Genomic DNA, 70282 nt, shown 5'->3' on the forward strand with positions numbered 1-70282 from the left:
AGAAGCAATAATTGGGGTATTGGCATGTAGAGATTCTCAGACCCCAGACTCTCCTGCAGGGACCACATCCTGGCTCCCAGCTGGGCCCAGTTCTTTACAAGGAATTCCAGGTGCAGTGTAAAGCCTTCCAAGAGAAGTGTCCTGTGATATTCCTTCACAAATTATTACAAAAGGAAATTACTGTCCCTGTTAAAATACACCCTGTTCGTTGCTCTCAAATTAGTCTAATTCTAGATTCTCTTCACTGGATCTTATTAAGCCTTTGATAGATTAGAGAGCCCTTTCCTGTTAGAGGGCTCCTGCTCTGATCGGTGCTTGTGAATGACAACAGGAGCGTGGAACTAGAAGGGACAGCTTGGGCCATCAAATCCCATTTCCCTGCAATTGCTGGCAATGATGTTATAAAGTCCATTTCAAACTCAATCTTAAAACTAATTGCATACCTTGCCCCCAACGCTGCTCTCAGGAATCTGTTCCAGAACAACATTTCTCCCACTGTTAGAAACCATCTGATTTCCAGCCAAAAGTTATTTGTGCCAACTCATACCTCTTTGTTTTTGTGCCAGCACAGACTATTATGTGAGGCCATTTTCCTCCTTTCCTGGTGCTCATCTGCTTGTGTGTTTAGAGAGCAGGGACATGCTCTCCAGCCCCCTTCTCACCTGGCCCCCCTCAGACGGGCTCTGCAGTCTGAAGATGTCCTCAGAGCCTGGCTCTGCTCCTCTCCCAGTTTCTGGTCCTGGAGCAGAGGTGTGAGAATACTGGAGCAGATAATCCCATGGCTAAGCAGGGAGTGTGCCAGCACTCAGTCCTCTCAGCCTTGGAGGACTCTCTGCCTCCCCCCATGAGCCAGGCCAGCAGCCTTTGCACAGCTCCAGCTGGGGCAGCAGCACCTCTGAAAGGGCTTCCCAGCCTAGAATGTGTCAAACGTGGCTCTGACTGCAGCCTGGTCATCAGCACGTGCACTCAGACCCTGGCAGCTGCAGGGAAGGGCTCTCAGCTGCCAGCCATGACTTATTGCCACATGTCCCCATAACCAAGATTCTGGGACAAATCTCAGCACTGCTGCCCCTGTGCAGATGAGAGCATCACAGGCATGTTGCCCAGGTGGGGCGGCCATAAGTCCCTCCAAGTGATGGGAACTTTGAAAAAACTGCACGCAAGGGGTGGCTGCTCCATGGCCGCCCAGATTCCTTTCCCTTTGTTAAAATCAACTGATCTTGATCCCTGCCAAAATGTGGGGCATGAACTAGGTGATCTGCCCAACCCAGGCAATCCCCAGCTGGCCTTGCTAGATTGGCCACTGCTGCCTGCCCGCCTGGAAGTGCTCCCATTGCTAATTGATGTGCTTTGGAGAGGCAGGTATGCAGGGTAAATACAGAAGCCTTTAAGAGCAGAACTGTCAAATAAAGTGTTACACTCCATCAGCTCCTATTGCATCCATGGCTGAACAGCACTAGCCAGCATTGGATAACACTCAGGTCTGCTCATGGATGCATTTGACATCCACGCAGGAGAAATACACACTCTGTGATGAATCAGGAGCCGGAGCCCAGCAGCAGGCATTTAAGGATGAACCATTTGTTTTAGAGGGCTTCACATTCCAGTTATAAAATTTCCTCTGGGCTGGAAGCTGGTGCCCAAGAAGAAATTGTCTCTCCGTTCTGTGTGGCTTGCTGTAAATCCTGCTAGTCTCCTGTGCAGCACGTCACAGGAGCCAGAGCACCAGGGATGTCAAGCTGGGGCATTCTGCTAAGCACTGCAGTTTGGGTTTGTTCTCAGCGTCAGAAAGACCAAAGCACTGTCACTTCATTAAACAGAGTCTAGTTTGAGGTTTATCTTATTTTTGAAACTGAAAACTATTTGGGTTTTGGCTTGGGTTAGGTTAGGGTTTTTGATATTGGGAAACTCAGGAGCAGGCTTGTGGCTGCCAGCAGGTTCTCCAGTTTGGAATAAACATATCTCCATGTATGAGAAGGATTCATTTCTCTCAAGGTGAATCCATACTTACCAGAACATTTACAGGAGAGGCCATGTGTACGTGCCAAGCAGAGCAGCCAAGCGAACCTGCTCTGCCTCCTGGGAGCGTCCGTCTGTCCCCAGCCTGCCGTGTGACCCTCACCACCCTGCTGGGATTCCCATTAAGGTTCCAGCCTGATTTCCGAATTTGCAGCAGCCTTGCTGTGGGCTGGGGCAGAGCGGGCCAGGAGCCGTGTTTCCCCGGGCAGAGCCTGTGCCGCTCCTGCCACGCCGCGCTCCGACACGCGAGAGCAGCGCCGCGAGCGGGCACGCCAGGCTGGCTCCCGTCAGCCCCACTCAGTCCCCAAACAGTCACATTCCTGTAATGCAGCTGAAAAGGAATCCACAAGTTACAGAAAATGATTTACAGGACACAAGACACTGCATTTCAGAGGTCTCATGTGTGCCATAAAAAATATATTATGAAGGAATTATCTCCTTTGGAACTGGAGCTGCACAGGGAGAACACATGTCCAGCTGAGAGCAGCATTGAGCTTTTGTTCATTATGGGAAACATTGGTGCTTTTCCTCTTTTTTTGTGAGTACATTTCTCAGCTCTGGGTAGCTACCTAACATTGGCAGTTAATTTTTGTTTCCAGATGTTGCTTTTGCAATGAGACCAAGCGTAGCTGGGATCCCAAAGGTGCATTGCTCTGTGGAGCTGGCAGTCCTGAGGGATTTAGGTCAGGCAAAGAGTAAAGTCAGAGCTCTGAATTTTAGGAAAGCAAATGGCCAGCTCTTCAAAGAGTTAGTCAATGAGACGCCTGGGAAACTGCCCTCAGGGACAAGGAGCAGAGCAGAGCTGGAAGATCTTTAAGGGCCCTTTCCACAGAGCACGAGAGCTTGTGATCCCCAGGCACAAGAAACTGGGCAATGAAGAAGTCTGACATGGCTGAGGTGGGACCTGTTGGTCAAACTCGAGGGGAGGAAGGAAATGCACAGGCAGTGGAAAAAGGAAGAGGTATCATGGGAAAAGCATAGGGAAACTACCTGGTTGTGTAGGGATGGAAGCAGGAAGGCCAAGGCTGGAGCTGAGCTTGGCAAAGGACGTACAGAATAACAAGAAGGGCCTCTACAGATATGTCAGCTGAAAAGGGAGGTCAAAAAAAGCAGTGACAGGACAAGGGGAAATGGCTTCACACTTACAGAGGACAAGGTTAGATTGGATATTGGGAAGAAATCCTTCCCTGGGAGGGTGGGCAGGCCCTGGCACAGGGTGCCCAGAGCAGCTGTGGCTGCCCCTGGATCCCTGGAAGTGTTCCAGGCCAGGCTGGATGGGGCTTGGAGCAGCCTGGGATGGTGGAAGATGTCCCTGGCCATGGCAAGGGTTGGACTCTATGACCTTGAAGAATCTCTTTACAATTCAAAACATTCCATGATTCTATGTTGCCTATGCAACAGCAATAGGAGATGGGTTTCCCTCCTGTAAAACCTGGGCAATTCCTGGGCTTCCCCTGCAAAACCTAGGCCACGGCTCATCAGCTGGGAGAGCAAGAGGAAGCTCTGCCAGCTCTCTCCCATCCAGCCTCACCCAGAACATCTCTGTGCAATCCAGTACTCCCCAGACTGGTGAGTGGAGAAGTGTCACTGCCTCCAAATTCTCGTCCTGCTCACAGGCAGGATGAGTTACACAGCATTCACAGATGCACAAGGCTGGAGACACAGTCTGCGTTCTGCCAGTGCTGGCTCAGAAGTGCAGCTGTGGCCCTCGTAGGCGTGAACATAGAGCTGCCCTGCAGCTTTTGCCACTGGGGTCAGGTGCTGGCTCTGTCTGGGATCTGCTGCCCTCAGGCAGTGCTGGCAGAGCAGGTGGACAAGGTTAGATTGCTGTTCACCTGTGAGGGTTTTAGCACATGGCCGTGTTCCTCAATTCATCCCTGTACATGGCACTGCCAGCATTCTTCTGCTGTGGGGCAGGATGCCAAGGGTTGTGACATGCCCCAATATCCCAGGGCAACGCTCATGATGGAGAGACTCCTGGAGATGCCAGACAAGGTATTGGAGAAATCTGAGAGACAATAATGCATTCCTTCCCCTCACAAAATGCATCCTTAATGCCAAACCTGAGAACTGGAGGTGGGAAGTGACAAAACGTGGAACTGGAAAGAGGTGATGGCTGCTCCAGAAAACTGTGAGGAGGGAGGCTGTCAGCCCCAACCTGCTCCACCAAGGCTGGGGACAGAGTTCCTGGAAGAGCATCGTGCAAGGATGTAATTGGCCTCATCTACTGGCACCTAAACCATGAGCCCTCCATGCTCCAAGTTAAGTTCCTGCCTGCCCCTGCCCACGGTCTGCCACCTCTCCTCAGGATCCCAGGAGAAAGCAGGCTGCCCTAAGGAACTGTCGCAGATCCCCATGAGGCCAGAACCGAGGGACCTGTGTCCTGCTGCGCGGGGCTGTCCCAGAGGATCTGTCTCCCAGCAGCTGCAGGCTCTGTGCCGAGGCACGGGCTGGGGACAAAACAGACTTCGGGGAGGTGGAGGGGAGCAGGCCACGACAAGGGGCCAAGGAGCTGCGGCGCGGGGATTTTTGCAGGGGAAAGGAGGAGGATTGGTAGGGTACAGCTGACACCGGCGCTGTTTCTGGGGCCGGGCGCGGAGCGCTGACCCGGGCGGCTGCGGCACGGCGGGCGGGTCAGGGCCCGGCGGGTGTGGGGCGAGCCGGGCGGGCGGCGGGACTGCGGCAGCGGGGCCTCCGGGGCCGGGGGCTCCGGGCTGCCCGGGCGCTCTGGGGCGGCCGGGCGGCGGCTGACACCATGTGCGCCCGGTGCCCGGGGCGAGGAGCGGGGAGCAGCCATGTCCCCCCCCGCCCAGCCGGGGGTGCCGGGCGGGCGCGGCTCTAAGGGGCCCCCGGCGCGGAAGCTCCTCTGCATGTGCAGCCTCTCCCTGTGCCTCACCTACCTGTGCTACAGCCTGATGGGGGGCACCGGCCCGGCCGCCCTGCGCTCCCCCGCCGCGCTCCCCGGCTCGGCGGCCCCCGGCGCCCCGCGCTCGCCCACCGCCTTCCCCGTCACGGCGGCCCCGCGCTCCTCCGCCAGCCCCCCGGGCAGCCCCGGCGCCCCGGCCCCCTCAGCCGCTCCGCCGCGGGCCTCCAACGGCAGCCGGGAAGGGGCGGCGGGCACCTGGCTGCGGACGCAGCTGGCCCCCGGGGAGGTGATCACGGCGCAGAGCGGAGCCTTCGAGAGGGACCCGCAGGAGTCGAGCACCACGGACGAGGAGCTGAGCCGGGCCGGCAGCCCGGGCAGCCGCGGCGGCAGCAGCAGCACCACGCCGGACTACGGGGAGAAGCGGCTGCCGCAAGCCCTCATCATCGGGGTGAAGAAGGGGGGGACGCGGGCGCTGCTGGAGGCCATCCGGGCGCACCCCGACGTGCGGGCCGTGGGCACCGAGCCCCACTTCTTCGACAGGAACTACGAGAAGGGGCTGGAGTGGTACAGGTGAGGGCGGAGGGCTGCGGGAGCGATCCGCGGCGGGGGGAGCGAGGAATGCGTGTCCGTGCGGGCCGGGGGCAGCTCCGGCGTGGTCCCGGGGGTCCCCCGTTGCCCCCGGTGGGAGCCGGGGCCAAGGCGGGACCCGCGGGGCCGGGGCGGGCGGGTCGCCGGGGCCGCGCCTGGCAGCGGTGGCGGTGGAAAACGCGCTGCTCTGGTGGGAAAGCAGGAAAGCTCTGATAACATCCCTCTCGGTAGCTCGGCGTGTGTGAGCATACCGTAGCGGTTCAGCTGCAGTTGGTGTAAAATACGCCTAAATAGGTCGGTAATTAATAATTACTGAAATAAACAAGATCACAAGTTATTCCAGGTGCTGCTAGGGCTGAAGGATGCTGCCTTCATGCGAGTACAGGCTTTGCTTCACAAATGAGGTTTACTCTATTCAACAAGTTCCACGTTAGGAAGTTTTTTTCCATTGACAAGATCTAATTCTGTTCGTGAAGAAGTCTAAATGCTGTTGGGTGACGCTGGGTAACATTTTAAAGGAATTTTATGCTAAAAGTCCTGGTTATTAGAAAACACTGGACTGCAGTATGAAAGTGTTAAATGTCTCGACAGGTTTAGGAAATCAATGGATTGTGATGGCTCAGTGTTTTTCTCTCTCGTTAAAAATTTCTGAACAGAATGCAGCACATCAATGGAACTTAAAAACTCCCAGTAGCTCTGTGTTCATGATTCAAAGCAAACTGTACTGGTTCTTGATAAAAAGGTCTGTGGCTGAGCTGGTGAAGTCCTTGTTGTGGTTAGTATGGCAGCTGCTTAGTTGCTCTGCAAATGAAGCTAAAATGAGAGGCAGCAGGCAAGTTACTGCCTGGATTATCTGGTCCCTCATTATTAAAGTACATGGTCTGCATATTAGGGGTATTTAAAGGTAAGAAAGTCCAGGCAATCTTCTGTGGGGATTGTGGGAGGAAAGTCTTTGTAACACTTGGTGTGGCATCCACTTGGCTCTGCTGAAATGCTGTGGGATTTTCTGGAGGGATTTCAAGAAAGTGGACATCAGAACTTAGTGAGGTTGTCCCTGAGAGTGTTTTCAGTGTGCTGCTCTGATGGGGGGAAGAACTAAAGGACTGGCTATAGTTTTTGTATTTATAGATATAATTTCAGACAGTATTTTATTGTACTGAATTTTCTTGGAGGAGAGGCTTACCTTGAAAAATAAGTTTAGAAAGCTGGCTAGAAGAGGATATAAAGAGGCACATAAAAAAAAAGTTTGGTTTTATTCAAAACAAGCAGAAGAAGATCAAGCACTGAATATGATGAGCAGCTGCTTTTTCATCTTTAGAGTTATGCTACTAGAAAAGGGCTAGTGAGTGGGTGTAACTCCTCTTGTGGAGTAAGAGGCACACACAGGTTTCCATTTGCAGAATGCAGTTTGGTATTTTCTATCCCTGCAGCAGCTCTCTGGTGTGTGCTGCTCCTTTCAAGCCCTGGAGCTCTGCTGCTTGGGTGGAGAGGTGGGAGAACAGGCTGGGGCACCCTTGGTGTGTGAGGCTCTGGGCAGAGCAGGCTGTGGGGTGGTAATACCTGGTGCTTTGTGCCATTGCAGCCCTGGCTGCCTGACCTGCAGTTATCTTCACACCTGCCCAGCCCCAGCACGTGCTTCTCCCCCCCTCCTTCAAGAGCGCTCGGCCTTGCAGGGGCAGGACATTGCTGGTGGTCTGTGCCTCAGCAGCAGCCACAGCTTCCCTGGTGCTGTACTGGTGCCGGGCTGTCGGCATGGCCTGGCTTTTAGTGCCCTACAAACACAAACCAAAAAGCAGAATGGGGAAAGCTCACCGTCCATCCCAGCAGCTGCTTCTTCCTGACCTTCTCTGAGATTACCTGATTGAGTGCACCAGGGAGGCTGACAGCTCATAGCTGTGTCCCAGGTAGAGCAATTGGAGATTTTTTCCCTGTCCACAGAAATGTCAGTGTTTTTTTAGCAAAGAAGCAACTATTGAAGTCATCTCCTTATGGTGACTTCTGCATTACACACTGTGAGCTTTTAACACGGTCAGGTTTTTTCTTACATAGTGAAATAAGGGAATGGCAGACCTTCAGGGTTCTTTGCTTAGTTGTTCAGTCACAAGATTATCTCCCAGCCTCGAGGAGCTGGAGCAAAGGGAAATGCCTTCTCCACCTTGGTTTCTCCTGTAAAATGGAGATGGCACCAGGGCATTGCCATTTCTTTGTGTGTACTCCATGCTGCATTACCTGTGTCTTTGTTGCCTTGAGATTGAAAAGCCCTAAACGTTCTGGATGTCTGGTCCAGGATCTCTCTCAGTGGCTGGAGTTGATGCTAGCACGGGCCAGGGGATGCCAGCTCTGTGCTGCTGGGGACAGGGTGGCATGTCAGGATGGCAGTTCCACACTGCCTGCTCTGTTTTTTCCTGGGAACCTGTAGGGAAAGCTGAAGGTTTGTATGCTGGCGCTGATCTCTTCAGCTCAGTTCATGTGCTGTCATGCAGTTCACGTCAATTGCAAACAGAGGTCTTCCCACACACGAACTGGTGCAAACTGGGCCAAGATTAGTTTTGGTTAGTTTCTGTTATGCTGCCAGGATTGTTTGTGTGGTGGCAGTTTATGATTCTGTCCATCCTAATGCTGTGCTGTCTGAAGGACAAGTTCCATGGTACAGCTTTCTTTAAATGACATCCAATCTTCCGCTGCTGTTCCTTTGTAAGCTGTTGTCTTTAACTTGCTCCTTCCTTCCCCAGGATATGCCAGCTTTCCTGCAGGAGCTGCTGCTGATTTTTAGCCAGTGTCCAAGTGTCCCCCTGCTCTCTCATGTGCCCAGGCACAGCGATCTCTGCATGGCCCCCGTGGCCAGGCTGGACTGCAGGCATTTGCTCTCTCCAGTGCGATGCTCATGCCTCAGTGGGCATGTCCCATGCCATGAGCTCTGCCCTGAACTATCCTGCGTTTGGAAAAGCACTGATAGCCTTTCTCAGAGCACAAAAAGGATGGCAGAATGACAGAGAGGCCTCTGAGGCCAGGGAATGGAGATTACATCCATAAATGCTCACTACAAGCACAGGCACAGCATTTGGGACGTGTCTGAGTTCCCTGCCTGGGCGTGGATCAAGGGCACACAATTGTGTAGGGATGTTGTGGATAATGGGAGCTGCAAACTGCCTGCGGTGTCCAGCACCTGGGCAGGTTTGTCTCCTTGTGGTGCTAGGGGCCTTGGTTCGGTCTCAGAGTGGAGAGGACCCGGGGAGGTGGGCAGGGGTCTGCAGGGGAGCCCTGGGGTCGGTGTGGTCCCAGTGGCTCTGTGTGGCTGGAGGAGGAGGGGAGGTGGTTGTGCTTGGCACTGTGCCATGGCCATGCTGCCCTGCACCGCTGCTGTGGGTGCTGCACATGCTCACCTGTGCCGATGCCAGTACCTCGGGATGCTCAGATGCTGCTGGTGACTGGTCTGGGGACTTTGGAAGGGAAATGCTGCAGGTGGCTGTGTGAAGGGAGTGGGAGCTCCAAGCCCCAGAATGGGGGGGCTTTAGTTGTGTCTTTCTGCTGCTGCAAATGACCAGCACAGGAGACCTCATCACTTGGGTACCCTTGAGGTTTTCTGAGCTGAGTGGAACAGCCCAGTGCTCCCAGCCACCATCCCCAGCTGCCTGCAGGCTCAGCACGGTGAGGAGGTTATGTTCTGTCATGTTACACTTTTAAGGCTATTTTGACATCCTACCTTTAGCAGAAAAACTGGGGATTTGTAACAATATTTTGAAAACAAACTTGCGGTTTTAACACAAATATCATTTCCATAACACAAAAAGAACACCTGATAGTGGTGAGTTGAAATTGAGTTTTAAGGTTTGCTGATTGGAAGAGTTAAATTCTGTGTGTACATGCACATTGCTTTACTCCTTGCTTCCTCCTCATCGGAACCCTCATGGAGAGCTGCAGCAGTATCTGTGATTAGATCACATTCCCCTCTCTGCCGTGGGCCTCCAGCGCTGAGTGCTTGGACGGGGTGTAGCTGTGTGCGTGGAGCGGCCCCGCTGCAGGAGCAGTCACCATGGCAGGCAGTGGAGTGGCTTGCATGTCTAATGCTATTTGCACTGCTTGTCTGGGTTTTTGGAGTGTTCTCCTGAGCAGTCAGGCCTGCGTGTTATTTGGTGAGCTGCTGGCCTCATACAAATAATGAATAATGCCATGACAGGGAGCTCTTCTCTCAGTAATAAACACGTGCTGACGAGTGAGCGGTTCCGTGGAGCCGCTGGCATTCCCAGTCCCATCCCTGCGGACACCGAGTTCCTCTGTCTGGGGGAGGTGGCTGCTGTGTGTTGTTATTTCTGCCACGGGCTCTGCTCCCCCTGGGGCCATCTCGCCTTCCTTCCCGTGCTGACCTGGAGGCTGGGGCAGTGGGCAGGGACAATCCAACCTTGGAGCACCCGGCTTTTGCTGCCTTGGCTGCTGGCAGGAATTGCGTCCAGGGATGTGTGCAGGGACCTTTCTTCAGCGTCCCCTAACAGCTGTTGGGCAGCAATGGCTTGGGGCCATTTCAGCCTCATCCCACACAGTGTCACCTCGCTGTGAGCTGTAATTGTGTTGCTGGCTAATGCCTGTGCTGTTCTGATCAGCTCAGGGCATTCAGGAAATCAAACCCTTTCCATCAGCACTGTGAGCCCGTGCTGACGGCGCTGTGGGAACACCTACAATGGAAGGATGGATTGGGGTCTGCTTTTGCCCACAGGCACAGCTGCAGAGCCTGGGAACTGCTGTGTTTCTCTGCAAAGGCCTTCCCAGAGTGTGGTACCCACTGCACTTCTGGTAACTTAGGGAAAGTGTATTGATTTTGTTTCTGGGCCCTGCTGTGAGTTGGCTTTTGCTGAAATGTAGTGACTCAGCTGCCTCTCTCCGCTGTGGATGCAGTGTATTGGACTTTGCTGACACCTGGGTCAGCTCTGGGCTGGGGGCTGTGAGCAGGGGTCGGGCTTTGTGCTGGTTGGCCCCGTGTTTTGCCCATCTGGGGACTGACGAGGAGCCATTCCAGCAGCAGGCATGGATTTTCTTCTGCATCCTGCAGCCACTGCAGTGAATGTGCTGTGTGCCAGAGCTCTGCCCCTGCCTTGTGTGCTGGGCCAGGGGAGCCCACCCTGCACCCTTCTTGGCAGCAGCTCTCTGCCTCCTTTCTGCTCTGTTTTAGCTCAAGGAATGGGATGAAGGAATGAGTTGTGCCTATTTGCAGTGTTTTGTCACCTGATGGTGGTTATCCACATGCTGCTCAGTTGTAGCCATGGAATGGCAGCTGCTCTCAGCACCTGCAGCCCCTGCGTGCTGCTCTGGCTCTTCCTGCAAAGAGAGTGAGAGAAGTGCCGGGCCACTGGCAGCAGGGCTCTGGAGCACCCGCTCCCACAGGGCTTGTCACTGCTTCTGCCTCCATGTGGAATGTATTTGTGGCTGACTGTGAGCACCAAGTGCTGAGAGAAAGGTGGAAGCAAGGGGGGAGGCAGCAGGGTGCTGTCTGTGGCCCTTGGCAGCCCCCAGGCACCGGCCCCCTCTGCCTCGGCAGGGAGGTGTCCAGCCCCGTTCCCTCCCATGCTGGGTGAGTGCCCAGGGCCATGTCCCACCACCAAGCCCAGCTGGGGTTCTGCCCTGCTCCCACTCTGATCCCGGTGTGTGTGAGGAGCCTGGGAGCAGGAACAGCCACACAGCTCTCTTGGGAGGGTTATGGACACAGGGCTCAGCACACCAGCACATGTTGGGGATGCCTCTTCCAATGACTGCTGGAATTTCCCTTGGAGCATGTAGGGAACTGGCACATGTCACCAGTCCTGAAATCATTGAACTGTTGCACTGTAGTCTCAAGAACATCCTTTCTCTAGGATTTTGCTGAATAACGTGTAAACACGCTGGTGCTTTGCTGCTAAGGGTTTAAGTGTTGTCTGGGATGTCAAAGTTTGTGAGCTTTGCTCTCTTTGTGAGTGCAGGACTGCTTGTGCATGTAGAGTTACAGAAAACTCAAAAACAGGCCTGGGGAAAAATAGCCCCTTGGAGCAGCAAAGGGGAAGTGCTGGGTGGTCGTGTTCTCTGGTTTAAATGATGCCCCTGACCCCTGCTTGCTCCCTGGCTAGCAAGGCTCACTCTGCCTGCGCCAAGCCCGGACTGGCAGGGAAGGAACAACAGCTTCTCAGAGAAATTATGGGCAAAGGCTTTAGATTTTCAAAGTCAAAATTCCAACACAAATTTGTGACACTTTGTATCTACAAAGATCAGAGTCTTTTTATTTTCATGGGTTTCTTTTACCTCTTCTTTTCATGAGGACTCCTTTTCTCTGAGTCATTATTTCATGCACTTCAGCAGAAATTTTATTGCTTTGGGGGCTGGGCTGGTTCATGTGGGACATTTCTCACTGCTCAGAGTGTGATACACAGAGGTAATTTCTTTCAAATGATTTTTGCTTGAAGTGGTTTCAATGAATTGCGAAGGGTATGAGGGTATGAGCATGAATGAATGGCTGAAACATTTCTATGGAGTCCAGGTGAGGAGCCTGCATGATCAAACTTTCCAGAGCATCCAGTGTGGATATTGTTATTTCACTGCTGTGTACATGTGAGCAGCAGTTCATTTTAGGCTTTTAATCCACTTTAAAATAAGTATTATTTAGGGTTGTATGAGGTTTGAATCGGTTTCCCCTATATTTGAAAAAGCTTAAAGGAAACCCCAGAATCACAAGAGTCTGTTCAATCACAGTGAGAAATTCCTGTTTAGGTCAAAGGTATCTGTCAGGGGCATGGGGGAGTGGCTGGGCAGGATTGGAGCCTGGCCGTGCCAAGAGCAGCTCCTCTCCCTGGGCATGGCCAGGCTATTGCCCAGACTCTGCTCCATGATGGCACATGGCCACTGCTCCCCCCATTTGTTAGTTAGGTAGCTGCAGTTTCCAGGCTGGAGGAGAGTGTTGAAAGCTGACTGTAGAAGGCTGGGGAAAAATTCATACTTATGAAAAGGGAGAAGAAAAAAAGCCAAAAATCAGCCCTCAGAAAAACCCTCCAATCTTTTTTTTTCAAAGTCTCCCATTTCCTTCCCAGTGTCAACACACCAATTTACTAAATGTTGCAAGGCACAGTATTTCCCCCCTTGTCATATTATACATCCAGGCATCAAGGATGGATCATAAACTTGCTCTTTATGGCTTTAACATTTCAATTGCTAGTCACATTTTATGTAAATTAAGGTATTTACCTTGACAAGCTCTCCTGTGAAGTACGGTACTTCTTTACAGAATATATTTGGCAATATAAACAGGCCAAATGCTGGGGGTGGATGCAAAATTCACAATTGATTTTTACAGCTAAGTAGGATCCTCCCAAAATATACTGGAGTTGTCTGCTCCAATCTTGTCAGTGCCTGGAGAAACTGAGGCAGGGGGACCTGGGGGAAGAGGAAATAGCAAAGGGACATCAGTTATAGCCACTGACCTACTAAACAGAACTAGCTTTGGATAAAAATAACTCCATCTGCCAGACTTTATTTTGTATTACAGAATTGCTATAACACATTTCAAGCCAAAATCTGATTTCTACTCCCTTCAGAGCCAGGCTGGACTGGACTTGGCCCCCTCCTTTATTAGCAGTAATTATTTTGGATCTGAGCGGAGCAGCGCTGCTGTGATAGCCCAGATCTGCGGTTCTCCTTTGTTTTAGAGTGTATTTCCTTTCATCTTGCATTGAGATGGGTACAGTAATATATTTAGTACTAGCGTTCATCCACATCTGCAAATAACTTTATTTCAGCCCCAGCTCTGCCCTCTCTGTATTTGTTCTTGATGGACACTGATATAATTAAGCCAAGCTGTGAGCACGCCTGTGGGAAGCCAACGTCAGCATCAGGCCTGGGTGTTCAACCACGGCTGGACTGCACAGCCCAGCAGGAGCTGCCACCATCCAGCCAGGGAGAACAAACCCACCCAGCCTGTGTGAAGCCAACATGGGGCCGTGCACCAGCCCCAGAGGCTTTGAGGCTCCTCCAGGTGCTTCTGTGCCCTGGGAGGCTCAGCTGCTGCCCACCCTGAGCCCAGACATGTGGGGAGGGGTCACCTCCCAACTCAGCCCTGGGTGGAAGGTGCTGCATCACCCGTGCAGGTGGCAAGCTGTCAGTTACTCAGCTCTGGTCCTGCTTGCTCAACAGCAAACTGACCGTTTTCCACCCACAGTGCTGACTCAAGAAATGCTGGTGGCAGACCTATGGATCCTAAAGTCGTTGCTGCTGGAGGTCTTTAACTGGCTGTTGGTTCATCCCTCCTTGGTCTGTTCCCTGGGGAGCGCCAGCATCGATCCCACAGTGCTCCTCCCCTGCACTGTCAGCACTCACAACCTTCAAGCTCATTTTAGGGCTCTTTATTTGTCCACTTTTAATTCCTGAATTACCAGTCGCCACCTCTGCTTCATGCTCTGTGGCACTGTAGCTTGCAGAGCCAGAGGGTGCACTGAGGGACACTGGTACGTCAGGAAAGGGCTCTGGGTACCCTAGGAGAGGGCTCTGCCTCCTCTACATGAGCTGTTCACCCTGCACAGACAGGCAGATCCACAGTCAGGCGTGATCTAGAGGGGCTCTGGGGCGCCAGGCCGTGGGGTGGGGATGGTGATTCCGCAGCATGAGGGAGGATGTTGGAGCCATGGGCGGTGCTGGTGCTGAGCTGTGCCACAGAAAAGAGGGTGTTACGTGTGCCAGGAGCCTGGCCACGAAGGGATGGCACTCAGCAGTGTTCCACTTGGTCGTTGTTAATGGCTCCCCAGAGAAATGGGTGTCTGGCCACTTGAGCACAATCCAGGGCACCCAGGCGCCTGCTGCAGTCGCGGCCGTAAGCGTGTGCGTGACCCCAGGAGCTGGGTCTGGCAGGGCAGACCCGAGGGGCTGCTGCAGTTGCAGGGCCCGAGCCTCGAGGGCTGCACAGCCCCTGGGGTGGGCCAGCTGCTGTTTGGGCTGCTCATCCTGCGCTGCCAGTGTGGGGAACGGGCTGCAGCAGCTCTGTTGCTGGGTGTGCTGCACACGCTGGGGTCTGGAATGATACGGGCTCCTTACTCAGCTCAAAATCATCTAGACCCTCCCCAAAAAATCGAAACGCCGGAAAAATGCCTGAGGCAACAACTTCATTGGTAAACTAAAGCATCTTGCTGAGAATTTCATAGACCCAGCAAATCATAATGTAATTTCCTATGCAAAAAGGGTTTATCTCTATCTAAATATTATTCCGCACTGTTACTCATTGTAGGGAAGTTATTGCTCTCCTAGGTTAACTGATTGAACTTTGGAAATAGAGCTGCAAGCTTATCGTACAGACGGGAGCTTGACTTTTATTGTTTCTAAATTGTAGTGATACTATTAGATGTGAGTAAAACATACACTCCATTAGAAAATATTTAAGTTTGGTACCACTTTAAAATTAAAATAGATTAAAAGAAGCATTTCTGCAGTCTAGTCCACCATGAAATTGGAGTCTATTTGGTATGTGAAATATGTGATACAAATAGCCTAACAATTAATGACAAAGGAAGAGCTGGGATGGATTTATGGCTTAAACTACCCTGGATTTCACAAGACTGGAGTGGCAGCAAGGGAAATGTGTTATTAGATCATTACAGGCTTTTCTGCTAGAGCCACTGCTGCTAAAGTTACGGCAAGGTGTTTTATTATTACTCTGTTCCCACATAATACTCTGAAGCACTCTTGTCTTGGGATACGGTGTCTCAGTGGGAGGCGATCCACGTCTCTGCTGCAGATGGGTTCCTTTGCAAAGCCTTATCAGGAGCTCCTCAGCCATTTTTTTGCAGTAGGCAGGGGTGAAGAAGTGCTTTCCCATGGCCAGGCCGTGTGAGGAGCTTGCTCATCAGTGTTAAGTTCAGAGCTGCTGGCTGTCAGCGGGGTGATGGATCTGGGGCTCCGGCTGGAGAGGGCCCCATGGCACCGTGGTGGGTCTGTCTCCTGCTGCCCAGTTCAGGCTCCTTCCCCCCGCTGCCCTGGCATGGCTTTGCCCAGGGCAGCTGTCCCTGTGACCCCTATTAACTTTTTCTAATGCTTGGAGTGTGCTGCAGGCAGAGGTGAGCCTGAAGCTCTTTGCTGTGCCCAGAGGGTAAGGATTTGGGATGCTGGTGTAGGGACGAAGGGAGGGCTTTGCAGAGAGGTGGATTTCACCTGTGCCTCTGTCTTCCAGTGAGCCTGGGGAGAGCTGAGCCCCAGTTACCCCAAGGCTGGGGAGACACCCTCATCCTGCAGCACTGCTGCTGTTGCTGGGGAGGGTCTCAGCTGCAGCCCTTCCCCTCCCACATGTGGCTGGAGGGACCCAGGCACTGTATGCCCCCACCAGCACACCCAGCAGCCGTGTCGTGCCTTGGGCTCTCTCTCGGGGTAGGAAAATAGATTGAGGTAGGACTGGTGTTTTGGGTGCCTTCGGGGTGCAGACTGAGGGCCTGTGGTGCCTGATGTACATTGTATGGCCCTTGGGAGTATAAACTGCATTTCTAATCCGGCTTTCTCACCTTGCACTTCATATGAGAGTCATCTTGTACTGGTGCCTCTGTGCTGGAGCATGCAGTGCGGGTTACGTATCTCCTTCTTCATTAATGGGATTTATATCCTTGGTGTTCCTTGCTGGATGACTTAGTATTGTAATGAAGAACATGAGTGCTGCCTTAATTAAAATGTAACCCCCATGTTAATATATATGTTGCCACTGAAAACTCAAATTCACTGCAAACTGAGTTTAAAAGCTTGTGGCAGGTGTAACTGGCGGCATGTGAAAGGGGAGGCGATTTGGGGTGCCGCAGCTCGGCAGCCCAGCCATGCAGTACTGTGCTAGCCCGTGGCAGGGCTGAGCTCAGAGCTGCCTCGACAGCCCCCACAGCTGGCAGGAGCTGCCTGCCCCAGCGCCTGGCACTGGGGGCACCACAGCTGTGCCAGGGCTGCGCGCTGCCAGCTGCCCTGCGCTCGGCGTTGGTGGGAACCTGTGCCAGTCCTGGTGCTCACTCACAGGACGTTCTCTTTTACCAGGGAGGTGCAAAGCAGCTTAATGAACCAGAGAATTTGTTCCATAATATTACTTAAAAAAATCTTGTAAATGCAAACATTCCAAGCCTGTCTCCGAGCTGTGCATGCACTGCCATTGGCATATGATCAGTTATGAAGATATTTTGCATTCAAGGGTTTGCGGTTTCTAGGTCCATGAATATTCAGGCTCCAGCTCGCCCTTTTTGTCTGTGTTCCACACCTACCCTTTCCATTCCTTTGCGCCTTTTTTTTTTCCAGTGGATTCAATTAGTTCTATTTGCTGCTTTAGCAATAAAACAATTCCCTCTGTGGCATTAAAATGAGTTTCTTTCATTATTTCATTTGGCTCCTTGTTATATGTGGAAGGAAGGTAGGGAGCTGTGCTCTGTGCCCCAGCTCACAGGGGCTGCCAAGCCCTGGAGGACATGAGATGTACTTGGGGCAGCATTAGGAATTAATGAAGGGCATTGCTGGTGCAGAGCCGCAGGAGCTGCACTGACAGTGCCACATTCAGAGCCACCAGGAGAATCTGACCAGTCCCAGGGACTTTCGGTGGGACTTTGACACTGCAGTCTTCACTGTGCTGTGCTCCTGACCATGCTTCAGCTGTTGGGTCTGGTCAGTTCTCACATGGCCTTTGCATTACATGTTGGTAATGAAGTGCAGGGACTGAGCCCTGTTTGGCGTAGATGAGGCACAAGTCAATCTGAGCTGAAACATCAGTTAAACCAGCAGATCAGTTTGTGGAAGCAGCCTGGCTGGTGCGTGGCAGTAGGGCTGAAGCTGGTTAGGGGTCTTGGTCCCATTTCCTCCCTGAGCAGAGCCAAGTGCGGTGTGAGGAAAGCACAGAGGCACTGTGAGAGCCAGGACAGCAGGGATCGTGTGGTCAGTGTGTACAAAGAACTACACGTAGTGCCGGAGCACTCTTGTCTGGCTACTCTTGGAGTGCCCTTTCAGGGGGCTGCAGTGGCATTGGCAGTGTGTAGTGCGGACAGCCCCATAAATCATTCCTTTCGCACTGTGCTAAACACAAATCCTATTAGTGCACTGAGGAGCATCTAAGTAGAGAAAAGAAAAAGGCGAGATAGAAAGAGGAAACAAGATTTAAATCTAATTGTTTTTCTGCCTGTGTTTCACCACTGTTTGGCTGGGACATGATGAAACGCAGCAGAGGAGAGCCACGCAGGTGGGAGTGGGAGCCAGTGCTGTTCCTGCTCTGCTGCCCCGGGCAGCTGACACGGGTGCTGAAGGTCAACGAGAGGAGATGTGGCTTTGTGTATTCAAAATTATTCTTTAATTACTTTTCCTCCTCTTTCTGTGACTGGGGAAGGTTAAAGCAGTTGTGCTGATTCCAGTTGCTTTTTCATTTTGTAGTTAAATCTAGAACCAAATGAGAATTTCCAGGCTGGTGGAAGGGCTGCAGAGACCCTAGGGTCTGACAAGCACCCAGATTTTTGGAAAAAGAGGTTTGTGCCTTTCCTCTCCCCAGAAAGGCCCACGCCCTTCTGGAATGCAAGTGGCCACTGGTGCTGGCTGCCTCCAGGTGGAAATGCGGATTCAGGCAGGATGGGGGGCTGCCAGCGTGACTGGTTAGTGACAGCAGATTTCAGAGGGAGAAAGTAAAGGAGCTGAACAAGGAAAGGTGTCTATTAGGGATGGAAAACCATTTTAAAAGGAAGCAAAATTAGAGCATGCAGTAGGATAAGTAGGACTGCAAAGTTCTGTAATTAATCACACTGTTGAAACTTGGAAAGGAAATAAATGTGATAACAGGATTTGTCTGAATAGATTACAGGCAAATTAGGAAAAAAAAAAGGTGGGGTCATCATGGCCATGGAAATTGTACTTTTCAGAAATCTTCAATCATCCTCACAATCAATTCTGCATTTCTTTAATAGCACTGTCTTGGATTAACCGCTACCTGCATCCAGATATTAAACGAAGTATCGAGCATTTGTCTCTCAACCATACACTTGGAAATTGTTTATTTCCCTGCTTGTCTTTTGCAATGTATTTCAGTCCTGTGACCCAAGCTGAAATCCAACCTGCCTGAGGTGCCCAGTGCTTGGTCCTGCTGGCTCCCACCCCAAGGATCTGCAGCATGGGAGGGTTTTCTCATAAACCACTTGTTTGTTTGTGCAGACGATTACACCGGCTTTGCTATACAACAGTGTGTTTCTCTGCAGCAAACAATCTGCTTTATGGGTTTTCCTAGGAAAATATCAGCTCGCTATGCTCACTAATATGATTCAATTGTGTTGTGTTATCTGACCTTTAAGGAACTTGCAATCTATAATGACATGGTTCTACAGCAGAGCCACTAGTAAAAGCCCTGGCTCCTGGGGAATTCCGGCTGCAAATAAGTGAAGCCCAGCTACAGAAGCAGTAACAAGGCACTTTCAGCCCTTGGCTGCCGGTGGGTCGCCATCCCCCAGGCGAGGAGCTGCAGGGATGTGTGTGGGCACTGGAGGTGGGAGCGCGGCTCCGTCTATCCCCCCCAGGAGCGCCCAGAGCTGCTGCCGCTCGCCCCCCTCCCCAGAGGCACGGTGGGCAGCAGGGGACGGGAGGGGACCCGCTGTCGGCCAGCAGGGCCGCGGTGTTGGCTGTCTGAGCAGGCGGACGAGGGTCACCGTGGCCCGTGCCCGCGCCCAGCCCCTGGCAGCGGGCGGCGCAGGCTGTGCCCGCCGCGGGCTTCGTGCGCCGTGCCAGGAAATGATTAATGCTGCTGTCATTGCCACCCACCCGCCACTCCCGTCTGTCCACTCCGGGCACCCTGCCACCTGGGGAGGCACCAGCAAGCTCCGCTGCAGATGGGGGACCCCACACGTGTCCCCTTGCCCTCCTGGCGGCATGGGGGTCGCGTCACTGCCAGCACTGGCTCTGCGCTGCTGCTGGAGAGTGTGGGACCGTCCTGATCTGGCATAACATGGCCTCTGGCCCCCACTGCTCCCTTCTGGTCTGCCAAGGTCCCGGGGGAACGTGACACTGCAACCCACTGGCCTCATGGCACAGTGGAAGCTAACTGTTATGTGCCCACATCGTCCTTGAGCTCTGGCTGTTCTTTCTCCACTTGGGATTTATCCACAAGGTGCTATGGGGAGGTCTGTAGGTCTTGGTCTCAAGCAAGACCGGAGTGACCCCCGGGTCGTAGATCAAACAGCCCGGTTCTCTCAGGAGGGGATATGCCAGCCACCGGCTCATGCTGCTGCTCCCTCCTGCATCTCTCCCAGCACGGCTGGGAGGCCTCAGGCTGGAGCAGGACACCGTGCTGTTGAGGAGGCCTTAGGAGCCTCTGGGTGTCTGTCCACTGTGCTCTGGCTGTATTTTCAGCCCACTAATCACTGTCTGATCACTCTGATTGCTTCTGTCTGACTTCCCTCCATGGCTGGAATGCTTTACCTAAAAGGCATTTCAGGGATTTTATTCAGCTGAATGAAAGATGGGGGATGCTTGGGAATCTGTCAGACCCAGGAAACTGGCAAGAGATAGGGAACTTGAGCAGAGAAACAAACACTCCAGAGATTCACAGGATGATTTGGGTTGGAAAGGACGTTGAAGATCATCCCGTTCCAGCCCTCCTTCCACCCAGGTGCAGGGCGGTGTGGCTGGAGCACTTGCTGGCAAAGACTGAGACCAAAAGATTTTGAAGGATTGGTTTATCAGAAGCTAAGGACAGCCTGTGCCAAATTCTAGGTGCCGGGTTTTAAGAAAGTTTCCTCAGTCTGCTGCACCAGCTTTTGGCAGAAATCTTTGTGAAACGACTTTTCCACTGAGGAACAGGAGATCAGAGAACTGTTCCCTTTAACACTTGAGTGTGCATGAACTTGCAGGGATATTGTTTGAAGCTCTGCTACCCTTGTTAAAGGTCACTTTTTGATCCCATCAAATACCCTCTTTACCTGGAGATAAGATTTAAAAATGGAAGACGAAAGAGAAAGGGCTTAAGGAAGAAGGAGAAGCGGGAAGCTGGCTGAGCAGCCCGTGCTGGGCTGGCAGCAGGGGGGAGATTAAAGCGGGCGCTGGCACAGCCGGGAAAAGGGCTCTGCAGGGTGGGGATGGAGTGGGAGCAGAGGGGCTGGGGCAGCCCCAGGGCTGTGGGGCAGCCCCTCGGCACGTCTGGCACCAGGAGAACTGCCCAGCCTGCCCTGCCAGAGCCTGCTGCTGCCATCGCCCCAGCGCAGAGAAAGGAAACCGCGCCGGGCCAAGGTCGTGGCTGAGGTCAATAAATTATACATGACAATTAATCTTAGAAACCTGTGATTCGGGGGAGAAAGGCGAGGACACTGCGGATCCTGAGCCGGGCTGGCAGGCGGATGCCTTGGCTCCATGTCAGCCTGGGGAAGTCAGTGAAAAACAAGTCTGTGCTGGGATGCTGGGAGCCGGTGTGAGTCACTCAGCACGGCTGGCACGCTCCCGGTGCCCTTCCCGGCGGGCAGGGGTGCTGCCGTCGCTGCCCGGGTCGGGGGCTTGTTCCCACTTCCCTGTGGAGTGGCTGGGCTGTGGTCCCAGGGTGCTTGCCCGTGGGAGTTAGTCGTCACGCAGGCCACGAGCCCTCCATGCTGGGGGTTCAGCAATTGTTTGCCTGGCACAATCAATTCCCATTTGAGATGTTTTAAAATGTGTAACTGTCTCCTTGAGACTACAGCATTCAGCAGGTGGTAACACTCAAAGCTTTTTTTTTAATCTGTAGTAAGGATTTACAAAGGAAACCTTGACTTTTAGATTGATTTTTAAATAAGCATATATTTAGCTGTTAGTGCTTGAAGTACATATTGGATTATATTCTTCTGCAAACAGAATATTCTAATTGATCTTGCTAATAAATAATGAAAGCCAGCCCTGCTACATATAATTCAAGGTTACAATGCATTTTGTATCAGCAGCACTGGGGAGTTTTTTAATGCTTAAAAGATTATTTCTTTTGAATAAGGAAAAAAAAATGGGGGTGGGGGTGAGACTAAATGCTGAGTTTTTCTCTAGAATTTCCTTTTGTTGTTTTCTAAACTGTAGTTAGCGAGTGTCGCTGCTTGAGACCCTCCTGCACATACAAAGCCTGTCCCTCTCCGCGGTGGCTGCCCCTCAGGAGTGGATGTGCAGCTCAGCCCTGGCTGCCTGCAGCTGGCCCTGCGGCTGCCTGGTGCCTGGCTGGGTGGCGTGGGGCCAGGCCCCCTCCCGCGCCGTGTCCTGGGTACCAGTAACAATGGCAAGTCCACGGGAGCCCCGGGAGGAGCGTGGCCCTGGCCCGAGAGCAGCTGGAGCGCGCTGTCGATGCTGACTGGCACCGATCAGCGCTGTGATGGGCGGCTTGGCTGGGCGAGAGCAGCTTCAGGGAGCGCCAGCTGCAGGCCCTGCACACCCTGGGCACACTGCGCTGCCTCTGGGGCTGGGCTGGGAGCTGGGCAGAGCCACGGCTGCTGGCAAGGCTGCAGAGCAGCTCTGTCAGCCAGGGCCCACGCAGCCATGGGCTGCGCAGAACGGCTGTCGGGCTGGGCGCTCGGGGTGCGGGGTCTCGTGGCTGGCAGAGGTGCTGCAGGTTCTCGGGGTGCAGAGCAGGCACTAATCACCCAGTGACATTGCAATTACCATAGCCGACAGGCATTTGTTTGGCATTTAAGTTGTAATTAGGGGAAATAACTATTTCTTCCCCATTCACAGAAGTTGCAAGTTGCAGCTGGCCAGCTTCGACCTGCTGAGTTTGTGCAGCTCAGCTGCATTGGCTTTGCCACGGGGCACAGAGCTCTTGTGTCCGGTGGAGGTGACGCCTGCTGTTACAGGGACATTCACAGCAGCTGTCCCCACTCCATACCTCAGCCTCTGCCTCTGGGGTGGCCGTCCGGGGTCATGCCATCCCACAGGCACCACGGGTCAGGGACACAGGACAGTATTGCTCCCTGAGTCCTACAGTATTTCTCCAGTCTGAAATGCCCTCAGCCTGAGGAGCAGGACAGAGGCCAGCCAGGCACCCAGTGGGGACTGGCAAAGGATAAAGCTGTATGGCTTTGCATCCCACCGGCTGCTGGGGGACAGCAAGGTCTCCAGGGCTAGGGCAGTGGCCCAGCTGGCCAGTGGGTCAGGGCTGAGTGGATAAAAAAGGCTCCATTCTGTTCCACACCTGTGAGACCAGCTCCTCATTCCTGAGAAGAACGCTGTGTGCCTCGTGCTGGGACCTGCCACTCCATTCCCCTCTGGGGACAGGGCAGGGATCCGTGGTAGCACGTGTGTCTGCTGACCCTCTTGCTGCCTCTCTGCTCCTGCTGCAAGAAGCCGTTTGTTTGTGGAGTCAAGAGTGGTGCAGGAGGATGAGCCAGTGCAGGTCTCCCAGGCAAGAGGAGACATTCCTGTCATCCTTTTCCCACAGGCAGCTGGCAATCACTCTCCCACCAGCTGGAGTGACAACATGATTGGCCAGGAAAAGCAGCACAATATTAAAGAGCTGCTGACACCTCATGGGAAATTCACTTTAAAATATTTTATTTAGGTGTGTGTCTGTGGATTTTTCTGCTTCCCCTCTCCTTGCTCCACACACCAGGGAGCACTCTCTGGAGTGCAGGCATTCTGCTGAATGGGGTCTCGTAGATCTCAGCAGGGAGAGGACGGACACAGAGCCAAGCCCATGGAGTGTCTGGAAGCCAGGTGCCATGGCCCATGCCTCCAGGGCTGCCTCTTGCCCAGCACAGTCAGGTGTGGGAGCAGACTGACAGGGAGCTGCAGAGCCCCGCGGGCTGCGTGTGTTGGTGGGAGCAGAGACACGGAGGGACACGGGATGAGGACAGATGGACTCTTCTGGGTCTGGCCAGGATGAAGGGCTGCTGCTGGTGGCTGTTTATTACCAAAGCTTCTCATGGTTTTGCCTTTTGTCTGTTCTAGGAAATCATGATAAATATGGATGTGAGTGCACAGGGAGATGGGCTGGTTAATTAGAGTGGTGCCCTGGGAGTGGGGTCTCCTGGGCTGTAATTGCACCCTGGGGAGGGAGCTGGTCCTGTAGGGACTCCCTGCACACTGCCAGGCTGTGGCACCTGGGGCTATGGACTTCCCTCTCCACATATCTAATTGCACCTGCCTCAAAGGCTTGTTGTGTGAGTCGGAGTTAATTACTGCTCATAAAGCCACTCAGCATCTTTGGAGAAGAGCAAAGGTATTGTAGCTGCTGTTAGGATTTACTAGGCAATGCAATTAGTGTAATTTCAGAGAGTTATCAGCCAGCCAGCCCTTTCCACAGCCACTGTGCTGTCCCTGTTTGCCCACTGCCACAGACAGGTTCACAGGGAGCCAGCTCGTGCTGTCTGCCAGGGAGGAGACAGCAGTGCTCTTTGTCTGCTCCTCCTGAGCACCCCTTCCCCTTTGCCCCATCCCTGCTTCTTGCATGATCCCAGCTGTCACTCTTTGTCCTGTTAATGGCCTGATGTCATTGTGACCTGTGGCTCTGGTCACAGCAGCCACCAGTGCTGTCGTGAACAGATGAAGAATAAAAGTCATCCCATTTATCCTCGACTGTTTACCTCACCATGAGCTCTGGTGATGTCAGTCCCTCTCCTCCAGCTACCAAGGTCTCTGGTGGCACCCCTGCACTGCAGCCCAAACTACTGGGAGCCCAGATAGAGGATGTGAATCCAAACTAGCCTTTGCTCTGATGTCAGTCTCCTTTTTTCGTGCTGCTTCTGGCCAGCAGATGTGTGGGGCAAGCCCTCTCTCAGGCTAGGTCCAAGTTCTTTTAGTGTTGGAATATTGCCGTGTCCCAGAGACTTGGAAAAAGCAGAGCATTAAATCCTTCTGTCATGGGAGGAGAACAGGGAGAGCATGGCTGGGGCAGGCGTGGCTCAGCCCAGCCTTGCATGTCTGCAGGATGAGGTGGGGTAGAGGGTATTTTTATATATCGCCATGCATGTACGTGTGTCTCTGTGTGTCTGTATACATTTATTGGGTTAAGAACTTGAGGACCATCTGTTCCAGCTTTTGGGGGAAGCTAAAGCCATTTCTGGCACATGCTGAGGCTGTAGGTGATTAATCACCGAGGGCTCAGTGGTTTGCTGCCACACAGTGGGTTTGCTCTGCGAACCCCAGAGGCTGGCTCCACCACCCCAAGACCTGAAGCCAGGGTGACCTTGGGCCCCATCAGCCTCCCTGGCCATGGGCAGTAAGGGCTGTGGTGGGTGGCAATGTCCCCTCCACGTGTTTTGTCACAGGGCCACACAGCTCCCAGCCCTCAGGGAGGGGAGAGCTGCAGCCTCTGCCTCCAGCCTGGAGCAGTTAGACTGGGCACTTCTTTCCAGGCTGCCTCAGGGAGAATGTCTGGCATCAACTTTTGTGCCCCATCTCTGCACAAACCATTCTTTGTCACCAGCTCTTTTTTTTCCTCCCAAGACACGAAAACGGAGACCTGTCGCCTTTCTCTCTGCCTTTGCAGCAGATGAAGATGTCAGGAGCCTGACTGGCTGTTGAAGAGATCTGCCATTACCTTTTTCCTCCTCCAATTTTTGAAATCATTTCATAGGAATCCAATTTTCTCTTTCATATTCACTTCTGCAAACAGATTTGAAAAACTCTTTGTTAGTCAGAATCATCTCTGAAATGTACTGCTGTATTTCTTTTTGCTATTCTAATTAGCCTTTTAACTCAGCACTGCTTGTATTTATAGCTGGCTAATCCTCCCTCTCCAGGCCCCATCCTCCTCCAAAGCAGAACATTTCCACTGTTTAGAAGCCATTTCCTCTTTCCTGTTTTCTGTTTCCCAGTTCCTGTGCTGTGTCTGTTTCAATGCTGCAGCTCTTGACTGAGCTCCCTGATCAGACGCAGGGTCCCCTTTGCTGCAGCACCTTTCCTGGAGCGAGATTCAGCTCCAGGCTGGCACAAGCCTTTGAGCAGCTGCCTTGATTCTCTCCTTCAAGATTATTTCAAGACCATCTATTTTAGCTCCTCAGCTCCCACCATCCTCTCCTGCAAAATGGGCAGCCCAGGGTGGGCACGGATGTAGATGCGATTGCCTTGCCCATGCCCGTGTGGGCAAAGAGCCTCTGGCACGTTTTTGGTGGCCACAGTCGTGTCCTGCCATTCTTTGCAGTGCACGGGTGTGACCCCTGTGTTCTGACCTCCCAGTTCCTCCACTCAGACCAGTCCTGTGCATAGGAGGCAATGGAACCAGATTTTTGTCCTCATCCATCATCCTAATTAATCACCATAGTGTAGAATGCATTTTTACTTTTTGATGCTTTTATGTACTTAGGAGCCAGGAGGAATCGTTTTGCTGGAGTGTTTCAGTAAAACCCTTCAGCTTAGCATTGGGAAGCATCACAGTTTGCCCAGGGTTGGGGAAGGGGGGTGGTAAATACAGACTTATCCCCCAAAGCCAGGGGGACAGCACCCCCTAAGAACCCATTTTGCTGTGCGCCTCTAACCCTTGACTTAGGAGCAATTCCCTTGCTAATGCTTTAGCTCTGCATTTATGAAGCTTAAGATAACTCAGAGCTCTTCTGGAGCAGTGCCAAATGCTGGCATAAAATATCAAAATGTCTTGTATGGTGCAGAGCTTTATCTGTGGGCTGGAGCTGTGGGGCTTTCCCTTTATGTGGCCTTCCTGCCAGAACTCCTCAGAGTGGGCTTTCAAAGAGCAAATACGCAGGAGATCTGCTGGCTTAGCACAATTCCTAAATGCAGATAAGGCTTAGAGCCTCACACCAGGTAGGAAGATTCCAGCATCAGTTAAATGGGCTCGATTGTGCAAATCTCTGGCTGTGGCAGGGAGAGCTGGGGAGTGCTGACAGATGGTCTGGCACAGGCAGCACAGGGAGCTGCTGAGGCACCCTGGCCAAGAGACATCCTGGTGGCCTTGTGGCACAGTCTGGGGTGACCTGGGGCTCCCCACTCCCCATCCCTCTGGGGCTGCACCCACCATCGTGGCCACTGTTTCCACATGCCTCAGCATGTCATCTTCCCCTGGGGTGGCCTTGAGCTGTCTCCATGAACAGCAGCCACAGAATTGTGAATGGCTAAGGCTGAGGAGCATCCTGTGCCGAGAGGGCAGCCCTGGCACAGGGACTGGGGCCCGGGGCAGCCCCTGGTGTGATGGGGGATTGGGGTGTGTGGGGTGGGCTCTTGTGCATCCACAGTCCACCCAGGGCGCTGCCCATCAGACTTTGGGAGCAGGTGCTCCCTCTCCACATCAGAGCCCCAGGCCCATTCCAGCGTGGCAGCTCCTGTGGGGAGGGAGGAGAAGGCCAGGGAAGAGGAGGGTGTTGGAATGTGAGGCAGCACTGAGGGCAGGGTGAGGAGGTTGTGTATGTCAGGGACTTGGATGAGAAGTAGGGGAAATCAGGACTTTGTTCCTAATACCACATTTGTAAATGTGCAAATCTGTTACTACTGAATTATTTGCGCCACATAAAATATTAGTTCTTGTCAAGATATATCTTTCCTGTGAATAAACTGTGTAGTTTGATGCCATGTTTTTTTTTTATTCAGTCTCTCTGCTCCTGAAAATTCATCTACATTTTATCATTTGCTCAATTTTCATGTTTGTGTGTCATTTCTAAGATAGTCATGGCATCAATCCTCTGCTTCAGGAATCTCAAAGCCCTGGTGGGGAAGAGTGGCTCAGAGTGCTCCCAGTCACAGATCTGCTCCTGGCATCAGGATCCACATGGCAGGGTTTGGAAGTGGTGCATGGGGCAGGGAGAGCAGAGGTGGGTGGGTGACAGCTTCCCAGGGACCCGGGGATTTGTTCCAGGAGTAGTGTTGAGAGGCTCAAACGTGGACTGTGGCCAGAGGCATAGAGCCTGGCTCACTCCAGCTCACTGGGCACCAGTCCTCAGCAGCCTCAAGCTGAGGACAAAGCATCATTTTCAGGTTGAAAAATTGTTTTATTGCATGTAGCACTGGGTCACAGCATAGGGAAATATTAAAAGAGGTAAAGCAAGAAATCCCCCTAGGAGCATATTTAGCCACCAGGATTGGACATGGCTGCCTCAGTGTTTCACAGGTATCTTCAATTCCAGCTTCTTGGTGTGGATGTGATGCCCCAGTCTCCCTCGCTCAGCCTCCCTTAGATCTGGAATCTCAGTACCCTGTATCTGCCTTTGGGATATCACATGGAGCTGGAAGAGGTGGCTCAGTCTGCTCCTGACCCTTCCCCAGCCTCCCCAGATTTGCCTCTCAGTCCTTCCCCCAAGCTGGCATTCCCTCAGCTGGTGTTCCAGGCTCACAGCCTCCTCGAGACCTTGCAGTAAAACTTCACACATCATTTATCATGAGATGTATTAATGGTACAAACAATCTCTTAGCTTCCTTTTATCTCAGCAGGCCCACCATGTGCTTTGCCCATGACTATTAGCAGCACAGATGACAGTTTAGGCAGTGAATGGATGTTTTCTAGTTTCTTTTCCTTACCCCACTGTATTAGTGGGGGTTCTACTACCAGGATAACGCGAGGGTAGATGAGGAAGTTTATAGCATGCAGGGGGTTAAAGTCCTGTGTGTCTTTGGGGTTAAAGTCTTGTGTGTCATTATGCACAGACCAAGATTTCTGTCTCCCAGTCCAGTTGGTGCTTTTTAAGCATCATAAATCTGTCTTCTTGCTGCTGGAGCCAGCAAGAAATCACACCTCACTGTGTCAGTCTCCAGTTGGTCTCTTGTCCTGATTTAAGCAAAACCATGCAACTGGTGTTACTGTATGGGAATGCAAACGTTAATGCCTCATCTGCGATGCTGCTGGTGGTTCTGCAATCATTAATCTAATGAAACTGGTAATAACTCTTGGGGATGTGGTTCTGGGTGAAATCTCAGCTCAACTATTGACACGCTGTGCAGCCTGTCCGTTCAGGCAGTGATTTGTCATCTGCAGGATGGAGGCACCTGGAATGAGATGGCTCCTGGAGAAACTCGATGCTGCTTCTTGGTGGGGAGCAGACTGGGAAGGGTTTGTTGATGGAGCTGCACACTCAGCACTGCACCAGCAGCCCAGGCCACCCCAGGGCAGGGATGGGCAGGGGTGGCCTTAGCAAGAGAGCCTACAGAGCCTGAAGTCTCCTTGCCAAACCTGACTGGGCACCTTGGAGCCAGGTGTGGCAGCACCGTTCCAGCTGTGTGAGATGTTCCTCCAGGTGCTTCCACTGTCTGAGGCCAAGGGGAAATGCAAGTGCTCGTTCTCACTCTCGGTGAGGAGCTGAGAAAGAGCAGCCAGCAGAGAGGCGGGAGGTTTCTGCTGGAAAGGGGCTTCCAGTAATTTGCCCCCTTTGCAATAAGCCTTGGAAAGGTTTACTGCTGTCTGGGGATACACCCTGATGTCCACGGTGGCACCTTCGCACTGCTCAGCCAGGGATGTGCCCCACACGAGGGGTATCGGGGTGCAGTGGGGGCCAGCAGGGCCCGAGCTGCCCACGCATAACCCCAGGGACACAGAGCCACAGCCATGCTCTGTTAAACAACACACCATTTTGTTGTCTTTATGGCTGGAGGCTTTCATGAGAACATGCAGTTTTTGTCTGCGCTCCAGCAAGAGGAAGAAGGATGCTTATAATCTGGTGCTGGAGAAATTGGCTGAGAATCAGAGCTCTGTGCCAGCCCCCTTTGCTCTCCCAGAATCTGCAGCAGAGATGCCTGGGAGCATTTCTTAACCGTTCTTTTTGCCACAAAAAAAAAAAAAAAAAAAAAAAAAAAAAGCTGCTAAGTCAAAACCTAAACAGTTTGCAAACTAAAGTTGATTTTGATGAACCTTCGGATTTTAAAGTGTTTGGGGGAAAAGTTCCATTGTTGACAGTACACCTTCTCTCAGCTGTGCTGGTGAACAGGCTGGAAAATGAGTCAGAATGTGAAGGCTTAATTACTTCAGGCCTAGCATGTAAAAAACCCCAAAACTAATAGGGCTGAATTCTTGGAAGTCTACATTTCCATAGACAGCAAATAATTCACTGAGAGATGATGTTGGTCTTTCATCCACACAGGAAGAGCATTTTATATTTTAAAATCTCTTCAGGAGAAGAGAACCATTCCTGGCTTGTCTGTAAGCAGGAATTCCTTCCAGACAGGCCCCAAGAGGTGTTTGTGTGAGCCGGGCAGGCTCTGAGAGGGACCAGGAGCTGATTTCAGGCTGGCAGCCCTTTGTGCCCAGAGGTGCCAGTCCCCAGCACACCCTGGCCAGGAGCCTTGCCCAGGGACACCTTCCCAGGCAGCCACTGTGCATGTGGAGAGACTCCTAATGTGCAGAGATGCAGCTGCCTTGCTCTGTGCTTGCCCTTTCCCCTCTGCCCAGGCTGGCATGGGGTGAGTGACCGTGCCAGCTCTGGGAGCTCCCCATGAGTGCTGCCCAGCTGCTGAGCCCTGCTTTAGCTGTTGCCTCCTCAGAGGCCTGCCAGGATGATGCTGGTTATCCCGCTGGTTTTATGCACTTCCAAGGGGGCAGAGGGAGGAAAGTTTATGGCTGCATTTATGAGGAGCTTGAGATTATCTGCATACGCTAGAAAAATCACAGAGGCTATATAAAAAAGGGAAAGTGCCATCCCTCGGCAAGCGGAGTGAATTGGTATTAGCCTGCAGTCAAAGAGGATCTTAAATTATTGTTGTCTTTTTGTATTGCTGTACAGTAGTTTAAAGATAAAAGCCATCTGGGAAGAGTTGAGATAAGTTGTGGGGGGAGCCAGTGGAGCTCAGGGCTCAGACACTGACTGCAGCATGCTGGAAAGAACCCGCTGCCTGCGAGGGTTTGTGCTTCACCTCCCTGGGCTCAGGACGACAAAGCTGCAGCAGCCAGGGGTAAATCCTGCCTGGGTGCTTCAGCCTCTTCCCCACAGCTGCCTCTGCAGATCCTGCTAGCTGCACCTGCCTGTTGCAGACACCTGCTCATGAAGCAGCTCTGGCTATAAATACACTTGCTGTCCTTGCTGTGTGTTATCACTGTTCTTTCCCCAAAACAGAAGCTGCATGCCCTGAGCTGGCTTGTCCCCATGTCCCTGCTGCCTGTGACATCTTCTCCATCACTGGCACAGATCAGAGGAGCTGTTTGCTCCTTCTCTCCCAGCGCTGAGGCATGTGGCTGGGCATGTGGCGGGTCTCTTTGGCTGTCCTCGGGCGCAGGGGACACAGCTGAGGTCTCACCCACTAGAGGAAGGGGGGCTGCAGGGCCCCATCCCAGCTGATCCTGGGGATGCAGGTGAGGCCTTTGCCTGGCCCAGTGCTGACTGCAGTAAGGCTAACAGAGTGAGATGCCCTCAAATCAGCTGGCCCCTGCCTGGGCTGGTAATTTAAACGTGGGTTTATTAGAAATAATTAATTTAGCCTGCAGCAGAGTGGTGCAGGTAGAGCAGCAGGAGCTGGCGTGTGGTGGGAAGAGGATCTGGTGGCACTCGTGCTGAGGAGCCAGGAGTGCCAGTCTCATTGGCACCCCGCTCCCCTGCTCCCCTCTCCCCTGCTACTGCCACCCACGGCTCAGTCCCACAGCCTGCTCTGGGAGCATTGCTCCGGGCTGTGGTCACTGCCTGAACATATAAGTGCCATTTTGGACCTTTCCTGGGAGGAGGGAGGAGGAGGTTTCTGGCAGCTTTACCCCATGCAGGGAGTGTGTTGGGCCCCACAAATGCCAGGGCTGTTCCACACAGCCAGGTGTGATGGCAGCCTGCAGAGCGTGGCGAGCAGGGACAGCACTCTGCTGGAGAAGTCGCCTGCTGGGGCTGTTGGGAAGGCAGCACTGGAACACCTGGGGCTGCTGTGCCAGGGCAAAGCCTGGTGGCAGCAGGGCTGGCTGCTGAGCCCCAGCAGCTGGGCAGGGGGGGCACAGGGAGCACAGGCTGGCTGGGCACTCGGCCATGCTGGCAGCCCAGAGCACTCTGCTTTCCAGACCTGTCCAGAGGGACACCCACTGGGAGCAGCCCCCGGCAAGGGGCTGGGTTGGTGCTGGGCACAGTGGGCACGATCTGCACTGCCTGTGGGGCTGAGGGCTGGTAATCAGCCCTCCTGGCAAGCGTCGAGGCATTACTGTAATCTAGTCTGCAGGAGATAAAAGCTCAACGAGCTTTGTGGAGTCAGACAAGGATAAGCACTGACAAAGTCTGGAATGTTTTTGCAAATGATAATGGCTCTCCTTAATAAAATGCCAATCACAACAGATGAAAGCAGCAGCAGCAGAGGCTTCATGGCCATCCTGAGCATGGCCACCCCAGCCTGGGAGCCAGCCACAGGCTGGCTGGTGGCAGGGGCTTGGAGCTGGCCATAACACTGACCTGGCAGCCTGAAGGCTTGCCCAGCTCCACCTCAGGGAGAGCACTCACTGACTCCAACACCTCACCAGGGCCCACTCCCACCTCCACAGCTGGGAGCAGTGCCCTCTCCATGGGCAGTGCCAGGACTGAGCCTGCTGCTGCCATGTGACAGTGCTGAGAGGGACTGCTGACTGTGCCAGCCTTGCTGGGTCTGGGTCACTGCCTGGGCACCAGCGGCACTGGAACACAGCTCAAATCCAGCAGGACAGGCACAGAGCAAGAGAGTCTGAGTAACTATTGCTGATTCCCCAACGGCCTCAAAATATGTCTTTGTGTGGTGCTGCTTTTTGAATTGCTGCATTCACACAGCAGCTTGAGGGGAGTGATAAGGCTCATGAATATGGAAATTTTTCTCAGATGGGGGAAGGGGTTTTGCTGGGACCTAGGGTGCTTTCCTGAAGCGCTCCCATCCTGCCTTTCTTGGAGCACATGGAAGTGATGTCTGAAGCAGCCCCCAGAGCTCACATCCACCCTGGCTCTTGGAGCCAGCACAGTGCTGGACTGGGGGCCCAGGGAAGGGTGTGGGCAGCTCTGTGAGGATAACAAGACATTACCTGTGCCTGTGTACAGACACCACTTTTCCAGCAGCTGCTGTGGGGCTGGGGTGCACGCTGTGCTCTGCAGAAACGGGCTCATCCTGTTCTGCACACGCCGTCCCCACCGCCAGCTCAGCCCAGCGTCGCGCTCCTTGCCCCGTGCAAATGGCTTTCCAGTTTCTTGGCTTTGAGCACTCCTCTCCTTGCTAATCTGCCTGCCAGCTTGAAGCTAAACTTCCCCTTGCTCCCTGCAGCCATCTGCACGCAGCCAGAGCCTGTGGCTCAGAATAGACAGGCAGGAGCCCTGCTGCCGATGGGGCTCTGTGCCCCCAGCCAGTCTGTGGCAGCATGACTTGGTGTGTCCTGGGAGCCCCCCCAATGCTGGCCTGGTTTAGTTCTGCCCAGGTCCTCAGATGGCTCCGGGGCTCAGTGTCAAGAGCCCCCAGTGCCATGGGGCTCGGCATGCCAGTCCCTGGAGCCCTTCAGCGCTGGGTGCCCCCGGTCCCGAGCGGTGGGGACAGTCACCGCCGCTGGGCAGGGGGCTCAGCACGGGTGCTTGTTGCACTGGTGCTGTGCCCAGCCGCTGCTCCAGCCTGCTCTGCACACTTCCACTGCTTATTGATCGCTCTGGAAATCTTTAAAGATTAACTTCTGGGAACAAATATGACATCTTTATGGAGAGCCAGAACAAGCTGCTTTAGCATTCGGGTGGCTGCTTTGCTGCACGGAGACATCTGTTTGCAGCAGGATGCACCGAGCAAATGATCTGTCAGCGTTCAGGGGCGCGTCCTGCGAGCAGCTGCTCCCCTTGATGGCAGGTACAGGTAACCTTGCCATCCGTGCAGCTGCACAAGTTGTGCTCGTCACACTTGTTACTACACCAAGTTCCTGGCATGTGCTGTGAAACCAGCCAGCGTTTTCACTGTGCTCAGCCTCCAGCGTAAAGCCAGCTAGGGCATGGCCTTCCAGAAGCTTGGAGGGAGGGAGCAGCTGGCAGCAGCTGAATACATCCCGATCCTGTGGATTAACTTCTTTGCCACAGCTAGAGAGAGCTTTTCTTGTGGCCACGATGGCAGAGCACACCTGGGAGCAGGGGACTCTGGCTCCCCAGGGGTACAGGACCACGGTGCCGGACAGTGGAGTCTCCACAGCTGTTCTGCCACAAGAGGATGACCTGCTGCAAAGAAATAACTCTCCTGGTGCAAAGCCCAGCCTGTGGCAGGGCAGCAGACTGTGTGAGTGAAGGCACCTTTACCCAGAGCAGTGAATTGTCATTAGAAATCACTCAGTGATTTATGTCAGGAAGAGCAAGTGACATATTGGGTCATCCTGCTCATCTCACTAGCCAGTATTTGTGCATTCCCTCTGGGATATTTGCCAGGGCTCTCTGATCCATCTCATGCTGTGGAGTTTTCCCCCTTTCCCTGGGATGGCAATTCCCTGATTAACATAATTTGCTTCCAGAAAACTTTCTCCAATATTCAGTCTGCGTTTTCCTTATGTTAATTTCTTGCCTTTACAGCACCTGATTAATAACTCTGTTTATGCCACTAGAATATTTGTAGGCCACTGTCATTGATGCGGGGACACTTAATAGAAGAGAGATGTCTGTAGGTCTAATTGCTTAATGAAGGGATGAGGAACATTCTCTGTTCCCCTGGGTTCGATAGGACCAGCAGATGTTTCTGTGGTCTGACTGTCACAGCTGATGATCCCCTGGGCTGGCTCCAGCTTTCTGGTCACCCTTGTGTCCCCTTCTGCAGGCTCCTTGTCCCAGGGAATGCTTCTTCCACAATGCAATTCAAAAATGGGACAGGCTTTCTGTATGGGTTGCATACATTTGCAAGTCTTACTGACTTGCAAATTAGGGTAAAAACCCACGGGAAGATGCCCAACAGTGAGTGCCTGGGGGGTCCAGGTTCCTTGGCCCCTCTGTCCAGGTGTGTGTGCATTTGGCACTCCCTACCTGTCGCTGAATCCGTCAGTTCTCTCTCTGCTTCCCCAGCTCTGGCTGTTGTTTTTGCTCCCAGCACGTGGCAGTTCCTCCTCCACAGTCATGTAACACTGTGCATCCCCAGGCAGGGGCTGAAATCCAGCCTGGTGTGCATTTCCTGGTTATCCCAGTGGCACTGCTGAAGTGACCTCCCTGTGCAGCCCAGGGTGCCAGCTGGGCAATGCTGGCACCTGAGCCTGGAGATCAGTGTGGCTCCCTGCTGCTGCCCAGGCATCTCCTCCATGGATCAGCTTGCAGGGGCTCAGTTCCCCTCCTCGCCTGAGACTTTGGCAGCCTCAAAGGAAAAAGAGGCTCCAAAAGGTCTTCTGACCCCCTGCAAGGCTCCCCAGCCTTCTTGAGTGGAAGGAAAGGATCCATTAATGTTTGGCTTCATTTCTGTTTATCAAAGAGAAAAAAGCTTTTGTCAAGCATCAAAGTGGTGATTCAGGACACAAAGCAACTGCTTTGCTGTGGGCTCCTGAGGAACCTGAGGAAGGAAAACAGTTGTTCAAAATTCCCCACTAAACTTGTGAATCTGAATACCCCAATTTGTTAAAAGAAGAGGATCAAGAAATTCCCTGTCTGCTGTAAGCCTCTCTGGAGGCTGGAGCTCTACTCAGATCCGAAATCCTGGGCAAGAAGGATGCCAACATTGCACCCTGAGGGGATTTGGGACTCCAGGCTGGAGCTGGAGCCGGAGCCAGCTGTGCACAGAGCCCTCAGACCAGAAAGCCCCAAACTGGCTGAAGCAGCTGCAAGGGAAATGTAAAATAAACATGTGGCCTGAAGTCCGGATGTGCAGTTTATTTTAAAACCTAATAACTCCAGATAATTGATAGTGGAGTGCAGTATTTTCCATGCGTTGGATTACGAGCGTCTGTCGCTCACCAGAAGCTGTAACCTTGAGCTATGAGACATTATTGGCAGTATTTAACACAAATCTGTTTTCCATCATTGTCAAATCCCACTTCAATATGCACCACAGGAAGAAAGCCGAATACTAAATTGATTTCTCTAATGGGAAGTGTTCTTCAGGAGATACCGACCTGTGTGGAGATGCATTAATAGGATTACAATGGAACCTTTTTATTTTGCTTTATTTTTAATGGAGATTCCTATTCCGACACACCTGTGAGATGCTGCTTGGCCACAGACATGGCGAGCCAAAGGCGAGGCAAGGCAGCGCACCATGAGGGGAGCGTCTGTCTCTGGAGATGTTGCTCCTGAACGTGGGACTGTTCCTGTGGTGGCTCTGCCAAGCTGTGGCTGCAGGGAGCAGCCTGGAAACAGCAGCATTCGCCAAACACCAAAGGAGAGCTCACCAGGTACTGCTGACTGGGATAAGGTGCTGCATCCTGCGGGCACCTGACAGCACCCAGGACATCCCTCCTTCTCCTGACCCAGCAGCCCTTGGGAGCGCCTGGAGAAGCATCTGCAGAGAGCCCAGAGCCAGCATGGAGCTGGGTGTGGAAGCCAGGGGCTCAACACCAGCCTGTCCCAGTGGCCACAGGCACCAGGTGATCAGTCTGGGGCTTGCTGGTGCCAAGCAGGCAGGAGGAAGGTTTGCCTTCTCCAGGAGAGTGGGAGTTCTGTAAGCGACAAGGTAATTACTTTGCTTCAGCATAAGGTGATTGACAGGAAGCTAATTGATGTTTAAAAAGTTACTGTTTGCTCTGCCTGGGCTGGAGGGAGCCCCATGAACTTCTCTCACTTCCTCCTGCTGACGTTGCCCGAGCTGAGGCTTGGCTGGGAGTCCCAAGCCCTCACAGCTCTCGGGGTCTGTGCAGTGGGATGAGGAGTCGGGAGCTGCACCCACCCCGCAGGGCTGGTGGTTGTGCCTCAACCCTTGAACAGCAGGTTCACCTGGCAGCTGACTCACACAGAGCTGGGCATGACAGTGCCACATTAGAATGTCTCTGTCAGAGTTGTGGGCTATTGCAAGGCTGTTTACAAGTCTGACTGGCAAAGCTGGACCTTTCCTTGTGATATGCTGAGGATTTATGTCTGAAATATTGAGGGGTGCGTAGGAGGCGTGGTGAGTGACGGGGTGTGCAGGGCAGACCCTCTGCAGGCAGGAGGTTTGCCCCTCACAGCTGCCCTGCAGGCTGGATGCTGCTGCCCAGCTCAGGGTCCCAGTGTGCAGACCCTCTGCAGGCAGGAGGTTCGCCCCTCACAGCTGCCCTGCAGGCTGGATGCTGCTGCCCAGCTCAGGGTCCCAGGGTGCAGCGGCTCTGTGGCACACGGGGGCTGGGCTGCACTGAAGGGTGCTGTTCAGGCAGGGAAGAGCCACCAACCATTTGACAAACGAGGCTTCACAGATTGACAGGAGCACATTACATGTTTCCAAAGGCAGTATGGTATGCTCTGGAGCTAATTTGAAGGAAGGTGTTGGATTCAGAGACAATGCTGCTCTGGCATACCCTGACATAACTGATGCTGTTGCCGTGGCAACTCCCCAAATCTTCTCTTCCACTCTGAAAACCCACCTGGGTCTCCAGCTGCCCTGGGAGTGCACAGGGCTAGTGCTGCACACCCTCCCCCGGGCACCTGCCTTTGGCTTTGGTCAGCAAGACTCATCCTGCTGGTCCTGCAGCTCCAGCCCATCCATCTCTTGCACTGCTTTGCTGCAGCTGCCCCACTTCTCTGCTGCCTGTGCAGCACTGGGCCCTGGGTAGGTATAAACAAGCTGCCACTGTGATGGATAAGAAAATCACAGCATCAGTTAGAGCAGATTATAGCTTTTTTCTCCCCTGACAGGAAGGAGATGTCTCTCCATACAAGCCTGAGGTTGCTCAGGGCAGCCACAACCTTCATCCGTCACTGCTGGTCCCCAAGCACTCCTCATCCAGAGATGCATTTGGTGGGAAATGCATCCACGTGGGCTGAGGCTTTTAAGGCGATCAGAGCTGATGGAGACCGTGCTGCCCTGAGCTCTGTCTCAGGCAGGAAACTTGTCCTGCTGCCTCCAAAGAAGCATGGCCTGTCCCTTCAAGCTGCAAAAGGCACAGCAAATATGGAGAGTCTGGAAAAGTCCCAGGTGACAGTGGGAAAAGTGACTTGGCCCCAGCCAGCATGTGTGCCCAGACTGGCTGCAGCTCTCAGCCCTCTCCCTGCTCTCCAGCCCATGCAGCTGGGATGCAGTGTGAGCACCTGCCTGTGGGCAGCTGTGATAGATTCAGACTGAGCATCACCAGCTGGAGCCAGAGGAGCTGGGTCTGCCTTAAAAAGCAGGGTGTTCACGACCAGTCAGATATCACAGAAACATCTAATGGGATTACTTGTGATGCTGAGAGTGTTGGGTCTGCTTCAGCTTTGTCCTGTTCTCAGCACAACCATGAAAGGCAGAGCTGCCAAGTGTCCTGTGTGGTAGAGCCCCTCGAGGGCATGGGGGTCACACAGGAGCAGCAGCTGAGACTAGGCTGGGGTTATAGTTCCTGGCAATGTGAGCAGGTTTCCCCGGGAGGCTGGTGCCCTCCTGGCAGGAGCTGTGCGGGCAGAGCGGCGCAGACGTGCGGTGTTGGCGTGGCAGCACACACCCATGACAGAGACGTCTCTCCTCACAGTGCCCCGGCAGCACTGGGGCCGCTGGGCTCCGGGAGGATGCCCTGCTCCTTGGGTGGGAGCACTCTGAGGGCACAGGCCGTGCAGCATTTGCTGGGAGTGCACCGGAGTGCATCGCCTGTCAGGCAGCATTGATCCGGGTCTGTCTACCTGAACGAGCCCTGGCCCCGAGCTAGTGCCAGGAAGTCATTCCACTTAACAAGCACAATTAGAGCTGTGACACAATGGCAGGAAAGCAGCTCAGCAGCGGTGATTAATGTCCTCACACCTCTGTGTGCCGCAGAGGGGCTGCACAGCTGCCTCTGGTGCAGGAGGGCTGACCCCAGCCCTGCTTGCCTGCAACACCTGTTTGCTGGAAACTTTCAAGTACAGAGGAGAAACATTTCCTCTAGGAAGGTCTGTGGAAATGCAGTGCTTGCTGTTGGAACTGGACCTGTTGATGTTGTCCCTGGCAGCCAGGAAGCAGAGCAGGCAGGAGCTCGGGCTGGGGCAGGCGTGGCGTGGTGCTGCCCTGCAGTGACGGTGCGAGTGGCACTGGGATGTGGTGTGCACAGTGGCTGCCTGTGGCAGTGACAGTGCGAGTGGCACTGGGATGTGGTGTGCACAGTGGCTGCCTGTGGCAGGACAGGGCACAGACCGGCAGGCTGGTGGCACATGGTGCCACTGTCAGCTGGAATGGAGCCACTCGTGTTACAGAACTGTTTCCTGCTGAGGCTGTGCCCATTTTCCTTCCATGTAACCTGGGGCTTCTTCAGCTCCTTCCCAGCCATGCTGTCCCAGTGCCACCAGCCCAGTTTCTCTGCAGGTTGTGCTGGTGGTCCCCGTGCCGGGACACTGCTGCTGGTGAGTGCCAGAGATTTCATTGTCTCTTTGCTAGTGGACGTGGGCATCAACATGATTATTTTGCATAGTAATTGGTGGCATGTGTAGCAAGGAGATCACCATGTGAGGAATGAGAAGTGAAGGGGTTTAGGGAAGCAGGATAGCTGGGGGTTGAAGCAGGGTGTTTGCATGCCATGAATCGATGCTCTGTGGCCAGGAACCCACCCGGTGTGGGGAGCCTGCTTCCAGCGCTGCCCTGGTTGGGGCTGTGGCTGCCTGAGCAGCCGGTGCAGCTCGGGGTGCCAGCCCCGGGATGGCAGGTGCCCAGCGCCGCTTGGCATCCGCCACAGGCAATGGCGGGCGGAAGCTTTCCCTCCCACGGTACCATACGGAAAGGCTTCTGTCACTGTGCCACTGCAGAGAGAGGAATTTAAACGTGTGACAAGGCAGGTTCCTCTGAGCTGCCTCCAAATACCCGCCTAAGAATAGTATCTCCTCCAGAAGGGTGGCTGGCTCCAGGCTCTCTCTCCGCGCGCTCCCAGCACTCCATCGCTCCTCCTGTCAGCCCCGGGCTGTGACCAGCTGCCGGGATCGATGTGTGAGGGGCGGGGTGGGATTTAGGAGTCACACAGCCCGCACGGATCTTCTGCAACGTAAATCTGCACTCCACCTGCGCAAAAGCAGAAGTCATGGATTTTTTCCTCAGTTCCTTCCCCTGCTAATAGCAGGCCCTCTGTGATGGCTCTGCCTGTGATGTCTGAGCACAGCAGCTTTACCAGGTGATAAACCTGGCTCAGTGAAGCCAGACTTTGTGTCAAACATGGTAATGTTCCCCAAGCACAGCCCCAGCAGTGTGCAGCCTAATGCCAGCCGTGCAGCTCATGGGGTTAGGCAGTAGAGCCCCCATGTCCTGCCAGCTGAGATACAGCAAATCTGGTGTATGTGGCTTGGGAGAGGGGGAAAGAAGCTGGCAGGCGCTTCCTCCCTGCTGCCTTCCACTGCAGACATTTACCTTTGAAGCAATGTGCTGGAAGGTTTCCTTGCTGATTAAAGCCCAGCATTAGTATGCAGATGAAAATGTGAATCAGCCTAGATGAGGCTTCCTGGGCAGTAGTGGAAGTCAAGGATTTAATCTAGCCTGATCTTGGACATGGTTTAAACTCCTCAAAACAAGAGCACATAACCTGCTGCAGAGGTTTCATTTCAGTAAACCTCCCTGTCAGTAAGCTCCAGCAGCCTCTGTTTGCCTTTGCAGTGATGGTCAGCAGAGGTGAAGGGCCTGGCGTTGGTCCCTGCACCCCGTGCTGCTGCAGCAGTCCCCAGCTGCTGCCAGGACAGATCCTGGCATCCCTCTGTGCCCCTGGGCTGTGCTGCTTCACTCCAGCACCTGGCCAAACCTGTTTGTCTGAAATGCAGTGCTCTGAGCCTTCAGCCAGCTCCAACCAAGGAGCCAGAACCCTCTCTAGAACTGTGGTGATGAGCAAGGGAGCTTACTGCTGCTGTTCAGGGACCTGGAGACCTCCCTTCCGCTCACCTTCTATTGCTGGTTGGAAAGCCCTGCTTCATGCTCTCCCTGTACCTTTGCAGGACCCCCACAGCTGTTTATGGGACCAGGACAGCTCCAGCCATGCTGAAGTTCTGAACCTCATCCTTTCAAGTTGTAGTTTATTCATGAGAAACTAATTGTCATCTCTGTGCCAGGTTCTGGAATTTCTCCTGCCAAATCCTGCATACATCCCTTTGATACAGAGGCCAAAGCAGTGGAAGTGCCAGCTAAGTCCCAAGTTTTGATGAGAATTTGCAGAAGCTCAGATTGCCTTGAGAGTCTCCAAATCCAAAGAGAATTCATGGGCTGCAAAGTCAACGAATCGCCCTGCCTGAGGGTACTTGGGAAGGGCAGAGGTGATGACGTGTTTGGTGGCCACAGCTCAAGGAGCAGCTCACAGCCATGGTGGGGCAGAGAGCAGGGCCCCTCCTCACGGCCCATGGCTCACAAGGTTCCTTGGCCAGGCTTCAGTGTGGCAGTGGTCCTGCCCTGTTCCCAGGGGAGCCGTGGGAAGCATGGGAGGATGCCCTCACCAGCTCCCAGGGGTGGCAGGTGGGCGCAGCAGACCCCAGGCCCCAGCGCAGCCAGGCTCTTTCTGGGCAGCAGGAGGAGGGCAGGCAGAGAGGGAATGTCTCTGGACAGAAGACCAGCTGACTTGATCAGCGAGCACTTAATTAGTCTCTGTGTTAAAGCCTCCATCCATAGCAGCTGTACACAGGAGCTGTGAGGACAGGAAGAATTCTTCAGCAAGAACAAGCAGTGAGACTGTGGGTTCCCAGACCTTCCCTCCAGAGTTGGAAAGCCTTCACACCAGGAGCACAGCCAAGAACTGCTGGCAATGCCAGGCAGCCGAGCACAGCCCTCGCTGCTCCATCCTTATGCATAAATTACCTCCAGGCTCTGAGCTAAACAAAGGGCCCTGAAATAATTCTGCATTTTAATAAAGTCAGCATTTGTGCCACTGTCGTCCTTACAGAAAGAGAATTTGCATTTCCTTCTGCCAGCTCGCCCCACACAGCCCGCTGGCACTGAGGCCGGTGCACTCGCCTGTGTTCACACCAAGGACAGCGTTAGATTTTGTTTCTTAATCACTGTGACACCAGGAACAGGGTAGAGCTGCCCAAAGCCCCAGACTAGAGAGCACACCAGTATCTCCAAAGCCCTCCAATGTTCAAGGGTGTCTGAAAAGCAGCGCTCTCCAAAACACTTGTGCTGGTGGCCGTGCATGTCCTTGTGTCCCCCTGGTCCCTCGGGCAGCAGCCCGTGGGCAGGCTCACACCCCGTGGCTCTGAGAGCCGGGGAGGAAGAGCTGGTGCTTGCACTGCTGGTCTGTATTCCTGTGAAATCTGGAAAGGAACAAACCACAGTTTCTCCCTCCCGAAGGGAAGGGATCCCCTGGGCTTAGAGTCTGCCACCAGCTGTGCCTCCAGCAGGCAGCATGCATGGAGCAGATGAGCAGCATCAGGATTCTGTGCAGGTGCTGCTGGGTGCTGGACAGGTGCTTCCCCGGGCAGGCAGGGCAGAGCCACGTCTTCCTTCCCTTGGATGGGCCTGTCACCCCTCTCATTTCCCTTCTCACCCCCTGTGCTGGACACAGGCCAGAGGGGCTTGTCTGGCCTGAAGCACGCTGCCTTTCCAGTTGGAGCTGAGACTGGGGCCAGAGCTCCAGAGTGTGTCCTGCAGAGGGGCTGCTGCAGCAGAGAGGCACGTGCCTGCTCCAGGGTGTACCCCTCGTTCTGTGAGGGTCCCCAGCCCACACAGCTCTGTCCCACCAGTGCTGGGTTGCTGTGGGCTGGGCACACCTCTGGCTGCAGCAGTCCCTCTGCATCCCTGCAGGATGAGACCCTCTGTGTCCCTCTGCCACCTCTGCCCTCCGTCCCGCTCCCCTCTGCCGGCGCCTGCGCCAAACCCTGCTGTGGGGATAGCTGCGATCACAGCTTCCAGCGTGTTCAATTACTGCCACTTAATGATGATTAATCTACAATTAAGGGCCTCTAAAGGGTAGTGTGTCTGTTAAATAAATATTGATCTTTCATTTGTGGCCACAGATATATTGCCCCAGTTATGGGAAGCACTGCAGCAGCAAAGCCGGGCTCTCCCAGAGAGAGATTCCCCGCAGAACCCGAGCTCGCAGGACTGTTGGGAGACTGGGGGCTGCCCAGTGCAGGGGACTGGGCTTGCCTCATCTCAGGAGCCCGGGCTCTCAGGGCTGGACAAGGATCATGGTGTCTGGGGTGTTTCAGTGCTGACTGGAAGCGCTCAGTCCTGTTGGTCCTGTTCCCATTTGCAGAAGGGGTGTGGGAATGGGGATGCTGGAGCTGGTGCTTCTCTCTTGCATGACCCTTAATTTGCCTTGTAAAGTAAACAAATTGTCCAGAGGCTCCACAAGCAGCCTGACAACAAACTCCTCACTGAATATACAATGTGTTTTCCAGCCCCCTTTCAGCTGTGCTCTCTCTGGCCAGCATGGCCATGCCCCATTGTGGGCTACCTGACTTCTGTCTGTCTGAGCCCACTCTCCAAAAGGTATTTTCCTAAAAATTTCTTATCAATTACTTGTTAGCCCTATGGCTCTTGCCCTTTTCTGAGACATTGACCTCAAATAAACAAAGGCCATTTCAACCATTTGCCAGAGCCATCCAGTCCTGAATGCTGGAGCTCAGCAGGGATTTCTGCAGGAGTGTAGCACTCTACTTTCTCACCTGTGATTATTCTCCACATGCAGATGAGGTGGAAACACCATCCCGCCCACCTCCAGCCATGTCCCACGCAGTCCCTAAGTGTGCCCTGCTCCTTCTCCTGAGTACATGCCCAATCACTGTTCCCTCTGCAGCGCATTCCTTGGAAGCAGACTCACCAGGAGAACACTCTCTGGCTTTCTCTTTTATTTGAAGCATGTGTTTGGAACAGTGCTTTTGTTCCAAATGAACACGTTGATTCATTCAGAAGTGCAGTTTCTGTTTTTGAATCAGCAGAGCTGTTTATGCTCATAGTGTCCATAAAACTGTTATTTTAGTCCTGACACTGATGCTTATGAATAAAATTTAGATCTCATTCAGAAGAACATTAACTGTAGCTATTTGGCTTCTTGTTAAAGCATTAATTTTTATTGAGACCACATTGCCAAGCAGCTCCTTCTGCATCTTGCAGCAACCAAGTACCTTGAAGTGGAGACTTGGCTAGGACCAGACTGCAGCACGTGTCCCCCAGACCCTCGGCTCCAGCGCTCCGTCCGCAGGTGCTGGATGATGGTGGGAACCTCCCAGTTCCCCCAGGTGAGCAGGGCACGTGGGAGCAGGGACACCATTCCCAGGAGAGATGCTGGGGTCTGCCAGAGGTGTCAGGAGCTGACACAGCAGTGCTTGCTCGTGCTGGGTGGATGTTGGATGTTCTGGTGCCAATTAGCTCTCCTATGTATTTATTGCACCTTTTTGCTCGAAGCAAGCTGTTAAATGTCAGAAACACTTTAGCATTTTAGCAGAAAGATAATTTTTAATAGATTCCACCTACAAAAAGGAGCTGACTGGCAGAATATTAAACTCGGGGAGATTTATTTTTACTCTGTGCCTCCAAACAGCTTGAGATAACCATTTTTGCATGGCTCCTTGCTGATTAATGCTGCTGTCTCTTGCCTGTCCTCCTCACTTGGTGCTGTGGCAGCTGTGGTCTCTCACATCCCATTAACCTTGTCTGCAGAAGGGATACCTGGCCAAAGCAAAGAATTAGCCCTTGTAATTAGGAATGTAAACATCTCACACTGCCTGCTAACATCCACACATCCTTCCCTGCCTGCTACCAGTGCTTGTAAGGGCAGGATACCCCCAGACAGGCTATTCCTATCATCAGCTTCCCACATACCAGCTTTCAATAATTTCTAGTTGAAGGAAAGCCCAAATAAAGCTCAAATCAAACCCAAAGTAGCTTTGGTTCTTCAGGGACTAAGGTGGATGTTCTGTCAGTGCTGGTTTTGCTCTCGAAAAGTGCACTAGCAGCTGGTGGGGTTTGCTGGGACTGTGGAGAGTCTTTCCTCTTCCTTAGCAGAGCTGGTGGGTGCCTGGGATGCAGGCTGGCACTGGCCAAGCAGTTGTTGTTAGTGATGGTGCTGTTTGTACCCGGGCACTGCAGCTGGTGGCACAGCACCAGCCAGCCCCACGTGCTTCCACAGCAGCGCTGCCTGAGGTGCTGCAGGGATGTCACCTGTCACCTCTGCCTGTGGCCCAGGTTCGATTTTTGGGTGAAGCTGTATCAGTCTGTTCTCAGTACGAGCAGTGACTCCCTAGTGCAGGATGGAGCAATTGAGTCACTGTTCCTAATAGAGCAGCTTCTGAAAATTCAGGTGACTTTATTTGTTTCTCGGTGATATAATGAGCTGTTTTGAGTGATGCTAGATTTAATGGCTAAATCAATGTGTGTATTTAGTGTTAGCCTTTATTTTAGCACTAAGTGACATGAGATAAGCAGACTTAGAGAGTGTTAATTGGTTTGTGTTTAGCATTTACACTAATCAGACTGTGCAGTGCTGCCCAGAGCTCTTTAACACTAGTAATTCTGTTTATCCAAACCAGGAATTGTTTACTCTATTGACTGGAGTGGCATCAGGCTGTTTTTTCACTCACTTGGATGTTACACTACATGTGTGAATTAACAGAGAGCCCTGGCTAACCCCGAGTGGTGCTGCACACAGCGTGTGGGGAAAGGTGGCTGAGCAAACCCTGCTGAGACAGAAGGCAGCAGGAGCAGCAGGAGCAGCAGGAGCAGCAGGAGCAGCAGGACAGCCCTCCTGCCTTGGTGCTGCTGTGAGCAGGGGGAGAGAGGAGCCTGCGCTCCCTGTCCCAGCCTCTGCCGCCCAGAGCTGCCATCGCCCGCTGCTGCTGCAGCTCGGATCACAGCACTTCCCACGGGCACAGGGCTGTGACACGGCTAGGGGCTGAGGTGCTGGGGCTGTGCTCTCTCTGCCGGGCAGTGCATGTGCCAGGACCCTCCTCCGCAGTTGTGGCTGGGCTGCCTGGCCTGGGCTCACATCCATCTGTGCTGATGGGAGCAGATGTCTGGGCAGGAGCCCACCGGAGCATCCAGGAGCCAGCCACAGCACACACAGCATGGCTGCCTTCAAAATGGCTTGAAAATTGTCTCACCATTGCTCTGTTCCCATCACCTGGCTGGTTTTATTAGAGTTGGTTTTGGATCATTTAATTTTTATCTAAACATTCACTTCCCAGCTGAGCTCTTGGAGAGCTCTGGCTCCCTGGCTGCTGCTGAGCCCCTGGAAATGGAACTGCCTGTAGGATGTGCTGACAGCCCTTGCTGCTGCTGGGAGCTGCCTCCTGAGCTGTCCCTGGCCCTTCCCTGTGCAGTTCCAGTGCTCACTTTGCTCCTGGGCCCCTGACCCTTGCAGGGCTAGGGATGGTTCACTGTGAGAACCCATGCTGTGCTTCCCCAGCAAGGATGCTCTGGGTAAGAGAGGTCAGACATGTCACAGGCTGCTCCTGCTCCAGGCTGCTCTAGGCTGTGCTGGGAGGCACAGCAAGATTAATTCTCTTTTATTTTGCAAAGTGCCGTTTTACTGCTTTCTGCCAGCCAGCCCCAAACTGGGCTGCAGTGCCCCTCAAGTGGCACCCCTGGGGGCAGTGGAGAGAACCCAGAGTCACCATTGTCTGCAGCTGCAGCAGCACGGTGACAGTCCCTGGGATGGACGTTAAATCACTTGTGAGGGCAAGCACAGGGATGTCACTGGGGCTCAGGGAGGAAGCTCTGCAGTACCATTTACACTGACTGTGTGATCCGAGTCAGAATGAGAATCATAAATCTTGATTATTCTCTGTCTCAGCTGATTTGAACCAAATGCCTTGGACAGGGATATAGTTCACATCTCGCTGAAAACTGCAAAAAAACTGATTAAATGTACAAACTGATATCAATAGCACTCTATCTCTGTTAATGCCCAAACTGTCAGAGTTTGGGGAGAGGATCCTGTGTGGGCGGGCTCTGTCCCAGCCCAGATCAGCTTCCTGAGGGGTTTCAGGGCAGCTTTCTCCCCACTGTTACTTATTTTGGTACTTCGTTCCTGCAATTCTGGCTGTTATTATGATGCTGTCAATTACAGATAGCATCTCTGATTCTGATTGCACTTTGCTTACAATTAAGCATCCTATAGAAAAATGGAAATGCTAGGTCATTAACATAGTGTAATAATAAGGTAAACCATTCAATTATGGAGGAAAAACCACTTTGAATAATAAGGATATTGTACGCCTAAAAGACATTCAGATGCCAGTGTATTACCATTCTTGCATACATAATAAATGAACTTAAACCCAAAAATAATCAACAGAAGCAAATAATAAATAGCTGTGTCCTCGGCAGCAGCCTGGCTAGCATCACTCCCTCCAGGGGCAGAGGAGCAGCTCTGGGGTGGGAATGGACGAGTCTTGGATCTGTCTAGTCCTTGGCAGTTGTTTTGGGAGATGCCTTGGCCACTGCAGGACTTGTCTGATGCTGGAACTGACGTGGGTTCCACTTGCATGGGGAGGAGTGGAGAAGGGGCTGGGGCACTGGTGGGCATTGCTGCCTGCAGCAGCCAGGGGAGCACTGGGCTCTGCCCAGGGCATCTGCTGGGCTCCAGAGGCTGGGTGCAAACACTGCTCCTCTGTAGATTAAACAGTGGGATGCTGTGCTATGGACGGCTGAGAGGCTAATGCAGCTGGGAAGATCTCGCCACTCAGTGTCTCTGTGGAGGGGTTTGGAGCTGGCTTTGCTGGCTCCAGCAACTGCTGAGAGCCCGTGACCTCCCCAGCTGCCCCTTCAGCTGCTCTGCCTGCAGCACTGACGGCTTGCGTGGATCCACCTCGCTGACAGCGAGCAGGAAACTGCAGGTGTGAAGGTGCACAGGGTCATGCTCCTGGCCACCACCTCTGCCCTGCCCGGGGCTCCTGTGGCAGCCTTGGTGGAGGCTTTGTGTCCAGCCTTTTCATGCTGGTCCCCCTGGCAGGAGGGCAGGAGCCCCTCTCCCATCCGCGGCTGCCGGCGGGGCTGGAGCTCAGCCCAGGGTGTGAACGGTTACTGCTGTTTTCAGCCTCCTTGGCAGTACCGCTCCTCCATAACAATCCCCAGCCTTTTAGCTGTTGATGGCTTACCTATTACTCTGGCACTGCGTTAGGATAACATCCAGATACATCTGAAGAATAGAATTTATTTACTCTTTTCCCTGAAAAGCTTTTAGTATGATACAGCTGTGGTGCTTTCACTTAGGCAGCCATTATTGCCAGGGTGTTTTTCCTGGTAAAATTAAATTTTCCAGAAGATGAAAAAGGACTCCTCAGGATATGCAGCTCCAAACCACTGTATTTTAATATTTTATTTCCTTGGCCTTCTTTGGGAAGGGCCCATCCCATCTTTTTGAAGTTGGAGTGATTTGAACCACGCAGTTGAGTCTGATCAGTGTTAGGTGTCAGGTGCACGGTGTGCACAGAGCTCTCCCCATGAGTTGTTGCTTTTCCACATCCAGCTGGCTGTTCCAGGTACTGCAGCCTGCAATACCAGCAGCATCTGGTATTGAAACTTCCACAGGCATCACTTAGCAACCAGGGCTGGGCTGGCTGGGAGCGCTCCTGGCTGGAGTGGGAGCACTCCTGGGTGGGAGCACTGCTGGCTGGAGTGGGAGCACTCCTGGGTGGGAGCACTGCTGGCTGGAGTGGGAGCACTCCTGAGTGGGAGCACTGCTGGATGGGAGCACTGCTGGCTGGAGTGCGAGCACTGCTGGGTGGGAGCACTCCTGGGTGGGAGCACTGCTGGATGGGAGCACTGCTGGCTGGAGTGCGAGCACTGCTGGGTGGGAGCACTCCTGGGTGGGAGCACTGCTGGGTGGGAGCTCTCTGCACGGGTGTCCGTGTGGGCTCCTGTTGCTCTGCTTGGGGCAGGAAGGACACGGCTGGTGCTGGGGACTCGTCTTGCTGCATGTTGGTGTTGATCTCCCAGACTGGGAATCCCAAGGGGGTGGGAAGGGAGTGTGTGTGACGGCTGCTGCCGACAAGGTGCGCTGCATTGCATGTTTCAGAGAGGTTTCTGTCCTGCAGAGACTGCATGTGCATCAGCGTTTCATGGAGCTCTGCCCTGCAGCTGAGCACTGCATGGGGCAAGCAAAACAGTGGAAAGTGAGTGAACTGGCACTGGGGGAGCTTGAACTCCTGTGTTGAAGGGAAATCTGGCCTGGGAGCAGACTAGCTTGACTTGCACATCCTCAGCAAGAGGAGGCAGGCCTCACCCCTGCCTGCCCATAGCGCTTTGCTGTAACTGTGACTAATATAGTAATTAAATCCAGTAGACAGTGCTAAGAGATTCCCAGTGAATAGGATCATGGGCTTCTGTAGGGAATGGTAGCAAGACATTGTCAAAATAACTTTGACAGCAGAGGGGTTAGAAATACGCATTTCCTTTCCTTTTTCACAACCTGTTCCATAGCTGACTGCTGACCAACAATAAATCTTGCACTAAAATTGGAGAGATTGGGCCAAATTTGTCCTTGGTCAAACAATGTCAGGCACTTCCCCATCAGGAACCCCACAGCATTAACCTGAGCCTGTGCAATTTGTGTGAGAGCTGTGCAGGCAAGGGATTTGGGCACAAGGCAGCAGCCACCCCAGAGGAGATCCACTTGAGGAAAGAACAGAAGAAAGCAAGATTTAGCATTGAGATCATAATTTCAGATTGCATTGTGCAAGTATCAACAGTCTCTACTCATGAGAACCTTGGGGAACACAATGCTGCAGCAGCTCTCCCAGCTAGGCTGATCAGTGAGGGTTGGTTTTAATTGCAGTTGAATGGATCTAACCTTGTGATGTCTGTTCACAAAGCATTGCCAGATTAATATAGGTTCCATAGTTGCTTCTGCTAAAAGACTTTAATGGATCAGCTTAGTACTCTGCTCCATGATTATAGCATTCCTACCCACCTATCATGCCTGAGCCAGATGGTCCCAGTGAAATCAGAGCATATTTATATTTTTGTCTGCTACTCAGCCACCTGCCCACTGATTTTGTTGCATAGTGGTAGGAGGAGAGGAGACTTCCTGGGTGCCATTTGCCCCCTTGCCCCATTCCCTAGCCCCAGTGTGGTGTCTGCCCACCTTCTAGCCCCGAGGGGGCACAGGCTGTCCCGTCGGGGGCCAGCGAGCCTTGCCCGGCCGTCTGGAGGGCAGCCACACGCCTGGACAGCAGCAGGGCTCTGCTCCTGGCACAGAGACAGCTGCTTCCCAGGGTGCTGGGGGATGTTTCCAGTTCCATGGGTGATGAGAGCCATTAAGAAGGTACAAGTACTAAAGAGATCTTGAGCGATGCCTATAAAACCTTTGAATCCTTGACAGAATCAATAGCAGGTTCTCAGGAGTAACTTCTTATCCAGGCCAACCTAAGCACATGCCAATGAGCCGTTAAAGATTTTGCATTTTGTGGAGACACAGAAGCCCTCTCATTGTGATTGCTGGACCCTAGGCCAGGCGATGTTGTGAAGAATCCCGTTATAAACAGTCTGCGCTCCGCAGGCTGTGCTCGGTGTCCGTGCTGTGCCCGCCGCGGTGCCCCTGGGTCCTCGCTGCAGTCCCTTGGGGCGGGCAGCACCGACCCTCGGCACGGCTGCCAGGACAGCGGGGAGCAGGACAGCGGGGAGCAGGACAGCCGGGGAGCAGGACAGCCCGTGCTGTGCCCGCCGCGGTGCCCCTGGGTCCTCGCTGCAGTCCCTTGGGGCGGGCAGCACCGACCCTCGGCACGGCTGCCAGGACAGCGGGGAGCAGGACAGCGGGGAGCAGGGCAGCCGGGGAGCAGGACAGCGGGGAGCAGGGCAGCGGGGCAGCGGGGAGCAGGGCGGCGGGGAGCAGGGCAGCCGGGGAGCAGGGCGGCCGTGCCCCGCGCCGGGAGCTGCCGGGGGCAGCCGGGTCCCGCTGTGCCCTGCCGCCTCTCGGACACCTCTGCTACTGACACCGACTCCAATTTGGCATCTCGGTTGCCATGGCAGCTCCGAGCTGCCATTCTCTGATCAGCTCAGCTCTCAGCTAGTCAGCGCGCGTTAGCACCTGCGTTGGTATGGCAACCCGGCACCGCGCTCCATCCGGCCGTGCTGCGGACGGACGGACGGACGGACGGCCGGCCGGCTCCAGGCAGCCCTGGAGGGGCTGGGAGAAGGGCTGGTCCTGCTGAGGGACAGCGGGGCACTCCCGAGCCCCAGCTGCCTCTGGTTCCCTGGCTGCGCTGGGGTCCGGGGCTGCCCCCGCCCCGGCTGGAGCGTCCCGGGCTCCCGCATCCTGCCCGGCCTGGGGACGCTGGGAGAAACTCCGCAGGGACACGGCTGGCACACAGCAAGGACGTGTCCTTGCAGTCCCAAACCGCCCCCCGCAAGAGTGTTCTGCATGGACAGTGAATGCCTTTGGAAACTCTGGGAAGAGGGAAAGCAACGGTACCGGCAGCCACTAATTTGGGGTTACGAGCCCTGCAAAAACAGAATGCAAGTCACAGAGAGGGATGGTTCACCCCCTTCTCCCAGCCACCAGATTCCTAACCATTAAACTCTTCCAGTGAGTCTCCTGGGGATAGTTTGTGTTCCTTTGGCCCCCAGTCTGAACTGGCACCCGCTTTTCTGAAAGGGCTTTATCATTTATGTTTAGTGTTTTTTAACAGACATATGTGAGCTGTTTGAATTAGAGCAATGTGAATCTATTAGGCAGTGACAGATGCAAGTTTTGTGTCTCTTATTAGAAGGGATTGGCTTCTGAGGTTTAGTGATGTGCAAAGGATTGGACTTTGGAGAGATTAAAATTATTTTCAGCGTTAAGCACAATATTTCTGAGCTAATGCACTCACTCTTGAATATAGATTCACAGACTGAAAAGATTATAAAACATTAAACCTATGTAAATTCAGCTGTAAATTTATGTTTGAACAAATTCAACAAGAGATTTGACTCGGGGGCTTATAGCAAATGGGTTCTGCTTTTAATGCGTACTGCGGGCTCAGTTGCAATGCCGCTCTCCCCTTGAAAGTCCCACGCCTGCTGAATTACTGGCAGGTCACAGCTGACAGCTCAAGCAATTATACTGGAATGTGTTAATAATAAAAAGAAAAAGGATTCATGTTTGTCTTTTCAGAAGACAAAAGCAGCTGTTTGCTCCACCCCAAGGAGCAGCAGAGAAGAGCTCTGTGGGCAGGTGACACTGGCAGCACCTGGCCGTTTCCTCTTTCCATGGCAGCTGTGCAAATCCTTGTCCTCTTCTGTGATTCCCCAAGCCCTGGGAGTTGTTACGAAGTTTTTTCTCTTGTTGAGAACATGAAAATACAGTTAACAAAGACTCCTTTTGAGTGGGATTGCAGGAAACCTGCAGCATGGTGAACAAGCTGCCTACACAGAGATAAATGACAGCTGTGACTGAAGGAATAAACAAGATAATCTGGATTTAAATAAACCACAAGGGGATTTTGGCAACATGCAAATTTGCAAATTTATAAAATGTATCCTTTGAAAATAAAGAGCTTGTTTGAAGCCAGCAGTTAAGAGCAATTACTGCAGCACATTTTCCCAATGAGGACCTCTGCTCCGAGCCAGGGCGGGCGGGAGCCGGCTGTCCTGCCTGCCGCCCACAGCGGAGGCACGGAGCAGGAACCTGAAGGAGTGAGAGCAGCCCCTGTGCAGCTCAGGGGTGCACAGAGCAGCCTGCCCCTCCTCAGCCTCTGAGGAGCACTAGGGAATGAACAGGAAGGGAGAGAAATATCCAAAGCCCAAGCAAGTGCTCAATAATACATATTGGATCTTCTGCTTGGAGGATGAGGTAATTCCTGGGTCCAAGGCCAGCGTGACAATTTAGTTTTGGCATTGCACAGTGCAGTGATGCTGCACCAACAAGCACAAGGGGATGACGCCCGTCCCGTAAGGGAGCAGAGGGTTTGCTCATGCTGTGTCAGCAGAGCCCCTGACAGTGCATTGTTGTCACTGCCCCCCTTTTTCAGGTGAGCAGCGATGAAGAGAGAAGAGGTGCAGGTGGGGACAGCAGTGGCAGAGCCATGAGTAGACGTGTCCCATTCCAGCACTTCCCCTCCTGCAGAGCCCTGTGGAGGCACGCCAGGTGCGGTGGCTCCCTGGCCGTGCATCTTCAGCAGCCAGACTGGCCTCGAAAGGGACACCAACACTGCAGGGAAAGCCAGAATGTGTTCCAGAGGGAGCAAAGCCCTCGCCCCACGCTGCAAACTGCTCTGCATCAGCCGCTGCAGGAGCGCTGCTCCGCCTGCACACACAGCTGGTTAGAATTCTGTCGGCACACACGCAATTAGGGCAGAGCACATGGCAGCAGCTCTGTGAAGGTTAACTGCTCTGAGGAGCATTCCTGCCGTGCCAGAGGCTCGGTTGCTCCAGCTTTAACACCCTTGTTATTCCCAGCAGCGGGAGCTGGCCGTGCAGTGTGCTGCTCTCTGCTTGGCAGCAGTTACCGCTGCCCCCGGCTGCACTCAGCGCACCCGGCCCAGGGCTGCAGGCTCAAGCCTCCTTCACCTGCACAGTGCAGCTTGGCTCCTGCCCAGTAGGGCAGCACATGGAGGAGGGATTCTGAAACACAGCAGAGTTTGGGGTAAAGCCTTTCTGTATGTATGTCCCAGAGCCACAGTCGCTCCAGGCTCTGCAGGGCCAGGGTGTCCTGAGGAAAAACTCTGGCTTCCAGCTTTATGCTTAAAACTGTACAGCAAGTGTTGAATCTGCTTCTCCTCCTCTTTTCCTTGATCACTGCTTCCCTGTTTTCTCTCCTCAGGGCCAGCCCATCCATCTATTTGTCTTTATTGTGCACAGAGTTAAACACAGTCCTTAAATGTGGCAACACTTCCAGATTATTAGCTCTGCAATTTCTTGGCTCCCGTTTATTATGGTAACATCATCTGAAGGGGCAGTTGTAATTAACATGTTTGTTCATGCTTCTTTTGTAAACCCCCAGTGTGTTTGTTTTATACAAACCAAAGCAACTGCCCTGGGGCATCTGGTGCTGCTGTGGGGAGCAGACACTGTGGTGGCTGTTGTCCTTGCTGCAGGTGGGTGTACCTTGGTGGTGGGACACCTTGCTGCAGGTGCCCCATCCTCCCCTAGCAGCCCCCTGACAGCCATGGGCTGTGGGAGTGGGCACGGAGCACCTCCCACTCCCCCACCCCTCGTGGTACAGCAGTGGGCACCCAAGGGCTCATCTCTGATCATGCTGTGGGTCTTGCTGTGATGTGCATAGCCATAAAAGCTGCTTCCTTCCCACAGGGCTGTTCAGGTACAGGTACTGGATTCCCCAGGGAAGCTGGTCTGTAATTCTGCAGCATCTGCAGTCCCCAAGTGCTCCTATCCCTCTTAATTTTTTTCTTAATTTTTTTTTTCTTAAAGGAATAAATACCTGAAGATACATCATTCTGACTAATCCTTGCTCCCTTCATGTCTCTGCTGCCCAAGTGGCTGATGCAAGGCATGCATGAAGCACCAGAGTGCTCTGGACAAAGGCAGGTTGGGAAGGCAGCTCCAGTGGGACCTGATGCCATGGGAATGGGCTTTCCCATAGAGCCTGGCCACCAGCACCCTGGCCCTGAGACAGGCAGTCCTGCAGCCCTGCAGGCCACGTTGCTGGTACTGACAGACACTGTTCAACAGGAAAGGCTCTGCAACAGGACAGGGCAGCCAAGGAACGCCAGCCTCTTCACCCAAAGTGCTGAGGACTCTGGCAGCCCTGTGGCAGCAGCAAACCCACCCTCACTCTTGCCTTGGCAGGAGACCCCTCGTCATCCCTGCTCTCAGCAGAAGAAGCCTGCTGGGCTGGATGGCACCAGCAGTGAATACACAAATTACAGAGGCGTTAAAGCCAGTTGATGCCTTTAGCAGTCAAATACGAGGTGACACTGACAGGCACATCTAGCAGGCTGTGCCTATCATCTGCTTCTGCTCCAGGCTTCTGCTGTGTTATTCCTGAAATGGGTCTTCCTGGGGCCCAGCAGTTTGACGTCAGCATTACTGTGGCTGTTGCTGCCCAAGGTGCTCTCACAGAGCCATTTCAAGCCTATTCATGTTATTTCCTCACCATATGTTTTACTAAAAATAGTTGCAGTACAAAGGGATAATCCTGCAAGGCCATGGGCATGGCCATCCTCCATTCTGACACGGGAGATGTGCCCAGTGCTGTGAGTGCTTCCCCGGGGCAGCGACCCCGCTCCTGTCCCTGGCATGAGGCAGGGCTGGGGGCTGTGGGCAGCAGGCAGGTCCCTGGCTGTGGCACAGCTCCAGCCCCGGTGCCATCTGGCAGCACAACAGGTGTGAACGAGGCTGTGACACTCCTGCAGGGGGCATCTTGTGGGTCCCTTCCAATTCAGCTTCTTCTGTGTTTCTGTGATCATTTAAAACCCTCTGGCTCGCTATGATAATCCTTAACTGGTGGCACTGGGACAAGAATTTACCTCTTCATTTTCTTAGACATAACTGCTATCTCACTGCAGTTTCATTTTACAATATGGTAATATGCTATCCAGGAAAATCTTGCTACATGCTAATTTATCCAGTAGGCAAATTCCTTTTGGCTAATAAAAGTGCTTGCACAGGAAGCTCAAAACCCAGCAGCAATTAATTATTGACAGAGCATGTGAATTAGAGATAAAAGAAAAGTCATTCTTTCTCACACACAAGATAGTAAATAAATTTAATTATTGTACTAGAAGCAAGGGATCTTATTCAGTATTAAGTTTTATTAGCTGAGACGTTTAAAAGCATGTCATCATAACAAAAAGGTCCTGTGTAATCCGAACTGCGCCGCTCCGAACACGGCTCTGGAGTGAATAGGCTTAATTGAGCAAATGGGAGCAGATGGCTTCTGAGCAGGCAGGTATTGTGCAGGTTTAGTGTCAATTAGCTTTGGTCTGCACATGCCTATGGCAAATTGTCTGCATAATGTGTCACCAAGGCTGACTTGACGTTTTGGGTGCCCACCGTGGCCAGGGGCTGAGAAGAAGCAAAGCCAGCAGGACTCGGGTCTGGGGGTCACGCAGCAGTGACAGCCTCTCTCCTCCTGCATGTCCCACCACCACCTGCTGAGCCCCTCGCTAACCACCTCCTCTGCTTTTGCACAGGAATGTGATGCCCAAGACGCTGGAGGGCCAGATCACCATGGAGAAGACCCCCAGCTACTTCGTGACCAACGAGGCCCCGCGGCGCATCCACTCCATGGCCAAGGACACCAAGCTGATCGTGGTGGTGCGCAACCCCGTCACCCGCGCCATCTCGGACTACACGCAGACCCTCTCCAAAAAGCCAGAGATCCCCACCTTCGAGGTGCTGGCCTTCAAGAACCGGACTCTGGGGCTGATCGATGCCTCCTGGAGTGCTATCCGCATTGGGATTTATGCCCTGCACTTGGAAAACTGGCTCCAGTACTTCCCCCTCTCCCAGATCCTGTTTGTCAGCGGTGAGAGGCTCATCACTGACCCCGCTGGGGAAATGGCCAAGGTCCAGGACTTCTTAGGCCTCAAGAGGATTGTGACAGAGAAGCATTTTTATTTTAATAAAACGAAGGGGTTTCCCTGTCTGAAGAAGCCAGAGGACAGCAGTGCTCCCCGGTGTTTGGGCAAGTCCAAGGGTCGAACTCACCCCAAAATAGACCCAGACGTCATCCACAGACTGCGGAAGTTTTACAAACCCTTCAATGTCATGTTTTACCAAATGACAGGCCAAGATTTCCAGTGGGAGCAGGAAGAAAGTGATAAGTAAAACCACAAAATCAGGAAAAAATTTTTTTTTTGTTTTTGGGATGTGAATCATCATTTCAGACCCAAAACTCTCTTGGGGCCAGAGGCTCAGCCCTGTGTGTAACAGGCTCTTGTGTTGTCAGGGCTGCAGCAGAAGTCACCCCACATGTGCAGTTCTGGAACTGTAGTGGCCTGTCACCTTGGGCTCTCCCCACCACGGCGCTGGGGCTCAGGGGCAGGTGGGAGGAGGAGGAGGCAGGGGGAGCACGGCTCCTTGGGGTGATGCTGCTGGTGTCCCCCTTGCAGCCAGGCAGGCAGGTCCAGACCTCCTGCCACGCCAAGCTGGCAAGAGGGTGGCTCCCAAAACCCAGCACTGGGACAAACCCATAGATTTGATTTCTCCTGCCCTGCACTTTAGTTTTGCCCAAACAGCAGCATCAGATCTGGTAAATGCAGGCCTTGTGCACTCACATGCACACTGGTCTTTGTGTGTGGAAGGAATAAAGCCAGTTCTGCTGCAAAGGAACTATGTACAGGAACTTCATTTGCACCAAACGATTCAATTACTTCTTGCACTAAAACTAGAATTTACCAAGTGCCACAGACACCTGGTCTCAATTCTCCTCTGACTGATGGGTGCACCTCCACTGTTGGAAGAGAGTTGTTCCTTCTTTGCTGAGATACTCAGTGAGATCAGAACTGGGGTCCCCTCAGGTCTCCACCCTCCTGGAAGCTGAAAGAACACTCCAGGCTGCCCAGGAGTGAGCCAGGCTCCCACTGCCCAGCCGGGCTGCCAAGGCACAGGGTGGTGCCACAGGTGCCCACGCAGCACCTCCTGGCCAGGCTGTGCCATGCCCTGCTCCATGGTTTGGAGCCAGTGTTGCCAGTGGGGACCAAGGGGTGGCTGCAGGGTGGAGGCCTGGGACAGCCCCAGCTGACAGTCAGGACCCCTGGCACTGCCATTCGTTTGCACCTTGAAAATGCAATCCCTGCTGCTGGCTGTGGACAGCTGGGGTCACACAACAGGGAAGCAGCCTTCATCTTACTTCAGAATTACAAAAGAGCAATTAATTCCCAGGGCAAGCACTGCTCAGCGCACAAAACCTGTGCTTTCTAGTGGAAATGACCAAGTCTCCCACATTTGCAGATCCTGGTAGAAACTACAGAATAAACCTATATCCCCAGTCGATCCCCCAGTGTCATCAGCTGTTTGCTGGGCCCAGCAGACAAGAGCAGAGCTTTCACACAGCTGCACAGTTCCACCTCCACTGCTGCGGGAAACCGGGCAGAGGGGGAGCAAGGGTGAAATGCAGAGCTGCTGAAATGATCCCTCGCATGGTGATTTCTCAGGGCACTCAGATACTGCTGGCAGCTCTCTTTGCTCTGATGGGGGCTAAGGCTGCCTCCAGCTTGGGGTGCAGCCACATGAGAGCCCCCTCGCATTGGGCAGGTCTCCAGAAGAGGTGCAGGAAGGGGTTGCTGCAGGAGGACCAGGACTCGGTTCTGGTTGAGCTGAAAGAACCCCTCCAGCTGCAGCTAACCAGATGAAATCACTGTTGTGTTCATGGGGTGACAAGCTGACCCTGCTCAGGGTTCCAGGGCCCGTCGTGTGGCTCACTACGGTGAATGGTGCCGGTGCCTTGCATGGGATGAGAAGAGCTGAAGCCATTTGGACCATTTACTGCGTGGCCCGTGCTGGAGGGACACTGCGAGGTCCCTGCTGACACCACGTCAGTTCCCATCAGCCTGGTCAGATTTAAAAACAGCTCCTGACATAGCACAGTTTTCACAAACCCACAAACTCCCGAATTACTACAGGAAAATTGGAAGTATATAATAAGAATAATCTTATGGTGTTTCACACGTTATTAAAATATCAGAACAGGTCCTACGTGAAACCTGCTGTTGCATAATTTGGTGCAAGATGCTGAACGGAGGACGAGGGGCTCCAGGCCCCTCAGCAGAGGGATGTCTGGGAATCTCTGCCTGTCTCCGGAGCGCTGCCCCCAGCGCGGTGCGGGGCTGGGCCGGGCTCTGGCTGCCTGGCAGAGGGGCTCAGCTGGGGCTGGGGGCTCCTGGGCGGGCTGGGGACACGCTGTGCCTGCTGTGCCCCTCCGCCTGCCCCCCACACTCACTCCCTCATTTCTGCCATATATTCAGAGGTTTATTTTTTATACCAGATGCCATCTCCAGCTCGGCAGGAGCTGATGGGTGCCCACTGGGAGAGGAGACCCTGCTCCTCTGCCCCGAGTGCCTGCTCCAGGGACAGCAGCCCCTCAGCAGGGTGGGACAGCACACTCCAGCCCCACAGCCCTGTCCCAGGTGCCGCTGTCCCTGTGCCAGCGCTGCAGTGCTGGGAGGGAGCAGGGGCTCGCCAGTCACCCTGGGCTGGGGGCGTGGGGACTGCAGTGGGGGCTGCTGTTATTTGGTTTTGCTCTTTGAAAATGCACCCCATTTATGCCCCACTGCAGCTAGGGCTGGATGGGGGGATTATTTTCTATCTGGCCAGAGAGAGGCCTGCCAAATGAGAGTCAGGTTAATAACACTTTTTTTAAAAAAAAATATTCAAATGTCAGCATTAGAATACACAGGAAATTGAATTTTGTATTTGGTTTCAATTAGCAAAGCATAAATTATATTTAATTTTATACACAGACTGAGTGATTCATTGTTCTGGAAAAGCTGGTACTTTCTGGTTCAGAGACTGGAAATGGAGAGTGGGTCTGTTCTGAATCTTACTTGCTGTGCTGTCACTGCCTCCCCAGTGCGTCTCTGTCCGTCAGTGTCTCTGTACCTGAGCGATGTGACTGTCCTGAACTGAACCCTGGAACCCCCAGCACTAAACAATAAATCATTGTAGCAGCTGCATTTCTCGGCTCCATTTCTCTGGGCCCCCCCAGCAGCACCACCCCACGAGCAGGAGCCACGACAGGGCAGCGCTGACCCGCTGCGCTGCTGGCTGCTGCGACTCGCCCCACGGGCCCTGCAGCCAGCAGGGCTGGGCCAGGCACGTGCTGCAGCCAGGACCAGAGTGAGGAGCAGCACCAGAGCCACCTGGGCCAGCCTGCAGGTCCTGGTGTGCGGCAGAGCATTCCTCACTGACCTCTCAGTTTGGGGTGCACCTCCCAGGGCCACAAAGAACAAATCCCTGAGCAGTACCTGGGATTTCACTTGCTGCTGATTAAGGATAAATCAGTGGCTAATAAAAAGAGAGGGATGAGGGAGGGCTGGCTGCCAGGGTAAGAAGTTTGGAGGAAAATTTTTTAATCTTATTTTGTGTGCACAATTTCCTGCTTGTTTGAAAAAAGGTTATTTCACAGCATGGTCCTATTGTGTCATCTGATAAAAACCACAGAAAAACTTTTATCGACAAAATTAGGAAGTAGTGAACTATAAAATTGCTAATTATTTTCTAGTAAATTTACTTTTAAATAACTTTAGACACCAATTACAGGCACCATTAAGCACCATTAACACTGGGTATATTTACCAAACAAGGATGGAATACTTATTCAAATCAAGATCATTTTGGTGTAGGTTCTGCTGTTTGGAAAGCAGCCCCCTCTCACCAGACATTTAAAAAGCCATCAGAGATCAATTACACCTCAGGTTCCTCATCTTCGAGTGCTGGTGTCATGCAGTTCAGCCCTTGAAGGGAACACCTGTGGGCAGGAGCTGATGTCCTGATGCCCAGTGCAGCCCCGGGCCGGGGTCCTGCTGTCCCGCCAGCCCCAGGGCAGCGACTCTGACATCCAGCTGAGCCAGCTGTCTCCTGCAACGCCCCCATCCCTGCTCCCAGCAGGATTATCCCCTGGGCACACCCGCTCGCAGGCCGGCCAGCCCTGTGCCGCCCTGCGCTGCGGCGTGGGCTGGGATCTGCCCGCCATTAAAGCATAAACAAGGATTGCTCGTGGGCCCTGCTCTCCGGAGTGCCCGCAGCCCCTGCCCTCAGGCCCTCGCCGCTCCCCGGTGCCGGACACCGCGCCGGGACGAGCGCCCGCGCTCGCCTCCTAACTGGAGCTTGCCAAGCGGCTGTCAGAGAGCTGGCTGCAAAGCTGCTACCTGCTCCCACTTTCCTGCTGTCATCTTTGACATCCTCATTATTTATTAACTGCCCGCTACCCAACAGGCTGCCACTGATGCAGAGATGCTCAGATTATGCAGGTTCGATATGCTGCCTGCCTCCAAGGTCACGTCCTCCAGGATGTCTTGCAAACCAGATTGAAGAGGTACCAGCAAAGATGCAACATGTTCTGTATTGCTGATGCCAGATTTCAAACAGAGCCCTTTGAATAAGGATGACTTACTACACAGCATCATAGAATCATGGAATTGTTTAGGTTGGAAAAGGTCTCCAAGACCTTTAAGTCCAACCATTCCCCCAGCACTGCAGAGGCCACCACTAAGCAATATCCCCAAGGGCCACACCCACGTGGCTTTTAAATCCCTCCAGGCACAGTGATTTCATCTTTGCTGGGCAGCCTGTGCCAGCGCTGGACAGCCCTTTCCATGGAGAAATTTTTTTCCTAATATCCAATCTAAACTGGGCCTGATCCCTTGCTTGTCTTGTACGTGCTGTGTGATGGTACTCAAGGTGATCTGGTCCTTAAGCTTCCTCAACACCAAGGTCAGACTGACAGGCCTGTAGTTCCCTGGAGGAATTCTGTGCCCTTCAAGGCTCCCAAGGAAATCTGTCAGCTAGGCTCCTCAAGAGCTCAGCCTGCCCTCTGGCCACACAGGGAGGCAGTTCTGTTGGCCCCTCCTTACTCCTCCAAGAACCCAAATACTATCATTTTGGGTTCTCTATGCCCAAGACGGGCCCTGAGCAGATGGTGATCTCAGGCCCTGCTGCCTGCTGCTGTTCCCATTCCTGCATGCAGCTCAGAGCACTCTCTGCACCAGCAAACACAGGGCCTGGAAGGTCAGGTGAGAGATCCTCCTGCAGCTTTCTTACGTGGGACCAGGGCTTTGTCTCTACTCCCAAGCCCAGGGGGTGGCAGGGTTGTTTATCTGGGCAGGGTGCCACCCTGCAGTGACCTGTTACAGCTTGGTCAGCAGGAATCACCCTGCCCTTGGCCACTGCCTCCCTGGCACCGTGCCCATGCTCATGACCCTGCACCTGCAGTGCTTTGGCACCCTGTGCCAACAGGCCGTGATGTCCTCGGCAGAAACAGCTAACAATCCTTCACATCCCAGATTTCCTGGGGCCCTCTGCTTGGCGTTTTCTGGTTTTGCTAACCTCAGAAACTCTCCATCTATGAGTCACTTTCTGGGAAAAATTTATGATTAGAAAATTTTTGGTGCCTTTTAAGATGCTCTTCTAACTTCTGGTACAGGAAGAAATATTTGAGGGTCACATCACAGTTACTTCATGCCACCAACAGGGATGTTTTGAAGTGTTTAGCTGCAATATAAGGACTAGTAACAAATCTCATCAGTTGCCCATAAGTACCTTGTGCAAGGACAGAGGCTGACAGATGCATCCACAGATTAACAGATTTCTGCTCTCACCTCTGCTGTCCCTTTGCCCCCACAGGGCCCAGAGGGAGAGTCACTGTGTGCACAGTCTTCAAGGAAATGGGAATGGAGGGAACTGGATTTGTTGCAGCACCTCATTTGTGACTGAAGTCATTATGTGTAGAGAGACGCACGGGTAGCTGAAAGACAGAATTAATATAGTAAATAATCCTCTCCCTTTAGCATATCTTTCTGCATGAAATAATGGTTTAATGTCTAACTTTTCTAGGCACATGCTTTTCCTCATAACAAACACTTATATGAGATGCAGCTATTTATGTTTCAAGGCAAAAAGTGTGGAGTGTAATGGACTCTACTCTGACTATCTGCCCATGAAGAAATTTCACTGTATGATGGGAAATGAGGAAAAACATTTCATTTGGAGGCAATTTCTTTCTTTTTAAGCCATTCTTATCTTTCTGCCTTGTTCCATGTTGGAAAGGATACTTGCTGGCTCTGAGCCACCTCTCCTCATCCCCAGCAGGGATGCCCTTGCTGCTCTGGGCACTCCTCAGGGCAGCAGCACAGCCTGGGGGTTCTCCTGGTGCCCCCAAAGCAGCAGCACCGCCTGGGGGTTCTCCTGGTGCCCCCAAAGCAGCAGCACTGCTCTCCACGCTGCGGTGCCCGGCCATGGCAGCCCTGGCTGCTCAGTGAGCAGCTCCCAGCTCCCCTGCTCCTTTTGCCTCCCACAGCCTAAATCCAGAGCAGTGTGGGGCAGAGACCTGGCTCGTACAGGGACCTGCCTCCAGGCTGCTGCTCTCTGTAGCCAGCAAGGCACATCCCACAGACACCTGGACACGAAGGAGCAGAGAGGTTTTCCCTGGCAGTGACACCGCTGAGCGCACTCATCCAGCTGATGCGGGAGGTGTCTGTGTAAGGAAGACAAGTGGGACATCTGGCAATTTTCCACCCAACTGACAGAGACAAACAGGTATAAATACACCCCATTAATAGTGTAAGCATCCTTCAAAGCTTTTGTGGAGAGGCTGTGGGGCCAGCGTGTGGCAAGGGCTGGTGCTGCAGGTAGGGACCTGAGCAGCAGGGACGGCAGAGCCACCAGGGACAGCAGAGCCACCAGGTATGGCAGAGCCACCAGGTATGGCAGCAGAGCCACCAGAGACAGCAGAGCCACCAGGTATGACAGAGCCACCAGGTATGGCAGCAGAGCCACCAGGCCTGCAGCCCCTCACCAGCAGAGGCAAAACGAAGGCTGGCAGTGGCAAAGGGAGACACTTCCAGGAACAGAAGAACGTGGAAAGCCATGAGTGCACCTCGCAGCACTGCCAGGGCAGCAGCATCACTTGTTGGGTGCCAGCTGAGCCATGCTCTCCCAGCTGCTGTGGTCACTGCCACTCAGCCCTGGCAGGTCAACATGTGCTCAAGTGTCCCACCCCAGGGACTGACATGGATCCCTCTCCCGGGGGACCCTCTGCTGCACCCAGCAGAGATGAGCAGGTAGACCTGGCTGTGTTTCAGCCCTAATTCAACAAGGGAAAGCTAATGGCAGGGCTTGCCTTGATCTAAGAAAGCTACTGCAGGATAAATTGCAGTTAATGAAAGGAGTGAGGAATAGCCAGGTCATGGGGGTGACCTCACTCACCTCTTGAAGGATTTTTTTCTGAGAGAATAAGCAGCTGAGAGCAAGTCCTTTGTCAAATTCAGCTTTTTCCAGGGAATCTTTGCATTCACATGACACGTGAAGCTGGAGGGCTGGATGTTGTGCCTGCATCAGAAACCTCTCCCTGTCCAGTGCCGTGGTAGAGGATGGAGAAGTGCTTCATTTCCTCAGTGTTCCAAATTTACCTGTGAAGAAGTGTCTCATCATAGTTAATTAATTCTAATTTAATCTAATTTCTCAACACTATGGCTGTCTGCTCCCCCTGTCCCACGTTTCAGAGGCACGGTGGGTGCTGCTGGAGCAGGAAGACTCCAGACCCAGCGGATGCTGTGAGCTGCTCACAGCAGATGATCTCCTTGGAGTAGGGCAGGTGATTTATGGTGCTTTGCCCAAGTGCTGATGGTTTTGACTGCCCTGTGGGCTGGCCTCTTTGTCCAGCAGGTATTTACTGCCTAGCAAAGGTTCACAGCTCAGAAGTTTGCTTTGTCTTAAAACACCACTGCATCCCCTGAGACACTCGTGCCATTCCTTAGTCCTACGCACTGGCACCAGCACAGCCCTGCCTGACACGAAACCAGGCTGGCCAGACACTCCATTAGTGGCTGTGCAAAGAGGCTGCAGCTGGAGCACGTTCCAGTTCACACATCCTGCCCGAGTTCACAGCACAGGAGAGTCCTGCTGAGAGGGGCTTCACAGCTCCTGGAGAGCTGCAGCTCCCAAGCTGGAGAGCAGGCACAGCAGCAAGCACATGGCTCATCCATTTGGTCCAGGGCCATCTCTGCATCTCTGTAATATAGAAAAACAGTTTAACTAATGTTTTTTTTCTAGCAAGATTTGATAATAAAGTCATAAGTCTGGTGTTTTCCTTCCAGATACGACAACTTATGTGGAAAAGTTGATTTGTAAGATTTCCAGTGTAACAATTACTCTCAGAAAGGAAAAAACCAAACAAAACCAAGGGCAGTGCTCCCAGAGACATATGCTAGAAATCTTCTAATGCCCCTGAGAACTATGGGTTTTAACCCCATTCTAATATGGAAAATGTCTTTCCATGTAACTCAGAGGGAATGGCATGTGCCACTGGCTTGTCTATCTGTTTTGCTCTTTGCAGCAGCAGAACTCTCAGACCAGCCAGTCAGCTTTTGGTCCTGTCAAAACTGCAGCATCCAGTTATTATTTTAAACACAGCAAAGAAGAGCTCACAGCAGTGTGGGCTGCAGCCCTGGCCGTGCACAGTTGGGCATTCCTGGGGGGCTGTGCACACCCCAGCACTTTGCAGCAGACAGGCAGTGCCCCAGGGAGACTCTGCCTCCTGCACCAGGGAGGAACAGCTCAGCTGCTCCTTCCTGTGGGAGCCTACCTGTGGAGACAGATCTTGGCACTGGCCATGTGGCTGCCTGACTGCCTGGTCAGGCCAGGCTGGGGCCGTTTGCACCATGGGCTACGGACAAAGTGCTGCTGCCACCTTCCACCATCACCAGCTGCTGGAGCCTTCCCCGTGCCACCAAGGAATCCGGCACTCTACGTGGGCACAGCTGCTGGGACTCAGTCCACACAGCACCTACAGTCTCTCTGCTACTCACCATCTTGTTTTATGTGTAATGAGTTCATGTAACTTTTTGTTAAGCAGTGAGGAAATGTTTTCCAGGGAAGCCACTTCCAGCACATCCTCTGTGTGTAGGTTGGATGTTATGGAACAGTGGCTCTGTTGAATTCATTAGCATACAGCACTTCACTTACTCACCTAATTTACATATTTTTCTCCAAGGGTGAGGAAAACCTCCAGGTGCTGGTAAGTAGCTCAGGTGCCTGGGCCCGGGCCCGAGGCAGGTGGGCATGGGCAGGTGTGGGGCAGAGTGCCGTGGCTCTGACAGTGGCCCAGGGGCTCTGACTGACCGTGGTCTCCAGCCAAACCTCAGCAAATGGGACCTGCACGAGGCAGTGCTGCCTCCTGCCAAAACTCTCGCCTTCACCTCCTGTCCTCTGCCCAGGGCATGTGCTGCCCCATCAAGGGGACCACGCCAGCCTGTGTCCCACTGCCCTGGGCCCCAGAGGAGGATGAGCAGAGCTGCCCCACAGCTCCCTGCTGGGCTGTGCTCACAGAAAGACACACACATGCTTCTGGGACCCAGGCATTTTTTCATCTTGGCACAGAATTCTTCCAGAGATGATTATTTGAAAGATGAGTCACCAAATACAATAGCAAAGACACATCCTTGACTTACTGGCAGAGAAGGGATGTGACCAGCATTAAGTCTCCATGCAACGTCTCCATCACACAGTGTCTGGCATTTATTCTAAACAGCTCTCAGTCTTGAGCAGAATTGTTTTTTCACATCAGAAATCCAGCTTCTTTTTCATAAGGAATGTTCCTTAATGAAAGGAAAACCAGACAGTGTTCACGGATGTAAAAATCATTATAGCACAGCTATGTGCAGCTGCTGCCTGTTACAGCCTGTTTGTAGAACACAGGCATACATGGAGATGCACATCAGTATCCCTGCACTGGGGGGAACAAGGCTGTGCCCCTCAAAGGGGCATAACCAAAATGACACCTCTGTACACGGAGTCACAAGGAAAAGCCAAGGGGAAATAGGTTCCAGTCCCTCCCAGGGTGAGTCTGTCTGGACACAAGAGGAAAATTTCTCACCATGAGGACACAGACACAGAATAATCTCCCCAGGGAAGCAGGGCAGAGCTGCAGCAGAAGCCCCTTCCCTTGGCCAGGAGGGAGCTGGGTTTCACACTGCCCCTCTGCTGAGCAGGGGCTGCTGTCTCGTAGACTCCTCCAACTCAGCAGAGTGTCCTGACCTTGATGATGTTGGTTTAACTAGGATATGAAATGCAAATATAGCCTAAGCTCAGTAATTCTGGCACCCAGCAGAGAGCCTGAAGGGTGGAACGCTTCCCAGAAGGGTCAGCAAGAGCAGAAAAAATTATATAGAGCAAATAAACAGAATAAAAGGCTTCTCACTTATCCTGGTGCAGAGGGCTGCAGCTCCAGGGGACTGCAGGAGATTGTGCTGCTCTGAGGCTTATCCTCAGGGACAAGCTGCTGATCGGGAGACAGAGGAAAGGCGAAGGGCAAGGAGTCAATTTGTTTTAAAAAACTGCAAGCCAGGAGGAAGTCACCCCTGTTCCGCTTCTGGGCTGATTCTCTGTCACCATCACCTCGCTCACAGCCAAGGCAGCTCCCCAGGGATTTCCCAGGATCTGGGGCCAGACCTTCGGAGAGGGGATAATGTGTGATCAGCTGGGGAAGGGAGGGCAGCCCCCATCGACCCCACCTCCCCCTGCTTAGAGGAGCTGCTAGCACCAGCCTTGTGGGGACCTGAATATGCCCCAAGCCACTGCTACCAGACACATGAAACCCTTGAATTGTACAGGTTAAAATACCTATTTTCAAATCGAGGTGGGGCTTGCACATTGCCAGTAATCTTCAGCAAAACCACTCAGAATGCTGATCCTGACCCTGCACGTCCCAGGAAGAGCAGCTCACCTTGTGTAAGGGTCACAGCCCGGGGTGTTTTGGCCCTGGGGATGGGCACACTGTGCTGCCAGCTCCAACACGGAGCAGAGACAGAACAGACACCGGCCCTGCAGCTGGCTTTGCCTGCACCCTCACCGTGCCAGGGGTGCACCTCGGGCAGCCCGGGAGCAGTGGAGCAGGGATGCACACCTGAGAGCTCCTCGCTGCCCCGGCCCCGGGGGAAGCCCGGAGGGGACGCGAGTGCAGTGGGCACAGCCGGGCTGGCACCAGGGCAGGCAGGGAGCTGCCAGGGCACGGCCGGGCTGGCACCAGGGCAGGCAGGGAGCTGCCAGGGCACGGCAGGGCTGGCACTCCTGGGTGCTGTGGGGCAGCCCCACAGAGCCAGCGGGAGCCCAGCGGGGCTGAGGCTCGAGCCGGGAGGAGCAGCCTCATTTAGGCACCACGACTTTATTAAACATTTAAAACACAAAGTACAACATTTATTGGGAAGAATCGCTTTCCTACCAATTACAGTTAATAGGGTAAAATTAATGTACCAATTAATATGGCTGCTTCTAAACTTGGTCTAATATGTTAAATACTGTTCCTATCTCTGTAAATGCTGTGAAATAAAGTGATGATCAGGATAGGAGCTAATAAAGTTTTGCTTCTCTGTACTTAAACTATTTGGCATCACTGAGTTAAGGCACAGGAAAAAGGAGATTATTTAACATTTTAAGGTTTGTAAGACCCATAAATCATTTCATACATGCCATATTTGTTGAAAAGGATAGAATACATTCAATTTTACAGTATATTAAACTTCATCTAATTTGAACGTAAGAACAGACCAGCAAAATAAATGACCAATTTCTGAAGCAGAAATTACCATTTGGCTGCTGCCATTATGAAGCTGCTGGTATTTTATCATGTTCTTAACATAATATTGCTTGTCTATTGATGCATAGTTATAGTGCTAGTCCAAATTGGAAGGCGGTGAAAGAGGACAGTGCAGAGGGTTTTTTTAATAGGCGTCATTTGTCAGATGTTATTTCAGAGGTCTTTGCACTGATGATAATATGCAGATTAAACCAGAAGTAAATAGGAAAAAAAAAAGAGAGACAGAGAGAAAAAGGAGGCAAAAAGGGAATGAGAATTTCAGCCCATTTTGGCTGCAGCAGGTGGACCAGCCCCGGTGGGACCAGATAGCAGTGATTAATCTGGGTTTTAGGGTTTCTTCTGAAACCTTACAGTACTTAACAAAAAGAGATTTCCTTCCTTGCATCCCAGTGCTGCGGGGGCCACAGGCAGGGTGGGAGCACTGAGAGCCAGGGCAGGGCTGGGGGGGGAGTTCCTCCCACCCAGCACTGTCTCCCCCTCCTCACTCTCCCTGCACCATCCAGAAACCTGAGCACAAATAAAAATTATGTTTAGTTTGCAAAACAGGAGGAAGGTACCTCCATCCTCTAGAGTTCATTGTTCTGCTAGACTTGGTATTATAGTGGCAATATATTACAGAGAAGAAAAATCAGCTGGCTGCTGCCTCCAGAATGACAATGGAAACCACAAACACGCTGGAGCTGCAGCTGCCCGGAGGGGATGTGCCAGGGCTCTGCGGGCACTGGGGCACAGGAAGGGTGCTTATGGGGAAGAAGTCCCTCCCAGTCCCGTGGGCAGAGTGCCCCACGGGACAAACAGACTCCTCCTGAGCAGCAGGGATGGCCACGCTCCAGGGCAGGCAGGCACCCAGACCCCACTCCTGCTGCTCCTCAGCCATCCCAGGCTCTGCAGGCAACACAACAGCTCCTCTGCCAGGGCAGGGCACCCTGCCAGGGCAGGGCATCACCCCCAGGACAGGGCACTACCCGGAGCAGGGCACTGCATTGGCACCAGGATCAGCCAAGCCCACAAGCGGGGCAATCACTGACACCTGAACACTGACCACTGACCCCTGACCCCTGGCCACTGACCACAGGCCTGCCCAGTGCTGCCCAGGGCCACAGCTACCGAGCTGAAAACAGCTTCGTACCAAGCCCACCCAAACAACAACGAACAAGGTGCTTCACTTGTGTCAAGGACAATCGTCCTGACGCCTGATGCTCCCGTCCCTCCCTGCAGGGCTTCTGCTGCCTGCAGGCTGCCAGGTGGGGGCACAGGGGCAGCAGTGCAGACCCTGCAGCGTGCTCTGCGCTGGCAGCTACTGAGCACCCCCGAGCCTGGGTCTGCTTAAACCAAATGAATTGCTCAGATATTAGAAGTGGAACTGGGTTCTGTGCCTGCAAATCTGCACAGGGATATATTGTGCTTTAACATAGATTTCAATTACTTCCCAACCTTCAGTGTGATGATGCGACATTATGCTCTACTGCCAGGGTTTGCCAGCATGCTCCTACTTTTATTTCTCCTGTTAAATATGGTCTTTGTTGCGCTTCATTGATCTCTGAGCATATTCTGCTGTTTACAACTTTGATAATCTTTGTGTAATCTTCAGGGGTAATTGAATTCTGACAAACATAGCTGAATTTTAAACACCACACAGATTTCAGTACATTGAAGAGCCATGATATGAAAGTCAAAACTGGAAATGGGGAGCGGCATTTGCTTTCAGTGCCTGTCCTGAACAACAGGAGATGAGCCAGGCTCAGAGCCCAGGGACACTGACAGCAAGTTAGGAGACATGACTGGGGGTGGGACCAGACCTAGCCCAGAGCTTAATCCCAAGTCGACAATATAATGTCGTTTAATAACTTTTTAATATACACCCCCAAGACACTTCTGCACTTGCACAAAGTCCCAGAAATCCCACTGGGTCTACTCTGCTAGGATAGGATACAGTCAGCAGCTACCAATCTTCACTAAATACCTCGGGAATTGCCCATGTACAAATAAATTATTGTTTTTATGGGCATATATTGTGAATTAGACAAGGGGGAAAACGTTGCAGTTGGATTTTGATGCAGAAGGTTTTTTTGCAGAGCCCATGGGGCACATGCATAGCGCTTCCATAATCATTATTGTTATTTATTATTTGCCAGCACCAGGAACGTGCCCAGTCCAGGCCGGATGGAACACGGCTGCTGGGCAGCACTGTGCTCCCAGTGCCCACAGACACCCCCAGCCTCCTGCTCCTCCAGGACACCAGTGCCTGCCCCTTGCCCCAGCCTGGCCTCTCCCCCACACCGGCCTCCAGATGCTGCAGTAAGGCACAGCCTCCCTTCTGGTGTCTGGAAAAACAGCTGTCTTGCTTGAGGACATCAGATTTTTGATGCATTTTCTACAAACTTTAATTTCCCAAACCCTCCTCGCTCAGGATGCAGGGGGACTGCTCAAGCACACTATAAATTAGTATGCCAGCAGAGCTGCTGCTGGAAGGAGGATAAGCTCAGCCAGACAAGAAGGAGCCTCCAGAAATCTCAGTGCTGGAAGGGAAAACTCGCTGCTCTCCTGCTGTTTGTGCTGGAGCTCTGTGTCTCTAGTTTATTGCAATAGCACACGACAGCCTTGGTGCAGCAAAGATTTTCTGCTGAAGGGTCTGAGCTGCACAGAGGGTCCCCACGCAATCGAAAGAAAAGGAATTAAGGGGCTGTCTGGTCTGAGAAAAGGGATATTGAATCTAATCTGAGACGGTGTAATTTGGAAATCCAATTGCAGTTGTCCATCAGCAAAGGCAGCTGCTGGTGAGGGGGCAGGAGGCTGTGGAGGACCAGAGCCGGGAGGGTTTAGCCCCACAGGACCCCAGGAGCCCCGGGACAGTGCAAAGCCTCCATCACCTGCCA

At 53.1% G+C, this 70282-nt stretch overlaps 1 protein-coding gene across 1 annotated transcript; it reads left to right on the forward strand.

The window, feature by feature from the left end:
- Positions 1-4814: 4814 nt before the first annotated feature.
- On the forward strand, positions 4815-56428 carry HS3ST4 (heparan sulfate-glucosamine 3-sulfotransferase 4). Its single transcript, XM_041490341.1, has 2 exons — positions 4815-5455; positions 55288-56428. Exons 1-2 carry the CDS (start codon positions 4815-4817, stop codon positions 55922-55924), a joined length of 1278 nt encoding a protein of 425 aa, XP_041346275.1. The 3' UTR covers positions 55925-56428.
- Positions 56429-70282: the final 13854 nt, after the last annotated feature.

Source organism: Pyrgilauda ruficollis, unplaced genomic scaffold, assembly GCF_017590135.1.
Source record: "Pyrgilauda ruficollis isolate IOZ18807 unplaced genomic scaffold, ASM1759013v1 scaffold122, whole genome shotgun sequence".
NCBI lineage: Eukaryota > Metazoa > Chordata > Aves > Passeriformes > Passeridae > Pyrgilauda > Pyrgilauda ruficollis.

Excerpts from the sequence above, each read along its gene's own strand:
- HS3ST4 (XM_041490341.1), top strand. The coding sequence starts at position 4,815 with ATGTCCCCCCCCGCCCAGCCGGGGGTGCCGGGCGGGCGCGGCTCTAAG. Across the intron at positions 5,456-55,287 it reads AAGGGGCTGGAGTGGTACAG|GAATGTGATGCCCAAGACGC; the intron begins GTGAGGGCGGAG and ends GCTTTTGCACAG.